Source organism: Lissotriton vulgaris, chromosome 3_1 (assembly GCF_964263255.1).
Source record: "Lissotriton vulgaris chromosome 3_1, aLisVul1.2, whole genome shotgun sequence".
Lineage (NCBI taxonomy): Eukaryota > Metazoa > Chordata > Amphibia > Caudata > Salamandridae > Lissotriton > Lissotriton vulgaris.
In genome coordinates, this window is record NC_141689.1 from 383,073,341 (window position 1) to 383,145,429 (window position 72,089).

Here is a 72,089-nt window from a genome sequence, read left to right on the forward strand (position 1 = left end):
ATATCGAAGTTAGTAATATCGATAGCATATATATCGATGTTACTAATTTCGATGACACTAATATCGATATTTGTATTATTGTATAGTTTTTTATTATGTATATGTTATATGTTTAATTTAAGTATTTAAAATAATTACTATTATATGTGTATAAATTTTATATAATAATAAATAGATTTATAAGTAAATTTTATGTTTTTGTACCGGAGCAGGTTGTGGGTTTATAGGGGAATAGGGTGGGAAGTAATTTAATTATGGTAAATTGATTAGTAATTAGTAGGATTTATTAATAAATTATAATTAATTGGTAATTATGTGAAAATAATAGGAAAATAATTTTAATTAATTTATTAATTGATATATATGTTCTGTAGCGGGTTGTGGGTTTATAGGGGAATAGGGTGGGAAGTAATTTAATTATGGTAAGTTGATTAATAATTAGTAGGATTAATTAATTAATTATAATTAATTGCTAATTAATATTGATTAATTGGGAAAAAAAATAATTGATTAATTGATATATATTTTCTGTAGTGGGATGTGGGTTTATAGGGGAATGGGGTGGGGAGTCATTTAATAATAATTAATTAATTAATATATGTTTTTAAAAATGTATATTTAATTTATTGGGAAATAATTAATATTAATTAGTTAATTAATTATTATAATTTTGTACATATTTAAAATTGTTAATTAATTGGTAATTAAATAATATTAATTAGTTACATTAATTAGAGTAATTTATTTATATATAATTTTTAGTTACTGTTAATTAATTAATTGGGGAAAAATAATATTAATTATTAAATTATAATAATTACAGCTAATGTGCTAATATATTTACTTTATTTGTTATTGTTCATTAATAATTAATTGCTAATTAAATAATATTAATTAAGTTTGGGTAAAGGAGTATTTTTAGGGTTCAGGGTCAGTTTTGGGTTTTTGGGTAAAGGGGTATTTTTAGTGTTCAGGGTCAGTTTTGAGTTTTTGGGTAAAGGGTTTTTTTTAGGGTTCAGGGTCAGTTTTCAGTTCTTGGGTAAGGGGGTATTTTTTGGGTTCAGGGTCAGTTTTCAGTTTTTGGGTAAAGGGGTATTTTTAGTGTTCAGGGTCAGTTTTCAGTTTTTGGGTAAAGGGGTATTTTTAGTGTTCAGGGTCAGTTTTCAGTTCTTGGGTAAAGGGGTATTTTTAGGGTCAGGGTCAGTTTTCAGTTCTTGGGTAAAGGGGTATTTTTAGGGTTCAGGGTCAGTTTTCAGTTTTTGGGTAAAGGGGTATTTTGAGGGTTTAGGGTCAGTTTACAGTTTTTGGGTAAAGGGGTATTTTTAGGGTTCAGGGTCAGTTTTCAGTTTTTGGGTAAAGGGGTATTTTGAGGGTTTAGGGTCAGTTTACAGTTTTTGGGTAAAGGGGTATTTTTAGGGTTCAGGGTCAGTTTTCAGTTCTTGGGTAAAGGGGTATTTTTTGGGTTCAGGGTCAGTTTTCAGTTTTTGGGTAAAGGGGTATTTTTTGGGTTCAGGGTCAGTTTTCTGTTTTTGGGTAAAGGGGTATTTTTAGGGTTCAGGGTCAGTTTTCAGTTTTTGGGTAAAGGGGTATTTTTAGGGTTCAGGGTCAGTTTTCAGTTTTTGGGTAAAGGGGTATTTTTTGGGTTCAGGGTCAGTTTTCAGTTTTTGGGTAAAGGGGTATTTTTAGGGTTCAGGGTCAGTTTTCAGTTCTTGGGTAAAGGGGTATTTTTTGGGTTCAGGGTCAGTTTTCAGTTTTTGGGTAAAGGGATATTTTTAGGGTTCAGGGTCAGTTTCAGTTCTTGGGTAAAGGGGTGTTTTTTGAGTTCAGGGTCAGTTTTCCCTACTGTTGCACTCTCTGGAGTAGGAATAGAAATTTTTACCCTTACGCTATCCAACGTTTTATTTAATTAATTGTTAAAATATCAAATGTTTATTTTATTTTTTATATTACTTACATTTTATTTATGTTACTCTTTTACGTTTGTAAATGTGTTAGTAAATTAGAATATATTTCATTAATTTATAAATTCGTAAAATAATTATTAATACTTATTGTTCAGTGAATATATATTACATATTTACTGTATATATTTAATTAATGTATTCTTAATATATATGTATTATTTATTACTTTTAAACATTATTAGATACTTTTAAATATGTTTATTTTATTTATTAGTCTTATAGACTTAATTTTACATTTATATATTAAAAAAAAAACGATATTTTTAACATCGATATTTTTTACATCGATATTTTTTTTCTCGATATTTTTGTACTTACCATGTTGTAGATAGGATGTCGATATTTTTGCCCTCGATATTGTTGACTCGATATTCTTGTAGGTCGATATTTCTGTAGTCGAAATTCTGTTAGTGATCCATATGTTACAGGTATGGCTCCTAATTAGGTTTTTGTTAATGTACCATGGCAGACTTTTCAAAAGGTTGCGACAATAGGGGCACAGCATCCAATAAGGTAGGTCCATCCCATTTGCCATCCTGAAATACCAGAACGGCGTGACTCCACGGACTCTCTAATTAGACATCGGGTTGATGCTAGGTTCCAGGGGCATTGGATTTATACTCCTTGAAAGAGGGGTGAGGTCCTATCCCTAAAGAGTCAGCTGCCAGACCCCCGGAAAAACTCCACTGCATATTATAAGGAATTGATGGAGGCATCCTCCTCCACAGTGATGACGTTAGCTGATATGGAATTGTTCTTTGGTCTGCTGGTACCAGTGAATATATGGAGGCAGGTACATGTGCAGGATCATGCATTAGAGTTGGATCGCACAAGGGATGAGATCAATGCATGGGATAAGGAGTGTAAGCCCAGAGATAAGCCGAAAGAGGAGCTTCTAGCTTTACCAGTCGTATTATCACTTACATGCACTCACCACCCTGCCAAAAAAATGTGGATTGGGATAAGTTACCTGAGTGTCGTCAGAAGAAGAATGAAAGTGTGTCAGATTTCTTTACTAGATTTGAAGGGGTGTTTCTGGATTTTAGTAGTCAGGATCTGTCACAGGAGAATGGTGTTCATTTGTTTGTTAACAGATTTGTCACTAATTTGCTTCGTGAGATTGCAACCAGGAAGCACATTGACTCTGGTCACAGGCCTGCACTCTCCTCGACAGCTCCTGCTCTTCGTCACTGCAGCTGAGCCCCCTGCCCTGGGTGTTCAAGGCTGCTGCCTCTTAGTATTGTGAAATTTGTTTTTGGCATAATTGTGTTTTCTGCTGCCTTTAAGTACTGAATTTGAATTGAATTACAAAGCATTTATTAAGCGCACAAATACCTAGCGGTTTCTTGGCGCTTAGGATGCAGTTGAACCTAGGGAAAGGGGTGCGGAAGGTTAAAGCAGAAAGGCTTGCAGGAAAAGATGAGTTTTAAGCGCCTTGCGGAAGTCGGAGTACAAGGGTATAGATCTGATGGTGAGGGGAAGGGAATTCCAGAAAGTGGGAACCAAGTACAGCGAATTTCCCCCCCCCCCCCCAGGGGACTGGGTGGAGGAGCGGAGTTGTCTGACCGGGGTGTAATTTTTGACTTCGGAATTTATAAAAGCAGGAGCAGTTCCGGCTCGGGCCTGAAATGTGGTGCAGCCAAGTTTGAAGAGGGCTCGTTCTCTGATGAGCAGCCAATGCAAGTTCTTTAATAGAGGGGTGGCGTGATGCAATTTAGGGAGACCATGAACGAGGCGGGCGGCTTGGTTCTGGACCAACTGAAGGGGTCGAATGGCATAGGCCGGGACACTGTTATACAGGATGTTGCCATAGTCTAGGTGAGATAACACCATTGCCATCAGAATGAGTTTTAAAGCAGAGGGAGAAAAGAATCCGGAAATGTTCATGATGGTGCGAAGGGTGAAGAAACAAGATGACACCACCATACTAATCTGGGAGTGCAGGGTAAGATGTTGGTTAAGCATGATCTCAAGGGTTTTAACTGAGTGAGAGGGTAGGGGAGGGACACCAAGTGAGGGGGGCCAGAAAGTGGGGGTCCACGGACTGGATGTGCCACCAGTGAGAACCACCTCAGTTTTATCTGGATTACGTTTAAGGTGGTTGGAGTTCATCCAGTCCCTGATGAAAATCATAACCGATTGAAAATTGTGGATGGACTCAGGGGAGTGGGAAAGGTTAAAAATCAACTGGAGGTCATCTGCATAGTTGAAGACTGTGACCTCCAGTTGCTGTAAAGCAAAAATGAGGGGAAAGATGTACAGGTTAAATAAAAGGGGGGAGAGGGAGGAGCCCTGAGGGATGCCGCACTGCACCTTGCGTGGAGGGGCAGAGAAATCTGCTAGATGGACGGCCTGGGTGCGGTCTCTCAAGAAGGAACTGAGCCAAGCTAAGGGGGGGCCCCCTGATGCCCGCTGCCTCGACACGGGTGAGAAGAATGGAATGGTCAACCGTGTCGAAGGCAGCGGACAAATCGAGGAGGACCAGGGCTTGGGACCGGTTGACATCCATCCCCTCCCTGAGTCTGTCCAGGACTGAGACCACAACCCTCTTAGTGGAATGGAGAGGGCGAAAGCCGGCCTGACAGGAGGCCAGACAACCACTGTCCTCGACAAAAGAGCCGAGGACAGTGGTGCTGTGGCACTCCAGGATCTTACTCAGGTAGGGGAGAAGGGAAATGGGGCGATAGTTAGAAAGGGAAGAGGGGTCAGCACCAGGTTTTTTCAGGATGGGAATTATTATTGCCGCTTTGTGAAGGCCAGGGACAGAGCCTTTGCTGAGGGAATCATTGAGAAAAGCTAAGGGGGGGGAGGGGCAAGCTAGAAAGATTTCTCTCAGCACAAAAGTTGGGCAAACATCAGAGGGGGAACCGGATTTACCCAAACCAACAGGGAGGATAGAGTTTCCCTGGTCAGAGGAGGTATGTGGTCTGGGTGGATCCTGTTGGGTGGAGGTTCAGAGGCAGGGGGGGGAAGAAGAAAGTAGGGGTATGTTAGCTTTGATGGCTGCAATCTTCTCAATGAAAAAATTGTTTAGAGAATCACAGAGGGATTGAGAAGGGGAAGGTTTAAGGGAAGTTCTGTCTGATAAGGCCAACTCATGGACAGTGGAGAAAATTTCCCTTGGCCGGTTTTCGGCCGAGAGTATTTTGCCCGAAAAATGGTTGGTCTTGGCCAGGATAATTGCCTTTTTATATATGGTAAGCATGAGGGAGTAGTGATTTTTCAGTGTTGGGCAATAGGCGTGCCTCCAGGCGCGCTCGGCCTGACACACAGCTAGTTTCTTTCCCTTAAGGTCATCAGTAAACCATTTTTTGGCATTATGAGCGCGTTTAACTGCTGCACATTTCAAGGGGGCCACTTGGTTGCATGTCCTAGAGAGCCAGACGTTGTTGGCAGCTAGCTGGGATGAGGGGGTGAGCTCCTCTAGGGCAGGATAAGAATCCTGAAGGGAGGAGCAAAGCGAGGGGATGTCGACCTTATTCCAATTACGAGCCCAGGTGTTTTTGGGAAAGGAGGGGCGTTTAATCAGGCTGAGGTCTAGAAAGAACGAAATCAGAAAATGATCGGACCAGAGACAGGGTGTGATGATTGGAGATGTGACTGGAATATTTAATGACCAGATTTGGTCCAGGGTATGCCCCTTGGTATGGGTGGGGGTGAACACATGTGAAATAAAATTTAAACTGTGGAGAAGATCAGTGAAGTCTTTAGATACCGCATCATCCACGGAATCAAATGGCCAGAAGTTAAAATCACCAAGTACTAGGACGGAGGAATTGTTAACTGCTAGTGTGGCAAGCAGTTCCTGAAACCCCGCAATGAAGTGGGGAGTGGAGCGGAGTGGGGAGGGCGGTAAGCAAGGACACAAGTGATATGAATTTGGAAGGATGCAGAACGCATTACTAAACAGTCAACTGCCGTAATGGTCGGGGAAGAAAGTATTTGGAAATGAAGATCCGAGCGGACAATCAGGGCGACGCCTCTGTCTGCCTTGCCTGCTGGCCGATCGGCCCGCAGGACATAGTAGGTGGAAGGTAAAGCTGAGAGGATATTAGGGAGAGAATCTGAGCAGAACCAAGTTTCTGTCAGAAACAAAAGATCTGGTTTGTGGGAGTCAAGGAATACAAAGAGTTCATGGTGGTGCTTGACTGCCGATCTTGTGTTTAAAAGAAAGGCCGAAACAGTAGACGCTGGTCTGGATGACGGGGGAGGTTCTGGGAGGGGAAGGGGTGGGAGTGGCGAAGGAGGCAAAGCAGGTGAGTAGGGGGAAGTGGAGCGAGGCCGGGTAAGGCCAAGTTTAGCAATTTTGGCAGTGGTTTTAGGGCTAGGGGACCAAGGGCCTTGATAGAGGTAAAGTTCCTCAGAGGGGTAGGTTAAAAATTGGGCATAATGGGGTGCCCCTTTCCCCGGCCGGCCGCGGACGGGTGCAGACGGGCTGGCCTTTGGCGCGCCGCCGGCGCGTCCGCTGCCCGCATCCGCTGCACGCGCGCATGAGGCGTCGCTTTTGTAGACTAGGTGCGCAATGACTAGAGCGCTATCCTAGAAGTTACCACTGCCCCTCCACAGATGGCGGCCGCAACCCCGTCAGCCCTCCGGAGCAAGCGGCACTCAGCGTGCCGGACCGGGGCTAGGGGAGCGGGAAATGAGTTAAGGAGGCAAGCAGCGGCAAGATAAATACTGTGACTCGTTTTTAACTTATTTGTGTTTTCTGCTGCCTCTTAATACTGTGACTTCGTTTTTGGCTATATGGTGTTTTCTGCTGCCTCTTAGTACTGAGACTTCTTTGTTGGCTTAATTGTGTCTTCTGGTGAATTGTGCTCTGTTTTGCCACTGCCACTTGCCGCTCTCTTGTTTTCCGTTATCTCTCCAGGTATTTCTTTTTCCCCCTTAACTATACCTGCCCCTTGTGCCTTCCCCTCTCCCGTTCCTGTCTCCGCTGACCCAGCATCTCCCCTCTGCCCGCACTCATTTTCCTGCCTCCCAGCTCAGCCTCCCTCCCCTCCACTCCCCTATTTAATGCAGACGCGCAGAGGGCGTACCTAAGGCAAACCTGTCTGCGCCCATCCGTGACCCGAATGCGACCAGCAAAAGGAACCCTGGCTCTCCCAGATCCCTCCACTATTACTCTGCCACCCTCAACGCACTCAACTCCGGAAGACACACCAACTGCGTAAGATCCTCTCCAAGCAACACCCAAGGACAGTTCTCATGCAGAGCCTGCCGCAGATCCTTCACCCTCGATAAGACCCACACCACCGCTGAAGGCCAGCAGGACGCACGCATCACTGACACCCTAACGTGCATTCTCCTCAACGGTCGCTCCCTCCACCAACACACTGTATAGATCTGTGACCTGATGGACACGATCTTGCCCGACGTTGCTTTCTTCAATGAAACTTGGACCAACGCCACCTCCGGCTCCGATATCACGACTGCCATCCCTGACGGCTACAAGATCCAGAGAAAGGACTGCCCCCACTGCCCAGGAGGAGGACTCACCATTGCCCACAAGACCTCCCTCCGCCTCTCCACGTCAAACACAAGCGACCCACCTCACCAAAGCAGAACACCTGAACTTCCACATCCAGACCAGCCCCAGGACCATGCTACGGGGCACCCTCATCTACAGACCACTGGGACCTCATACCCAGTCCGCTACCACTATAGCCGAGCTTGCAGCACCCCACGCCATCACCTTCTCAGACTACATTCTACTCAGGGACCTGAACTTCCACGTTGAAAACCCCAACAACCCCAACACCACTGATAGACAACCTCGCCAAACTCGGACTGAAGCAACTCGTCAACACTCCCACACACAGAGCTGAACATACCCTCGACCCTATCTTTACGGAAGGAACAAACATCCGGCTCAGTCACACTGGACTGATCAGCCTCCCTGGACTGACCACCACTGTGTCCATTTCACCTTCAACACCAACACCACACCTAAGCCCCCGCCACGACCACCACAAAGAAACTGGAGCAAGGTCACAGAACTCCTCCTCCAAGACCCCCCAAGTTCCTCAACCAACACCAACTCCACTGCCACAGAACTTAACCACTGGATCTCCCGCTGTGCAGACAGACTCACACCCCTCCGAAACCCCACCAAACCACGCCCATTGAAGGCCACCTGGTTCACCACTGAGCTACCGGAAGCCAGATACTCTGGCAGACACCTAGAAATCCTGGCGAAACCAGAAAATGATGGAAGCACGGAACAACCACAGGAGTTCCCTGAAGGAATATAACCAGCGCATAAGGGACACCAAACTGACCTTCATAGGAGACAAAGTCCAGACCAATGATACCAATGCCATTGAACTGTTCAACTGCAAAAAACACAGTTGATGGACAGAATGTAGAACAATGTCATACATTCACCCCAGTACAAGGATCTGGGCCTAAATCCATCGTTTTTTTGCACTCCACACCACCCTGGGTTAGACACTGGCTATATGCAAATCAGCTCTGACCCTGTGCCCCATGGGAACAGTTCAGTCCGAAATACCAAGCCATGTCTTTCCCAGACCGGAATCAAGCATCCAAGGACCGGTTTCTGGCTATCAGCCTTCATTCAGCCTGGATAGCTTGACTCCAGTGGTGTGGAGAGCCTGGGACTCACGTCTGAGTATACCCAGCACACTCGGGGTGAAAATTGCAAAAAACACAGTTGATGGACAGAATGTAGAACAATGTCATACATTCACCCCAGTACAAGGATCTGGGCCTAAATCCATCGTTTTTTTGCACTCCACACCACCTTGGGTTAGACACTGGCTATATGCAAATCAGCTCTGACCCTGCGCCCCATGGGAACAGTCCAGTCCGAACTACCAAGCCATGTCTTTCCCAGACCGGAATCAAGCATCTAAGGACCGGTTTCTGGCTATCAGCCTTCATTCAGCCTGGATAGCTTGACTCCAGTGGTGTGGAGAGCCTGGGACTCACGTCTGAGTATACCCAGCACACTCGGGGTGAAAATTGCAAAAAACACAGTTGATGGACAGAATGTAGAACAATGTCATACATTCACCCCAGTACAAGGATCTGGGCCTAAATCCATCGTTTTTTTGCACTCCACACCACTCTGGGTTAGACACTGGCTATATGCAAATCAGCTCTGACCCTGTGCCCCATGGGAACAGTCCAGTCCGAACTACCAAGCCATGTCTTTTCCAGACCGGAATCAAGCATCCAAGGACCGGTTTCTGGCTATCAGCCTTCATTCAGCCTGGATAGCTTGACTCCAGTGGTGTGGGGAGCCTGGGACTCACGTCTGAGTATACCCAGCACACTCGGTGTGAAAATTGCAAAAAACACAGTTGATGGACAGAATGTAGAACAATGTCATACATTCACCCCAGTACAAGGATATGGGCCTAAATCCGTCGTTTTTTTGCACTCCACACCACCCTGGGTTAGACACTGGCTATATGCAAATCAGCTCTGACCCTGTGCCCCATGGGAACAGTCCAGTCCGAACTACCAAGCCATGTCTTTCCCAGACCGGAATCAAGCATCCAAGGACCGGTTTCTGGCTATCAGCCTTCATTCAGCCTGGATAGCTTGACTCCAGTGGTGTGGGGAGCCTGGGACTCACGTCTGAGTATACCCAGCACACTCGGGGGGAAAATTGCAAAAAACACAGTTGATGGACAGAATGTAGAACAATGTCATACATTCACCCCAGTACAAGGATCTGGGCCTAAATCCATCGTTTTTTTGCACTCCACACCACCCTGGGTTAGACACTGGCTATATGCAAATCTGCTCTGACCCTGTGCCCCATGGGAACAGTCCAGCCCGAACTACCAAGCCATGTCTTTCCCAGACCGGAATCAAGCATCCAAGGACCGGTTTCTGGCTATCAGCCTTCATTCAGCCTGGATAGCTTGGCTCCAGTGGTGTGGAGAGCCTGGGACTCACGTCTGAGTATACCCAGCACACTCGGGGTGAAAATTGCAAAAAACACAGTTGATGGACAGAATGTAGAACAATGTCATACATTCACCCCAGTGCAAGGATCTGGGCCTAAATCCATCGTTTTTTTGCACTCCACACCACCCTGGGTTAGACACTGGCTATATGCAAATCAGCTCTGACCCTGTGCCCCATGGGAACAGTCCAGTCCGAACTACCAAGCCATGTCTTTCCCAGACCGGAATCAAGCATCCAAGGACCGGTTTCTGGCTATCAGCCTTCATTCAGCCTGGATAGATTGACTCCAGTGGTGTGGAGAGCCTGGGACTCACGGCTGAGTATACCCAGCACACTCGGGGTGAAAATTGCAAAAAACACAGTTGATGGACAGAATGTAGAACAATGTCATACATTCACCCCAGTACAAGGATCTGGGCCTTAATCCATCGTTTTTTTGCACTCCACACCACCCTGGGTTAGACACTGGCTATATGCAAATCTGTTCTGACCCTGTGCCCCATGGGAACAGTCCAGTACGAACTACCAAGCCATGTCTTTCCCAGACCGGAATCAAGCATCCAAGGACCGGTTTCTGGCTATCAGCCTTCATTCAGCCTGGATAGCTTGGCTCCAGTGGTGTGGAGAGCCTGGGACTCACGTCTGAGTATACCCAGCACACTCGGGGTGAAAATTGCAAAAAACACAGTTGATGGACAGAATGTAGAACAATGTCATACATTCACCCCAGTACAAGGATCTGGGCCTTAATCCATCGTTTTTTTGCACTCCACACCACCCTGGGTTAGACACTGGCTATATGCAAATCTGTTCTGACCCTGTGCCCCATGGGAACAGTCCAGTCCGAACTACCAAGCCATGTCTTTCCCAGACCGGAATCAAGCATCCAAGGACCGGTTTCTGGCTATCAGCCTTCATTCAGCCTGGATAGCTTGGCTCCAGTGGTGTGGAGAGCCTGGGACTCACGTCTGAGTATACCCAGCACACTCGGGGTGAAAATTGCAAAAAACACAGTTGATGGACAGAATGTAGAACAATGTCATACATTCACCCCAGTACAAGGATCTGGGTCTAAATCCATCGTTTTTTTGCACTCCACACCACCCTGGGGTAGACACTGGCTATATATCCAGTGTCTAACCCAGGGTGGTGTGGAGTGCAAAAAAACGATGGATTTAGGCCCAGATCCTTGTACTGGGGGAATGTATTACATTGTTCTACATTCTGTCCATCAACTGTGTTTTTTGCAATTTTCACCCTGAGTGTGCTGGGTATACTCAGACGTGAGTCCCAGGCTCTCCACACCACTGGAGTCAAGCTATCCAGGCTGAATGAAGGCTGATAGCCAGAAACCGGTCCTTGGATGCTTGATTCCGGTCTGGGAAAGACATGGCTTGGTAGTTCGGACTGGACTGTTCCCATGGGGCACAGGGTCAGAGCTGATTTGCATATAGCCAGTGTCTAACCCAGGGTGGTGTGGAGTGCAAAAAAACGATGCATTTAGGCCCAGATCCTTGTACTGGGGTGAATGTATGACATTGTTCTACATTCTGTCCATCAACTGTGTTTTTTGCAATTTTCATCCCGAGTGTGCTGGGTATACTCAGACGTGAGTCCCAGGCTCTCCACACCACTGGAGTCAAGCTATCCAGGCTGAATGAAGGCTGATAGCCAGAAACCGGTCCTTGGATGCTTGATTCCGGTCTGAGAAAGACATGGCTTGGGAGTTCGGACTGGACTGTTCCCATGGGGCACAGGGTCAGAGCTGATTTGTATATAGCCAGTGTCTAACCCAGGGTGGTGTGGAGTGCAAAAAAACGATGGATTTAGGCCCAGATCCTTGTACTGGGGTGAATGTATGACATTGTTCTACATTCTGTCCATCAACTGTGTTTTTTGCAATTTTCACCCAGAGTGTGCTGGGTATACTCAGACGTGAGTCCCAGGCTCTCCACACCACTGGAGTCAAGCTATCCAGGCTGAATGAAGGCTGATAGCCAGAAACCGGTCCTTGGATGCTTGATTCCGGTCTGGGAAAGACATGGCTTGGTAGTTCGGACTGGACTGTTCCCATGGGGCACAGGGTCAGAGCTGATTTGCATATAGCCAGTGTCTAACCCAGGGTGGTGTGGAGTGCAAAAAAACGATGGATTTAGGCCCAGATCCTTGTACTGGGGTGAATGTATGACATTTATTTATTTATTTATTTATTTCGATTTGTATAGCGCTCTATAACCCAGGGGTCTCTAAGCGCTTGTCCAGTAAGCACCGCAGGAAACCAAAAGAAAGATACTTCCCAGAAATTTATAGTCCTCCCCAGGCCTTCTGGAAAAGAACAGTCTTCAACCTCTTCCGAAAGGACAGCAAATTAGGTTCTTTGCGTAAGTCCGCCGGTAGACTATTCCAAGCCCCTGGGAGGGTGTTCGAGATGGCACGACCGCCCACTGTCGCCAATCTGAAACGAGGTTGCATGAGAAGAGTTGCCTCAGCAGATCTTAACACCCTGGCAGGTTTATATGGAATCAGGCGGGTCTTAATGTATCTTGGTGCCTTACCGTAAAGGGATTTATGTGCTATGCATAACCCTTTGAAGAGCACCCTCTGCCTTACTGGGAGCCAATGTAGCTCACGCATAAGTGGGGACACATGCGTGCTCCTAGGTTTCTTATGAATGAGCCTAGCAGCATCATTCATCACCATCTGAAGTTTGTCTAGGAGTTTTTGGGGTAGACCCAAATAGAGCGAGTTGCCGTAATCCAATCTCGCAAGGATCATAGCGGAAACTGCCCGTCTCAGTGTGGAATGGGACAGTAATGGCGCAATTTTCCTAAGTTGACGAAGCAGGCCAACACAAGTTCCTACCACCGTGGTAACTTGTTTCCGCATGGAGAGCTTGTCATCCACATAGATGCCTAGGCTTTTTACAGCCACTGCCGGCTCCGGAGGCGGTCCAAGTTCCCTCGGCCAGAATCCATCATGCCATGGATTGCCAGCGATGGTAATGGGTAGAACTTCCGTCTAGTCCGGATTAATTTTTAGGGAGTTCAGCGACATCCAATTAGCTGTATGCTTCAAGATGGTTTGCAGATTTGCTGGCGCCCCAGGCGTATTATCCATTTGGATAATAATTTGGGTGTCATCCGCGTGGTTGTATACCTGACAATCCATTTGATTCAGGAGTGCAATCAATGGTTGAAGATATATATTGAATAACAGGGGCGACAAAGCCGACCCCTGTGGCACTCCACAAGAGATTGGTGTTGCCGTAGAGAGCAATTCTCCCAGCTGACATTGTTCTACATTCTGTCCATCAACTGTGTTTTTTGCAATTTTCACCCCGAGTGTGCTGGGTGTACTCAGACGTGAGTCCCAGGCTCTCCACACCACTGGAGTCAAGCTATCCAGGCTGAATGAAGGCTGATAGCCAGAAACCAGTCCTTGGATGCTTGATTCCGGTCTGGGAAAGACATGGCTTGGTAGTTCGGACTGGACTGTTCCCATGGGGCACAGGGTCAGAGCTGATTTGCATATAGCCAGTGTCTAACCCAGGGTGGTGTGGAGTGCAAAAAAATGATGGATTTAGGCCCAGATCCTTGTACTGGGGTGAATGTATGACATTGTTCTACATTCTGTCCATCAACTGTGTTTTTTGCAATTTTCACCCCGAGTGTGCTGGGTATACTCAGACATGAGTCCCAGGCTCTCCACACCACTGGAGCCAAGCTATCCAGGCTGAATGAAGGCTTATAGCCAGAAACCGGTCCTTGGATGCTTGATTCCGGTCTGGGAAAGACATGGCTTGGTAGTTTGGACTGGACGGTTCCCATGGGGCACAGGGTCAGAGCAGATTTGCATATAGCCAGTGTCTAACCCAGGGTGGTGTGGAGTGCAACAACATGATGGATTAAGGCCCAGATCCTTGTACCGGGGTGAATGTATGACATTGTTCTACATTCTGTCCATCAACTGTGTTTTATGCAATTTTCACCCCGAGTGTGCTGGGTATACTCAGCCGTGAGTCCCAGGCTCTCCACACCACTGGAGTCAAGCTATCCAGGCTGAATGAAAGCTGATAGTCAGAAACCGGTCCTTGGATGCTTGATTCCGGTCTGGGAAAGACATGGCTTGGTAGTTCCGACTGGACTGTTCCCATGGGGCACAGGGTCAGAGTTGATTTGCATATAGCCAGTGTCTAACCCAGGGTGGTGTGGAGGCCAAAAAAACGATGGATTTAGGCCCAGATCCTTGTACTGGGGTGAATGTATGACATTGTTCTACATTCTGTCCATCAACTGTGTTTTTTGCAATTTTCACCCCGAGTGTGCTGGGTATACTCAGACGTGAGTCCCAGGCTCTCCACACCACTGGAGTCAAGCTATCCAGGCTGAATGAAGGCTGATAGCCAGAAACCGGTCCTTGGATGCCTGATTCCGGTCTGGGAAAGACATGGCTTGGTAGTTCGGACTGGACTGTTCCCATGGGGCAGAGGGTCAGAGCTGATTTGCATATAGCCAGTGTCTAACCCAGGGTGGTGTGGAGTGCAAAAAAATGATGGATTTAGGCCCAGATCCTTGTACTGGGGTGAATGTATGACACTGTTCTACATTCTGTCCATCAACTGTGTTTTTTGCAATTTTCACCCCGAGTGTGCTGGGTATACTCAGACGTGAGTCCCAGGCTCTCCACACCACTGGAGTCAAGCTATCCAGCCTGAATGAAGGCTGATAGCCAGAAACCGGTCCTTGGATGCTTGATTCCGGTCTGGGAAAGACATGGCTTGGTAGTTCGGACTGGACTGTTCCCTTGGGGTACAGGGTCAGAGCTGATTTGCATATAGCCAGTGTCTAACCCAGGGTGGTGTGGAGTGCAAAAAAAACGATGGATTTAGGCCCAGATCCTTGTACTGGGGGAATGTATGACATTGTTCTACATTCTGTCCATCAACTGTGTTTTTTGCAATTTTCACCCTGAGTGTGCTGGGTATACTCAGACGTGAGTCCCAGGCTCTCCACACCACTGGAGTCAAGCTATCCAGGCTGAATGAAGGCTGATAGCCAGAAACCGGTCCTTGGATGCTTGATTCCGGTCTGGGAAAGACATGGCTTGGTAGTTCGGACTGTACTGTTCCCATGGGGCACAGGGTCAGAGCTGATTTGCATACAGCCAGTGTCTAACCCAGGGTGGTGTGGAGTGCAAAAAAACGATGGATTTAGGCCCAGATCTTTGTACTGGGGTGAATGTATGACATTGTTCTACATTCTGTCCATCAACTGTGTTTTTTGCAATTTTCCCCCCAAGTGTGCTGGGTATACTCAGACGTGAGTCCCAGGCTCTCCACACCACTGGAGTCAAGCTATCCAGGCTGAATGAAGGCTGATAGCCAGAAACCGGTCCTTGGATGCTTGATTCCGGTCTGGGAAAGACATGGCTTGGTAGTTCGGACTGGACTGTTCCCATGGGGCACAGGGTCATAGCTGATTTGCATATAGCCAGTGTCTAACCCAGGGTGGTGTGGAGTGCAAAAAAACGATGGATATAGGCCTAGATCCTTGTACTGGGGTGAATGTATGACATTGTTCTACATTCTGTCCATCAACTGTGTTTTTTGCAATTTTCACCCAGAGTGTGCTGGGTATACTCAGACGTGAGTCCCAGGCTCTCCACACCACTGGAGTCAAGCCATCCAGGCTGAATGAAGGCTGATAGCCAGAAACCGGTCCTTGGATGCTTGATTCCGGTCTGGGAAAGACATGGCTTGGTAGTTCGGACTGGACTGTTCCCATGGGGCACAGGGTCAGAGCTGATTTGCATATAGCCAGTGTCTAACCCAGGGTGGTGTGGAGTGCAAAAAAACGATGGATTTAGGCCCAGATCCTTGTACTGGGGTGAATGTATGACATTGTTCTACATTCTGTCCATCAACTGTGTTTATTGCAATTTTCACCCCGAGTGTGCTGGGTATACTCAGACGTGAGTCCCAGGCTCTCCACACCACTGGAGTCAAGCTATCCAGGCTGAATGAAGGCTGATAGCCAGAAACCGGTCCTTGGATGCTTGATTCCGGTCTGGGAAAGACATGGCTTGGTAGTTCGGACTGGACTGTTCCCATGGGGCACAGGGTCATAGCTGATTTGCATATAGCCAGTGTCTAACCCAGGGTGGTGTGGAGTGCAAAAAACCGATGGATTTAGGCCCAGATCCTTGTACTGGGGTGAATGTATGACATTGTTCTAAATTCTGTCCATCAACTGTGTTTTTTGCAATTTTCACCCCGAGTGTGCTGGGTATACTCAGACGTGAGTCCCAGGCTCCCCACACCACTGGAGTCAAGCTATCCAGGCTGAATGAAGGCTGATAGCCAGAAACCGGTCCTTGGATGCTTGATTCCGGTCTGGGAAAGACATGGCTTGGTAGTTCGGACTGGACTGTTCCCATGGGGCACAGGGTCAGAGCTGATTTGCATATAGCCAGTGTCTAACCCAGGGTGGTGTGGAGTGCAAAAAAATGATGGATTTAGGCCCAGATCCTTGTACTGGGGGAATGTACGACATTGTTCTACATTCTGTACATCAACTGTGTTTTTTGCCATTTTCACCCTGAGTGTGCTGGGTATACTCAGACGTGAGTCCCAGGCTCTCCACACTACTGGAGTCAAGCTATCCAGGCTGAATGAAGGCTGATAGCCAGAAACCGGTCCTTGGATGCTTGATTCCGGTCTGGGAAAGACATGGCTTGGTAGTTCGGACTGTACTGTTCCCATGGGGCACAGGGTCAGAGCTGATTTGCATATAGCCAGTGTCTAACCCAGGGTGGTGTGGAGTGCAAAAAAACGATGGATTTAGGCCCAGATCCTTGTACTGGGGTGAATGTATGACATTGTTCTACATTCTGTCCATCAACTGTGTTTTTTGCAATTTTCACCCCAAGTGTGCTGGGTATACTCAGACGTGAGCCCCAGGCTCTCCACACCACTGGAGTCAAGCTATCCAGGCTGAATGAAGGCTGATAGCCAGAAACCGGTCCTTGGATGCTTGATTCCGGTCTGGGAAAGAGATGGCTTGGTAGTTCGGACTGGACTGTTCCCATGGGGCACAGAGTCAGAGCTGATTTGCATATAGCCAGTGTCTAACCCAGGGTGGTGTGGAGTGCAAAAAACGATGGATTTAGGCCCAGATCCTTGTACTGGGGTGAATGTATGACATTGTTCTACATTCTGTCCATCAACTGTGTTTTTTGCAATTTTCACCCCGAGTGTGCTGGGTATACTCAGACGTGAGTCCCAGGCTCTCCACACCACTGGAGTCAAGCTATCCAGGCTGAATGAAGGCTGATAGCCAGAAACCGGTCCTTGGATGCTTGATTCCGGTCTGGGAAAGACATGGCTTGGGAGTTCGGACTGGACTGTTCCCATGGGGCACAGGGTCAGAGCTGATTTGCATATAGCCAGTGTCTAATCCAGGGTGGTGTGGAGTGCAAAAAAACGATGGATTTAGGCCCAGATCCTTGTACTGGGGTGAATGTATGACATTGTTCTACATTCTGTCCATCAACTGTGTTTTTTGCAATTTTCACCCAGAGTGTGCTGGGTATACTCAGACGTGAGTCCCAGGCTCTCCACACCACTGGAGTCAAGCTATCCAGGCTGAATGAAGGCTGATAGCCAGAAACCGGTCCTTGGATGCTTGATTCCGGTCTGGGAAAGACATGGCTTGGTAGTTCGGACTGGACTGTTCCCATGGGGCACAGGGTCAGAGCTGATTTGCATATAGCTAGTGTCTAACCCAGGGTGGTGTGGAGTGCAAAAAAACGATGGATTTAGGCCCAGATCCTTGTACTGGGGTGAATGTATGACATTGTTCTACATTCTGTCCATCAACTGTGTTTTTTGCAATTTTCACCCCGAGTGTGCTGGGTATACTCAGACGTGAGTCCCAGGCTCTCCACACCACTGGAGTCAAGCTATCCAGGCTGAATGAAGGCTGATAGCCAGAAACCGGTCCTTGGATGCTTGATTCCGGTCTGGGAAAGACATGGCTTGGTAGTTCGGACTGGACTGTTCCCATGGGGCACAGGGTCAGAGCTGATTTGCATATAGCTAGTGTCTAACCCAGGGTGGTGTGGAGTGCAAAAAAACGATGGATTTAGGCCCAGATCCTTGTACTGGGGTGAATGTATGACATTGTTCTACATTCTGTCCATCAACTGTGTTTTTTGCAATTTTTACCCAGAGTGTGCTGGGTATACTCAGACGTGAGTCCCAGGCTCTCCACACCACTGGAGTCAAGCTATCCAGGCTGAATGAAGGCTGATAGCCAGAAACCGGTCCTTGGATGCTTGATTCCGGTCTGGTAAAGACATGGCTTGGTAGTTCGGACTGGACTGTTCCCATGGGGCACAGGGTCAGAGCTGATTTGCATATAGCCAGTGTCTAACCCAGGGTGGTGTGGAGTGCAAAAAAACGATGGATTTAGGCCCAGATCCTTGTACTGGGGTGAATGTATGACATTGTTCTACATTCTGTCCATCAACTGTGTATTTTGCAATTTTCACCCCGAGTGTGCTGGGTATACTCAGACGTGAGTCCTAGGCTCTCCACACCACTGTAGTCAAGCTATCCAGGCTGAATGAAGGCTGATAGCCAGAAACCGGTCCTTGGATGCTTGATTCCGGTCTGGGAAAGACATGGCTTGGTAGCTCGGACTGGACTGTTCCCATGGGGCACAGGGTCAGAGCTGATTTGCATATAGCCAGTGTCTAACCCAGGGTGGTGTGGAGTGCAAAAAACGATGGATTTAGGCCCAGATCCTTGTACTGGGGTGAATGTATGACATTGTTCTACATTCTGTCCATCAACTGTGTTTTTTGCAATTTTCACCCCGAGTGTGCTGGGTATACTCAGACATGAATCCCAGGCTCTCCACACCACTAGAGTCAAGCTATCCAGGCTGAATGAAGGCTGATAGCCAGAAACCGGTCCTTGGATGCTTGATTCCGGTCTGGAAAGACACCTGACTTTGCTTCCCGGAAGGAATGAAGAATGTGGTAGCCTGGATGAAAAACAGCTGCCTGAAGCTCAACTCTGAAACGAATGAGGCCCCTCGTCCTCGGATCCCCCAACTATGCCTGGGACAACACCTGGTGGCCCTCCGTCCTCGGGAACCCACCCACGCCCACAGACCTAGCACGCAACCTCAGCATCATCCTTTACGCCTTCCTCTTCATGAACTGCCAGATCAACGCCGTCGCCTCCACTAGCTTCAACTGCCTGTGCATCCTTCGAAAAACCTTCAAGTGGATCCCCCGACTGCAGAAAGACCATCACACAAGTCAAGTCAAGTCAAGTCAAGTCAAAGGATTTATATAGCGCACTACATACCCAGAGGGTCTCAAGGCGCTTAAGAGGGGGTGGGGAGTTACTTGTCAAATATCCACGTTTTAAGTTGCTTTCTGAATGCTAGGTGGTTCTGGGTAAGGCGAAGGTAAGTGGGAAGAGAGTTCCAGGTTTTAGCTGCCAGGTAGGAGAAGGATCTACCTCCCATGGTGGTCTTGTTGATGCGAGGTACAGTGGCAAGGGCTTGGTTGGAAGATCGAAGCTGGCGGGAGGGGGTGTAGAAGGACAGTCGTGTGTTGAGGCATTCTGGTCCGATTTCGTAGAGTGCTTTGTGTGCGTGGGTTAGGAGCCGGAAAGTGATCCTCTTATTGACGGGAAGCCAGTGGAGGTTTTTCAGGTGACCAGAAATATGTTCTTTACGCGGGATGTCTAATATGAGCCTGGCAGAGGCGTTTTGGATTCGTTGGAGTTTTTTCTGGAGTTTAGCGGTAGTCCCGGCGTATAGGGTGTTTCCGTAGTCCAGGCGGCTCGTGACCAGTGCGTGGGTGACCGTTTTCCTACACACACTCATAACCAGCAGACTGGACTACGGCAACACTCTGTACACAGGAATCATCAAGGCCCTACTGCGCAGACTCCAGCCCATCCAGAACACCACTGCCAGACTCGTCCTCGGAACGCCGCGTCACAAACACATGACCCAACACTTGCAAGACCTCTACTGGCTCCCCTTTGAGAAAAGGGTCACCTTCAAACTCCGCACCCACACCTACAAATCCCTCTACAACATCGGACCCAAATACCTCAACAAGAGAGTATCCTTCCAAGTACCCAAGAGTAACCTCCGCTCCGCTGACCTCGCACTGGCAGAGTTCCCACTCATCCGTAGAAACAGGACAGACAGGAGAGCTTTCTCCTACATAGCAGCCAAGACCTGGAGCATGCTCCCCGCGAACATCAGACACTCGCCTACCCTGCATACTTTCAGGAAAGACCTCAAGACCTGGCTCTTCGACTGATTCTCAGCTGCCCTCCCTGAGCACCTCACGGGCGAGTAGTGCGCTATAGTACACTATTGAAACCCTTGATTAATGGATTAAACCAGGTTGCAGGCTTTGGAAATTACTTCATCCCTATCCGTGGTTTTGAGTGTGGCACACTACTAAAAGCATAGACAGAATGAGGACAAAGAAAGCAGAGGCCCTAGGTCGAGGGTTTAGAGGACTTGGAAGAGGAGGAAGTGGCCAAGGGGGGACACAGTCAGAGGATACACCGTACAACAGGCAGAGTGGGAAATATTTTATTTTTAACTGTGTTTATTGGAATTTCCGCAAAATTGTACATTCAATAATCAAGAGAAGCATAAGTACAGCGTTGCACCCATGGCAATATGCAAGACCCAGTCCATCTGGTGAAAGTCACTCTGCAGTCATGGCCTTGAACGGCCCCTCTCATGCCGTCAGATCAGCCGTTCCGAATGGAACCATTGGTTACATGGAATAGTGCAATACCTTTTACAAAACAAAATTAACAGTACCCTGGTCCCCCCTCCCCTACCCCGAGCTGGTGTGCCGCTGATGTCTTGGGGAGGGAACGTGGGTCAGTGAGCGTTTTCTATTTGTCCTGTTGGTAGTCAGAGCTTGTAAGTCGGAGAAGTTTGAGATATTTAGGGCATGTGAGCTCGTTCATGTCTTGAGCTAGCAAGGAGAGCAGTGACTGCCAAGAATCGTTGAAACTGAGTGTTAGATAGGGAGGCGTGTATGCTTTCCATGCCTATAGTGTACCACAATCTGTGAAGCCACCCCAAGCATGTCAGTTTCGTGGAGGAACCCCAGTGTGATAGGATGTTCTGGGTGGCAGCTCCCAGTGCTAAACCCATTTGTCTTCCTCGTTGCGATCGAAGTGGGTATGTCAGGGGGATGGGCAAGCCCAGCACAGTATACACCGTGAAGCGCAGTATCGCTGTGTCGAATTGGCGGTCAATGTCATCGAGGATAGCACTCCAATACTCTTGTATTGCATGGCAGTCCCAAAGTAGGCGCACCAGAGTGCCCTCTTCACCACAGCCTACCCAGAGAGTGGACTCCGCTCATGGTTTCCTCTGTGCAAGCAAGCCGGGGTCAGATGCCAAATCATGGCTACATTAACCACAGCCTCCCTGCTAGCCATATTGCGTGTGGTGTGGTTCAATCGGTAGTAAATGTCTGACCAGTCTTTGCTCATCAGTTCCCTCCTCAGTTCTTTCTCCCATCTCTTCTGGCCCGCAGTGGATACTGTGGGGGACTTAGGTCGAAGCATATCATAAAGTTCCGAGATCATTTTCTTTTCTTTTTCTTTGCTGTATAGCCATTTCTCAAACCTAGTGAGCTTCCTCGCCACTTTGGGTTGGACCTCCGTGTGAAGAATCCAATGTTGGAGTTGGATCTAACAAAAGTGCTCTGTGTTGGGGAGCCCATACTCCGCTCGCAGATCGTGGAAGGGGAGCATGCCCTCTAGATCAAAAAAGTCAGCCAATGTACACGCAGACTTCCTCCTGAGTGAGAATGCTGGTGCTTCCGCGCCTGGAGGAAATTCCATGTTATCGAATAAGGGTGTCATGGGGGGGGGGGGGGGGGGGGGGGGGGGGGGGTTGTCCTAGGCCCTCAATACAGTTTGTGTAATGGGAGAGCCCCGTAATTTAGGAGGTCTATCCAGTCGCTTGAGAAAGGGGACCTTCTGTAGTTCTAATTTAGCTAGTGCCCTGTCTTGAAATAACCATCTTTTCTCTGATGCAGGTTGTTGCCACTCCACTAAGTAGCGCAACTGTGCCATTCGGAAGTATTCTAGGAGGTTAGGGATGCCCAATCCCCCCTCATTCTGCCTTAGGTAGCTCAAGTTTTTGCATTACCGGGGTCTCTTCCCTCCCCATATAAATTGTTTGATGTCCCTCTGTAGCGCTTGTAGGACTCCCGCAGGTGGCCAGATTGGAATAGTCTGGAGAAGATCTAGTGCCCCAGGGAGAAGGGACATCTTAACCACTGCGACCCTCCCCAGCAGTGAGAACAAGTGGCGTTTCCAGTTGTTTAAGTCTTTGGTAAATTGCCTAGGAAGTTTGGAGTAATGAAGATAAAGTGTCTGGGTCACGGATGCTGCCAGTTCAATGTCCAAGTAGGGACTGGAGGGATATGTCGGTATTCCTGCATATGATGTACTATACAGGGGGGACGAATGTCTCAAGGCCTGGAATGTTAAGATCAATGACTTCCCCACATTAATTTGGAGGCCCGAGACGTGGCCAACACCTTCCAGGGGCCGAGCATGCTTGAGACTCCAAGGAGGCGATAATATAATTGGTATAGAGGCTGATAGTATGCCCTCTATGTCCAGATTATCTCTAATTCTTTGGGCCAGCTGTTCAACATATAAAGCAAAAAGGAGGGGTGGCAACAGGTATCCCTGCTGGGTCCTCCGCTGTATATCAAAAGGTATAGAGGTAACCCCATTCACTCTGATAGTGGGCTTAGGTTTAGTATAGCAGGTCAGGACCCACGTTCTAAACCGTTCCCCAGACCGAAAAGAAGCAAGGTTTTGTCCAGGAAGCACTAGGCCACCCAGTCAAATGCCTTTTCAGCATCCACTGTGAGTAGGAGAGCATTCAGATTAGTGCGGTGTGCTTTATCAATGAGGTGGAGTATATGTTTAGTATTGTCACTGCTTTGCCGGGATTGGATACATCTGGCTCGATCTAGATCAATTATACCAGAATAAGGGGTCCCAAACAGGCCACCAAGTTGCCTGTTAATAATTTTAGATCAACATTAAGCAGCGATATCGGCCGATAAGAGCTGCATTTAGCGTTGCCTTTGCCCGGTTTGGGCAGCACCACTATCGATGCTGTGAACATCTCTGGAGGAATTGTGCCTAGGCCGGTGAAGGGAGCTAAACAGCCTGGTGAGTGTTGGCGCAATAGCCGTGCAAAAGGCCTTGTAGAACCCAGGCGAGAGGGCCCGGTGATTTCAATGGTTTAAGGCGAGAAATTGCCCCTATAACCTCTTCAATGCGAATAGTTCTGTCAAGTTTCTCAGCATTGTGCTGATTGAGTGCCATAGTATGCGAGTCCTGTAGATAGGTATCAACCTGTGGGACAGATGGTGGGTCCCCTGCATATAGGCCCGCGTAGAAGTCTCTGTAGACCCGTGCTATCTCTACATCGGCTTCAATTTTAATACACTGTGGCCCGCAAGCTCCTTTACCTTGGCCTATATCGTCCACACCGCAATCTGTTAGCGAGCAGGTGGCCTGCTTTGTACCCCCATGTAATTTGAATGCTTGAGCCGGAGAGCAGCATATTCCGCTCTATCCAAGTCGAGCTCGGCCAGTAGGGCGCACGCATTTTTCAATTGATGCCAAATTCTTGGCGCTCTTGTCCGACTATGGGCTTTCTCTAATGCCAGCACTTGAGCCTTGAGTTCCTCCCGTTTCGCTCTTCTCTACCTGTTCTCCACAGCCGCTATGGCAATTAGATCTCCCCTCACTACCGCCTTAAGTGCTTCTCATAAGGTGGCGATGGAAACCTCTGGCATATCATTAACCTCCAAGTACTCTTTAATGCGACCAAGGAATTGCTCCCTCACTGCTGGTCTGTGTATCATAGCTTCCCGTAACCTCCACCCTCCCGCCGGCCTAGCCACCCGGGGGACCGCTAGTGTCACCACCACCGCATCGTGATCTAAAAGTGCCGCTGCTGTGATGTAGACATCTTTTACCTGTGCTTGAACTTCTGTGGAGCCTATGAAATGGTCAAGCCTGGCCTGTGGTGTACATGTCAGTAATCGGAGAATTGTGAGGTCTGGGGGTGTGCTGAGCACCATAGATCTATGAGCCCCCTTTCCTGCAACCAGCGCTTGCCCTCCAAAGAGATCTCCCCCATTTGGGAGTACCGGCTGCCAGACCTATCCGTGTGGGTGTCCAATACTAAATTCCAAACTCCCCCTACCAAAATGAATTGATCTTGAGTCCCCAGAGCTGCAGACAAGGCGGCTCTGAGGAAGGTCTCTTGAACTGTGTTTGGTGCGTAGACAACCCCCACTGTGAAAGCAAACCCATTAATACAAAACTGATGTGTGAGCAACCTTCCCTTGAGTTCTGCTACCTTGTCTCCCACTGTTCCTTAAAAGTGTCTGGACACTAAAATTGCAACCCTCGCTTTCTTGTCTTGTGTGGAGGAAAAGTATTGGTGGGGGAATGCTCTATCCTTCATTCTGTTCCGATCGTGTGCCAATAAGTGCGTTTCCTGCAACAGGCAGATGTCCGCCCCAGAGTTTTCTCAGTAAGACAATATTGAACGTCGCTTATTGGGGCCATTCAGGCCTCTAACCTAACGTTTAGGGTAAGTATGGTTAATTCTGCTTCCAACACATCAAAGGAAGATAATCAGGCAGTTCCTGCGGTTGTGGCCGTTGGCTGAAAAATAGAACCTCACCCCCTCCCCCGTTACCTAGCTCCCCCACTCTCTGTTCCCCCATGGACACACCAGCTACCCACCCACCCCCCCTCCGAGCCCAGCCCTAATCCCAACTGCAAAATCACCCCCCCCCCCCAAATGTGTCCCGAGCCCACTGAAAAAGGCAGTGTGCCCATTGTAGGAAGAGGTGTTCCAGGGCATTGTTTGGCATGAGTGGTTCCGTAGGACCCCTTGTCCCCCGCCTATGTCACAAGCCCCAAAAGTATACACATCCCCGCTATCTGTCTCAAACACCATCCTGGGTGGTTGTATCTCGGACAACTGTGGCTAGTTCATCTCTACGTTCCTGCGCCAAGGCCTCTGGGTCAGGACCCTGAGAGACCCCTGTAGATCGCCTTTTCCTCTCTGTCTGTCAGCCCGCAGGGTCCAGTGTTGGCTCAATAGACTCTCTGCTTCCGGGCTCGGAGGTGGTAGACCCAGCAGCTTACAGGCCTCGGTGAGCGAGCAAATTTGCTGAAGTGCGCCATTCCATTTGAATATTATGCGGAAGGGATGCCTCCATGAATTTGCCACCCCTTCCTTCTCAAATGTGCCGTAATGTCTTTAAATTCCCTCTGTTTCTCCAATGTGCTGGCCACAAGGTCCTGGTACAAAGTGATGAGGTGGCCTTGGTAGTGTACAGGGTGTTCTAGGCGAGCTTCTCTGATGATGTGCTCCTTCAAGGGGTAATCCGGGAGGAAGGCCAGTATATCCGGGGGCGGGGCTCTAGGTCCGTGCTGCAGGCCAACCCTGTGGGCTCTGTCTATGCATATCTCCATCTCTGGGGAGGCTGCTAGGATCTTACGTGTGAGAAGTTGGCCTGGTATATAATGCTCACTAATTCTTAGTGATCACTTTGTACCATGCCAAGCAACCCTTATGATGATGGTTGTAATTCAACCTTGTAGACCAGTTATCCTAGTGGTAACGTGGACAAAGCAGTCTTAGGCTAAACTCTGAAAGGCATGTGAAGCCAGCTGTTATACCATACACAACCCCCTTGAATACCAAATGAAAGGGACACCACACAGATATATATTGAAAATATATATTGATTTATTAACTTATAAAATCCCCTGGACTCTTTATGAGCACAGAAGCACAAGCGTTAAATCACAAGACAGTTTAAAATACACAAAAGTTGCACAATATGGATGAGCCCTAGGGGCCACCTAAACCATATACTAAGAAAGTGGTATAAGAGATACCAAAAGGAAAGTGAAGAGGCCTAGGGCCTTGGGAATCGCTGGAGCTATTCGAGACTGGCAATGACTAAGTCGGGAAAGGCCCACGGGACTCGGGTGCAGTGTTCAAAGTGCACGCACTTTTCAATACAAAGTCTATGGTGCGTAAAAAGCACAAAGTTAGTTTAAGGGCACTTCCGCTGAACCTAGAGGAACAAAACTTAAGACACAGACCCTAGAGGTGTGTACCAGTGTAGGGACACCGGCTTTGCAATGTTACCTCACCCACAGGAAGTGGGTGCACAGGGTCGAAGTGGCGTTGGGTTTTGACACGCAGGTTCTTGGCGCTTGAAGCTGAAGATGCTGCAGGCGATGTGAAGGAGAAGTGTCCGGTGGATCCAAGGGTGGATCTGAAGTGGTGAAGACCTGAAAGCAGAGGGGACAATGTTCAAAGTCACTGACCAGTGACCACCGTGGAACCAGATTGGAACCAGGCAAAGTCGGGTGCAAACAGGTGATGAGGTGTTGCTTCTCTCTGCAGCCACGTGGACACGAAGAGGTCAAGGACGTCCAGGAGTCGATCACGAGCTGTCCCTCAAAGGCTCTAGCTGATGGCGGTGTCGGCAACTCGATTGAAGCAAACAAGCCTTGGCTAATGCAAGCCACGGGGAAAGTAAAAAAGGCTTATTACTCGGACCAGCAAGGTCAGAGTGGGTACTCCTTTCTACAGGAGTGAGGGCAGGTCTGGAGCAACCAGACCCACAGTGTAAATTGTAGGTTTCGTCGCCAAGATGGCCGCTGGCCACGTGACAAGCGGCCGGGATGGCGAGTCGAGTGGCACAAAGCAAAAGGGCCCCACTGAGATCGTGGAGATGCTGGAGAGCTGATCTTTGGTGCAAATGCTGTTCGGTTGTGGGGCTTCTCAAACCCCAAAGCACAGAGTCGAGGGTGCCTCGGGTGCTGCGCAGTCAGCGTCTCGGGGGTCTTTCAAGATGGCCGCTCCCACGTCTCTCAGTGCCTCCACGGGTCCCTTCTTTGCAGGGACTGTGGATCGGGCTGTGAGAAGTCTGGGAAGCTGGGCCTTGTCAGGCTCTGGGCTCGGGCTCCGGCGGGAGGCGGCGGCAAAGCAGACGTCGAGGTGCTGGGTGGTGCCTGTGTTCACAGGGTGGCCCCTCCTAGGCCACAAGGGAGATTCTCTTAAGTCTTCTGAGCAGCAGAATGTCGAAGTCCAGTCTTCTTCTTTGTTTAAAGTTGATTTCAGGATGATCTGCTGTGCAATGGCACTGCTCCCCCTCTTATTCCCATCTGAGGGGTGGATCTCCTGCTAGGTCCCTCCCCTATGGGTGGGACCAGGAAGGGGGGTGGTTACACCCCCTCTCCTTTGTCCAGCTCCTCGCCAGGACTGGGGCTGGAAAGCCCCAGAACCGGTTTGGGCTGGCTTATGCACAGGGACACCTTGTGTGCCCCAGGCATGTCTCAATCTATTCAGCCCTGTCCTACCCAATACACAAAACCCTGTCTGGGGTGGTGCTCGCACCTCCCCAGGCAGGAAACCCTTTGTCCAGGCCCTCCTCGCTGGAAGGACTCCCAGCAGCAGGAGGTCAGACATGTGTCTGTGGTGGCAGCATCCATTTTGTGATGCTGAGGCTCTGTTTAACTTTAACCGGGGTTAAGGCTACACACATGTTGTGTCCCTCTAGAAGGGTGGAATGCTATCCCCGTCGCCAGAACTGGCGAGGGGATAGTATTCCAATTCGTATGACACCTTACTCGACATGTTTTGATAAAGCCAAACCAAAGATAGCATTTAACCGCGAGGATTATAATGCACTTAAGAGTATATGGTATGGCAATATCCCGGAACAGCTTAGGGAGTGGTTCCCGACAGCTGCAGACAGGCTCAGCTCATGCTAGAGCACCATCTCACATATTTCCAAGCACTCTGCCTCCAGGATTGATGAGGCCTTCCATAGGAGTGGCTGATAGGAACACATGTGTCCAGTTTAGGGTTAGGCACAGGCATACTGTACCTAAGTAAGAGGTGATTACACCAACTTACCCCAGCTGAGTGATCAGCCAGTTGTGTCAAATATGGAGGCCAGGCCAGGGGTGGCACAATACATGCTGCAGCCCCTGGTAGGCCTTGGCTACACCTATGCCCTGAGTACCTATGGTACACTGTTACAGGGGCCTATAAGGTGAACCAATTCCAATTGTGTTATGCACCTAAGGTACATGGAGTCCATTTTAAGGAGAGAGCAATCAGCCTGGGGCCCTGAATAGCAGGATCCCAGGCCAACTAAGTCAAAAACCAGCTAAACACCAGGCAAAAAGTTTGGGGGTAACCATAGTCAGATATCCACCTTCCTACATAACCCCCCCCCAAACGAAAGGAGATAAGGCTATCCTTGACCAGGTAAGCCTATATTGCCTAAGTGGCCATATAAGGAAGTACCAGCTCTGGCTTGGTAACCCCCTGTCTCATGGTCCACTAAGCAATCCCTCACCCTAAGGGCATCTGAGGGTCTCCACCATAGGGAATCTCTACCTGTGGTGTGTCTTTGCAAAGTCAAAGGCTGGTGTTGGGATGGAGTACTGAAGTGAGTTTCCTCTGTAGGGCTCAGCTTCCTCCAATCACTCTCCACCATGTGTGCCTTTCTTTCTCTGACTGAGTTGCACTGTGCTCTCAGGGTCAACCTCTGGCTACCTAAAGCTGGAGGCTGGGTCCCTCTGTTTGGCTTACTGGAGGGACAGGTCAGGTTTGGGGCCTTTTGGTCCCAGGTTTGGCTGTGCCCAACAATATCCATCTGGGGGAGGTCCCTAACTACTTTTAAGGGGGATCCCTCAGGAGTTTTTAAAGTTTTCACCTCACTAGGGCTACTAGTTTCGGTGTCCCTAATCTGTTGATGGGGGTGCTTTATTTGACAGGGGGCCCTTTGGGTCTCACTGTCCTTCTTGTCCTCTGCAGCCCTGGGCTGAGTAAGGCAAGGTAGAGAGGGGCAGGTTACCTGCTCCAGACTGGGTCCCTCCTGAGAAGGGTCCACTGCCATCAGAGGTTCTGTCAGGCCAGGCCTAACAACCTCTGGGACAGTTCCTTCATCAGGGGTAAGATCAGTTCCCTGAGGAGGCTGATCCTTTCCTAAAGTCTGGTGAGGGGGAGATTTCTCTTCCTCCTCCATGCTCTCTGTTTGGGTGGAGTGATCCATCATTTCAGGCTTCACTACCCATGTATCTGTTTGAGTTTGGGCTGTGGCCATCACAGCCCCTCCAACCTTTTCAGGAGGAGACTCAGTTTGGGTATGGGCTGTTACCAGTACAGCCCTGCTACTCTTTCCAGGAGGGAAGTTATCTAAAGATGGGGCTGAGGTTTGCTCAGCCCTCCCAACCTTTTCAGGAAGGACATCTTGAATTGGGGCTGTAGCCATTACAGCCCCACTAACCTTTCCATGGAGATTTACCATTCTAGAATGGGTTTGCTGTTCAACCTCAGCCCAGGCTGAGATTTCCAAATCATTACCCAGTAGGCAATCTACAGGCAAGTTTGCTGACACTGCCACTCTCTTTGGGCCAGTGACACCTCCCCAGCTAAGATTGACTACTGCCATGGGATGATTGGATTCTATGCCATCAATGTTTGTCACCTGATATTTGGCATCAGGTAAAAGTTGCCTTGAGGGGACTAGACATTCAGCCACCATGGTGATGCTAGCCCCTGTGTCTCTGAAGGCCTCAACTTTCAAGCCATTGATGAGGGGCTCCTGTCTATACTTGCTCAAAGTGTTTGGGCAAGCTGTGAAATTGGCAAACCCCATGCCAGTCTCATAGACAAGAGTATCTGAGTTAGGGGACCTGGATAGGCCAGAGTCCACCTGTCCTCCAAAAGTAAACCCACCCAAATTCTTGGGGGTGCTCCCACCACCTGGGGGACCACTGCTAACAGTGACAGGAGGTGTTGGAGCCTTACCTGGAGGTATATTCTCCTTATTGCCATTCTTGGGACAACAGCTATCTGTTTTGTAATGCCCCACCTGTTTACAGGTATGACAATAAGGCTTTTTCTGGGATGTAGAAGTGTCTTGGGACCCACCCCCATTCTTGGAGTTTTGGGGCCCTGGGGAAGTCTTTTCCTTACTTTTATCCCCACCCTTCTCTTGAGGCTTGGTAGTCTCTTTCTTTTGGTCACCACCCTGGTTCTTAGGCCTGATCCTGGTTCTGACCCATTTGTCTGCCCTCCTACCCAATTCTTGTGGGGAGGTCAGATCAGAGTCAACCAGGTGCTGATGTAGAAGCTGATTTTGACAATTACTTAAGATTTTCTCTCTCATAATTAAATTATACAATCCTGTATAGTCAGTAACCTTACTTCCCAGCAACCAGCCCTCCAGAGCCTTAGTGGCACACTCAACAAATTCAGACCAGTCCTGAGTCTGTGTCTTCTGGGTATCTCTGAACATTAACCTGTACTGTTCAGTGGTTAAGCCTAACCCATCAATCAGAGCACTCTTCAGGACCATGTAGTTTCTAGAATCCTCATCACTAACTGTGAGGAGTCTGTCTCTGCCTCTACCTTCAAAGGAGAGCCACAAGATTGCTGCCCACTGCTCCTGAGGGATCTGCTGTACCACGCAGGCTCTCTCAAGTGCAGTCATCCATTTGTGGATATCATCCCCAGCTTTGTAGGGGGGCACAATCTTACTCAGGTTTCTTGTATCAAAGGACCTGTCTTTATCCTTCTGGATATTGCTGCCACCAGTGGATCCTAATCCACTCTCTCTAGGCTGTCTTGCTCTAGCAAGTTTCTCTTGGGCCAGGGCAATCTCTAACTCTTGTCTCTGGACTCTCAATTCAGCCTCTCTAATTTGAGATTCTCTCAATTTGGCCTCATGTTCCCTTCTCTGAGGGCTAGTCATCCTTTTTCTGGAGTGACCATGAGAACCTCTAGAAGCATGGGAGTTGTCAGAGTCACCTGAGTGAATCCTTCTCCTCCTAGGCTCCTGGTTAAGTCCACCTGGGGGTCTGAATGGGTTGTTACCTGATTCATTCCCAAGTTGACTTAAGTTAGCCTGGTTTAGTCTACTGACCAGCACCTGACTATCTCTGTCATCATCTGACTCACTGCTTTCAACCTCCTCCTCCTCTTCTTCTTCCTCTACATCTACCTGAGGAGCTCCAGTGGTGGAGGCTTCCTCATCTACCAGGATGATAGGGGCAGGGGTGTCTACAGTGTCATCCTCTGAAAGATGGCCTCCTTCAGCATCCCCTGTGGGGTTTGCTTTAGAGGTCTTTAGAGTCTCAGACTGGTCTAAGAGCTCTCTTAGGTGGTCTGTAGAAGGGGAAGGCCCTGTCTTAAGACCCCTTAAGACACAAAGCTGTCTTAATTCCTTAAAGGAAAAAATAGCAAATTTGGATGGTGCCCTTGGAGGGTCACTCTCAACAGGAGTAAGTCCACTGGACCCCTCTGCTCCAGACATTGCTCTAGTGTGGGTGGATGTGTTGCAATCTACCTACACTGGTGTTTACCTACTAAACCTATCTAGTAGTTGTAGCTAGGGTGTGCTACTCCCTTTACTCTACAACAACTAAGTTCAGTAGAACTTAAGTATACTAGTCTTGTTTTATATGTACCTAGCAGGTACCTGTATGATCTTTCAAATGATAATCTCAAAGATTGTAATGGTAAAACAACAGCAAGCTCAGATCCCAATCCGCTGCTCACCAATGTGAGAAGTTGGCCTGGTATATAATGCTCACTAATTCTTAGTGATCACTTTGTACCATGCCAAGCAACCCTTATGATGATGGTTGTAATTCAACCTTGTAGACCAGTTATCCTAGTGGTAACGTGGACAAAGCAGTCTTAGGCTAAACTCTGAAAGGCATGTGAAGCCAGCTGTTATACCATACACAACCCCCTTGAATACCAAATGAAAGGGACACCACACAGATATATATTGAAAATATATATTGATTTATTAACTTATAAAATCCCCTGGACTCTTTATGAGCACAGAAGCACAAGCGTTAAATCACAAGACAGTTTAAAATACACAAAAGTTGCACAATATGGATGAGCCCTAGGGGCCACCTAAACCATATACTAAGAAAGTGGTATAAGAGATACCAAAAGGAAAGTGAAGAGGCCTAGGGCCTTGGGAATCGCTGGAGCTATTCGAGACTGGCAATGACTAAGTCGGGAAAGGCCCACGGGACTCGGGTGCAGTGTTCAAAGTGCACGCACTTTTCAATACAAAGTCTATGGTGCGTAAAAAGCACAAAGTTAGTTTAAGGGCACTTCCGCTGAACCTAGAGGAACAAAACTTAAGACACAGACCCTAGAGGTGTGTACCAGTGTAGGGACACCGGCTTTGCAATGTTACCTCACCCACAGGAAGTGGGTGCACAGGGTCGAAGTGGCGTTGGGTTTTGACACGCAGGTTCTTGGCGCTTGAAGCTGAAGATGCTGCAGGCGATGTGAAGGAGAAGTGTCCGGTGGATCCAAGGGTGGATCTGAAGTGGTGAAGACCTGAAAGCAGAGGGGACAATGTTCAAAGTCACTGACCAGTGACCACCGTGGAACCAGATTGGAACCAGGCAAAGTCGGGTGCAAACAGTTGATGAGGTGTTGCTTCTCTCTGCAGCCACGTGGACACGAAGAGGTCAAGGACGTCCAGGAGTCGATCACGAGCTGTCCCTTAAAGGCTCTAGCTGATGGCGGTGTCGGCAACTCGATTGAAGCAAACAAGCCTTGGCTAATGCAAGCCACGGGGAAAGTGAAAAAGGCTTATTACTCGGACCAGCAAGGTCAGAGTGGGTACTCCTTTCTACAGAAGTGAGGGCAGGTCTGGAGCAACCAGACCCACAGTGTAAATTGTAGGTTTCGTCGCCAAGATGGCCGCTGGCCACGTGACAAGCGGCCGGGATGGCGAGTCGAGTGGCACAAAGCAAAAGGGCCCCACTGAGATCGTGGAGATGCTGGAGAGCTGATCTTTGGTGCAAATGCTGTTCGGTTGTGGGGCTTCTCAAACCCCAAAGCACAGAGTCGAGGGTGCCTCGGGTGCTGCGCAGTCAGCGTCTCGGGGGTCTTTCAAGATGGCCGCTCCCACGTCTCTCGGTGCCTCCACGGGTCCCTTCTTTGCAGGGACTGTGGATCGGGCTGTGAGAAGTCTGGGAAGCTGGGTCTTGTCAGGCTCTGGGCTCGGGCTCCGGCGGGAGGCGGCGGCAAAGCAGACGTCGAGGTGCTGGGTGGTGCCTGTGTTCACAGGGTGGCCCCTCCTAGGCCACAAGGGAGATTCTCTTAAGTCTTCTGAGCAGCAGAATGTCGAAGTCCAGTCTTCTTCTTTGTTTAAAGTTGATTTCAGGATGATCTGCTGTGCAATGGCACTGCTCCCCCTCTTATTCCCATCTGAGGGGTGGATCTCCTGCTAGGTCCCTCCCCTATGGGTGGGACCAGGAAGGGGGGTGGTTACACCCCCTCTCCTTTGTCCAGCTCCTCGCCAGGACTGGGGCTGGAAAGCCCCAGAACCGGTTTGGGCTGGCTTATGCACAGGGACACCTTGTGTGCCCCAGGCATGTCTCAATCTATTCAGCCCTGTCCTACCCAATACACAAAACCCTGTCTGGGGTGGTGCTCGCACCTCCCCAGGCAGGAAACCCTTTGTCCAGGCCCTCCTCGCTGGAAGGACTCCCAGCAGCAGGAGGTCAGACATGTGTCTGTGGTGGCAGCATCCATTTTGTGATGCTGAGGCTCTGTTTAACTTTAACCGGGGTTAAGGCTACACACATGTCGTGTCCCTCTAGAAGGGTGGAATGCTATCCCCGTCGCCAGAACTGGCGAGGGGATAGTATTCCAATTCGTATGACACCTTACTCGACATGTTTTGATAAAGCCAAACCAAAGATAGCATTTAACCGCGAGGATTATAATGCACTTAAGAGTATATGGTATGGCAATATCCCGGAACAGCTTAGGGAGTGGTTCCCGACAGCTGCAGACAGGCTCAGCTCATGCTAGAGCACCATCTCACATATTTCCAAGCACTCTGCCTCCAGGATTGATGAGGCCTTCCATAGGAGTGGCTGATAGGAACACATGTGTCCAGTTTAGGGTTAGGCACAGGCATACTGTACCTAAGTAAGAGGTGATTACACCAACTTACCCCAGCTGAGTGATCAGCCAGTTGTGTCAAATATGGAGGCCAGGCCAGGGGTGGCACAATACATGCTGCAGCCCCTGGTAGGCCTTGGCTACACCTATGCCCTGAGTACCTATGGTACACTGTTACAGGGGCCTATAAGGTGAACCAATTCCAATTGTGTTATGCACCTAAGGTACATGGAGTCCATTTTAAGGAGAGAGCAATCAGCCTGGGGCCCTGAATAGCAGGATCCCAGGCCAACTAAGTCAAAAACCAGCTAAACACCAGGCAAAAAGTTTGGGGGTAACCATAGTCAGATATCCACCTTCCTACATTACGGAACAGGCCTTGCAGGTACTGGGTGATGTCTGACCCCTCTGCTTCAGAAGACCCACCCACAGACTTGGATGTTGTTCCGCCGAGAACCGCTTTTGAGGTCTTCAGCATGGGCCTGCAGATCCAGTTGTTGGTCCCGCAGGTGAATCACCTCCTGCTGCAAGTGTGAGACCTCCTCACATTTGGCATGCTCCTGATCTTCAATGGCTGCCACCCTGTCATCCAGGGAGTCCACCTCCCACCAGAGCTCACAAACCTCCCCCACCACCTCACGCTTCAGAGTCTGGAAGTCCTCTCGAAGAGTATTGACTAAGGTCTCTAAAAATAATTTAGTTATGGGGCATCAACCTCTCCCGGGTCGGCATTGGCCTGGGATGGTATAGATAGTATCTCCTTCAAAGTACGTTCCTTCCTTTCTTGTTGCGTTGACATTGCTTCTGACGGGGTAGCCCCTCCAGTAGAGTCAGGTAGGCGGGCCGTCGCACCTAATGAGGGCCCCCCCAAGCCTGCAGTGTCAGTGCGGCACACCGTGAGCCCCTTGCTGCCACGGCACTGTGGAAAAGTGGTGGGGAGTAACTGGCCTAAGGAGGCTGCACAGGATGTCCTTCTCAGGTGGTGTATCCCCCCACTAGCTGATCAGCGGATGGAGATGACAACAGTGGTGGGGTCCGAGGGTCCTGCTCCGTGGCCCCGGGAGATGGTATCTCGTTGCCCACTTCATGGTCTCATGAGCCTCTCCCTGGCTCTCGTTGCTGCATGTCGAAAATGGCCAATAACTGCCCCTTGAAAGAAGGGGGCCAAGCTCTTAAGGTCCCCCGGGCAATGAATGCCATCCTCCGCAGAGTTGCTAATGGGGCCAAGGGAGCGCCGCAGGCCGGTCACGTGGTACCCCCCAAGGCACGCAGTCCACCACTATGGAATGTGCCCATGAGCTGCCACAGAATCGAGTCCACCAGGCCCAAGCATAGGGATATCTCCCGGGACTGTCATGGAGGAGGCCTGGGTCACTGCACCGCCTGCGCTCCCTTCACTCTTCTGCCCTCTTGGTGCTGGCCCTCGGCCTCCACCACCACACCATCAGCCCAGCGTGGGCCGCTCATGCAGTCTAAAAGGGAGGGCCCGCCAAAAACCCGAGGGCCTCTATACCTCTCTCCACACCTCCTCTCCACTGCAGCAAAACCAGTGAGGGCTCAGCAATCCCACCACAGTCCTGCCACATGTAGAGGAAGCTAGCTGAATGCTCTGGCTGAAATTTTCTCCAGCAGTTTTGGCCCTTGTAAGCGTGAGGCACTCCATACCCCTGCTCACGTCTAGCTGGGGGTGTTAGGCGTCTGCCAATGCGCTGTGCCCCTCCGCTCTTCGCACCTCAGGTGCCACTTCTGCAGGGGAGGGGGGACGAGCTCTCCTGGGCCTGCTGTCGGTCCCTCTGTGACGCGCCAACCCACCTCTCAGCCGTTGCTCCTTTTGTGCGCCGCTGTCTGTCCTCCCCCAGCAGCGGCCTCGCTGCGTGACCTCGGCCGCTCCTGCGTCACTGTACCCCCGGCTCATGGACGGGGGGGATCTCACTTCACTTTTGGGGGTGGCCATCTGGAGCATTGAAGGTAGGCGCTCTTCTGTCAGCTTCTGCTGTGCCTCCGACTCCACTCTCGGGATAGGCCACTGGTGCTGCCTGTCAGGCACCAGCTTCAGCTTCTACCGGAGTCCAGGTGCCATTTTCTTCCAAGCTCGTCGCCCTGCTGCCCCGCTCTGCTCAGGGGAAGCGTTCAGTCCACAGCATCAATTTCCTGTTACAAGGCTGCAGATGTGCTGGGGAGCAATTCCTCTCTTCCCGACACTGTTACGGGTGAATAGCTCAGTCTCAGGGAACTTCGGGCATCGATGAGCAAGGAGACGAAGCAACAGACATCTTACCTGATCAACATCTTAGCCACGCCCCAGTGGGAACTATTTTGACGACTCCTGAAGTCGACAGTACTACCATGATGACTATGACATAGAGGAGGTGACAGGGCTTGCCCACAGCTAGACAGCCAGGGACAGGACAAGGGACCAGTTCTGGTGCCTATAGATCAGCGCGGACCCTACATCACTGCTGATTCACAGGGCACCACAGAAACATTTCTAGTTGATACATGGGCTATGACTAGCTCTGTTTCCCGTTCACTGGTCCCAGGAAAGCTCTGTCTGGCCAAACCAATGTTTCAGTGGGTTTCTCGGTTGTGCTGGTTGTTAGCCCCATTTCCAAACCTCTTGCCATGACTGTTGGTCCCTTGATTCACCATTTCTATTGACGTCCAATTGTGGGGAAAATTTGTTGAGACTGGATTTGTTAATAAGATTACATGCAACAATATTTTGTTCTCTTGATGGCGTGTACATGACTATTGGACCACAGGTGGCCTGGGCAACACAATGCTTTACAAAAGATGCACCCCTCCCTACAGAGTTCAAAGATGTGCCACGTACATTGTGGGCTACAGGGGACACGGATGTGGGATTGCTTCAGATCCCACGGTCTCCATCCAGATAAAGGACAATGACAAATTGCAGCGCATTCCCCAGCATAAGATTTTGCAGGCAAGACAAAAGGCTTTTTTATGAATAATTTGGGATTTGACTAAATCTGGTGTGGTTGAAGAGCCAGTGGCGAATGTGTGTAATAGCCCTATTCTTCCTATTCTTAAGAAGTCGCTCTTGGATTCTTTTGATGCGCACCCTGACATTTACCATTTTGTGATCGACCTCAGAGAGATCAATAAAATAGTGGTTCCCCAGTACCCTGTGGTCCCAGACATTACCATGATACTGACAATAATTTCACCATCAGCCAAATTCTTTTCCATGATTGACTTAAAGAATGCTTTCTTCAGCATATCGATCCACACAGATAGCCAATATCTGTCCGGTTTTGCAATAGCCGGTCAAAGCTTTAGATTCTGCCGTGCTCCACAAGGCTATACGGAAAGCCTTAGTATTTATAGCCAAGCTTTGAAGGCTCAATTGGATTCCTTGGAGCTTCCCCCTGGTAATGTGCTGTTGCAGTATGTTGATGACCTCCTTGTGGCTTTGGACACTGAGGATGGTGGCAAAGAAGCCACAGTTAAATTATTGTTGTCCTGTGCTTGGTACTCCTGATTACCAGAAGCCTTTTGTGCTCTATGTGCATGAGGCAGACAGTTGCACGCTTTCTGTTCTAACACACAGTTTTGGTGGTAAGCAGAGACCCTGTGCCTACTTCTCTGCCATGCTCGATAACGTTGCCAGAGCTCTCCCGAGCTGTCTGAGAGCTGTTGTGGCAGAGGCAGTTTCTAGCAGACAATCGGCAGGGCTCATCATTGATACTGCTCTCACAGTAATGGTACCTCATGCTGTGGATGCGCTTTTGAACGAGACAAAGACACAACACCTTACTAGTGCACGTCAGACTGGATATGAGCTGACCTTGTTTGCTCTGCATATTACCATCAAAAGAAGGGTAACTCTGAACTCAGCCATATTACTACCCCTCCCTTCGGAAGAAAAGGGCAATGATGTCCATGATTGTTTATGTTGGACTGAGGAAGAAACAAAAGGCCAGGTAGACCTGACTGATGTTCCCTTATCTGGCCCACAAGGGGAACTATATGTTCATTGCTCTTGTTTCAAGCTACCAGATGGCACCACCACTGCAGCCTATGCAATAACAATGTTACACACTGTAGTTGAGGCATCCCGTATCCCACACCAACTGGCCCAAGCTGCAAAGTTGGTCACCCTTCTCAGGGCTTCCGAGTTGAGTGAGGAACTGGCTGTTTAATATCTACACTGACAGTCAGAACGCCTTAGGGTGGCCCATCATTTTGGGTGCCTCTGGGCAGAGAGAGGGTTCTTAACTTCAAACTAACTGTGAATACAGAACAGCCCATCGATAAATACATTGCTGTCCTCATTAACACCGATAAGTTAGCAATCGTGAAATGTAGCGCTCATAAAACACAGATCACAGATGATGTTGGGAGGAAATGTGTTTGCGGACCAGACAGCTAAGGAGACAGCTCGATCAAAGATAAAAAATATGTTTGTGGCAGGTCCTGCTAGGACAATGGAATGTTCAAAGAAATTCAGCCTGAGGCGACTCGTTTGGACGAGGATGGGTGTTGGACTGACATGGTTACCATCTAATTCCTACATGCTCCCATGGCCCAGAGATATCAGTGCTAAAGGAATATGCAAGCTACTAGACCCAGTATGGCAGAATGATAATATTGCTAATGTAGCCACACACCTAGTAAAGCATTGTATCATTTGTTTGAAGCATAATCCTGGACGAGGTACTCCTACGCCCACTGGTAACTTTGCACCGCCTCCCTTCCCTTTCGAGGTTCTCCAGATGGATTTCATCAAAATGGAACGAGTGAATAACTTGAAGTATGTACTACTGGCAGTGATATGCGCATTCAGTAAATGGATTGAGGCTTACCCTGAGGTAATTGAAATTTTTATGGTCAAGTATGTCCCCTAACGTGTACCCCAACGTCTCCATGTACGTGCTTCAAGTACATGTAATTTCCCTCCATGACCGAATATGAAGACGCAAATACATTTCCGTCCAACGTTAACATGTCCTCTTTCAGATCCACCATGAATGGATCGATAATTCAGTTCCTAACTATACCATGCCAACGTCTTTACATGGTACACTTTTACGTTTTTCCTGGCTCTGCCGAGCTAGGCCCTGATTTCTGTCTCCGAGCCCTTTCTGCTTTCTGCCTCTGAAAGCTGCAGCATGGACACATATCCCTGACCTCTGCCTTACTTCCTGCCAAGCGAAGCGGTGCCTGGCTCAACCCGGCCTGCCTGCCAAGACAGTATTTTGCCTTCAAGTTATCTGTTCAGCCTCCTCGAAAATACATTCCTGTCTAGTGATTTAGGTAAACATCTCCCCGGCTGCAGAGCAAAGAGCAAGCCTTCCTGTCTCCATGCAAGTAATTTACAGATCCCGTTGCCATAGTAGGCCCATGGCCCCTGCACATAGACACGTAGACATATATGCACGCACTAGTATTCAGTATAGATTAGCCTCTGCCCGAGAGACCTTTTACTTCAGATAATACATCCTCCAAACATAAGATACCAGATATGTTATAGGTCCAGGTCGTTCTGACATCCCAGACTTCTGTCTCCTCTACTAGTGTTAAAGTTCTCCCCAGTTACACGTCTATGTCACGTCATGCTAGCTGCGCGCGCATCCTCACTTCTTGCTGACTCTGCAGATTACCTCTGTGCACACACCCACTTATGACACTTTCTGTGACGTCTACATTACGTTCACATTATACGCCTCCGTGTACGCCTATTACACGCCTTCTTTCACGCCCCTTGTTACCCACATGTGTTCTTATCTTCTTCTTTTCACCTGTTACGCCTACTGTAGTGGATTCAATGATGTTACTTTACTATATATAATGTGTACTGTTAATAAAACGTAGACTGTCCTTTCCCGAACCCTAGTGGTGACGGAACATGATCTCCAACCTCGAGGTTTTTCATTAAAACCCGTATGACTCAGATACCACGGACTCTGCCTCTCATTTTAATGAGCTGTCTTGTAATGATAATTATACGGAAAAATTGACTAGGTAAATTTATTTACCACATAATTTGGCGCCCGAATAGGAACCCCTCCCCCCACCCCACGCGCCGGCGATGCGTTGCAGGCCTTGTCCCCTGCCACAGCCGTGACGGACACCTATGCGCATCTGCAGGTTTTCCTGTATCTCCCTCAGGCCTACGGAGGTGACGGAGACTGCGGTCGACATCCAGACGAGGCGGTGACGAGTGCGGAGGATCCCGACCAGAGCCCAGCCGAGAGTAGCAGTGTCCGAGGTATCCAGAGGCCCACCTGTTCCGAAGTATCGAGGCGCATGCGTAGTAGCAGTAGCGGTCCAGTCCAGAGTCCAGTCCAGTCCGAGGCCTTCAAGTTCAAGTTCAAGTATTGCTCCCGGTGAGTACCGTTGCTAGGGAAGCATCTAGACGGGTGCATTAGTTTGTGTCCGGTAAAGACAGGTCTGGGTACACAGTCCTGGTCCGTACGTGTTCACTTAGGTGAGCGCGGTATGACGTGTCTCTTTATGGGACCGGTCTGTACTGTTTAGCAGTGCATCTAGTAATTCAGTGATTCAGTGATTCACTATTCAAGCCTTCAAGCATCATTTCTTGTGATTCCAAGTATTGTGTTTTATGTACTAAACAGTATCTATTCGAAATGTTTTAATGTGTTTTATGTCGTGGTATGAATGACTGTTTGCTTTTCATTACTGTGTTTATTGTGTTCGAGTCAAAGTCATAATGCCGTTATTTACAAAGTTACGTCAGATAGGAACTAGGAAAGGGATACTCGAAGAAGCAGTGCCTGTCCCGCCTAGGGACACTCCAGGATATTTTATGTACCACAAGCACGGCTTAGACGCTGTGTTGTATTTAGATTTATGGGTGGATTATACTAAGAATCTGGAAGAGAAGTTTAAATGGCCTGTTTCAGGAGCATGGGATGCTGAATGCATCATGAGAGTAGAAGAAGCATTATGGAAAAAGAAAGCCAGACAATCTCAGAAAGATGCCATAGAATTGTGGCGTAAAGAATCGCATAGACGAACAGAAAAAGAATTCAGAAAAGCAGAGAGAAGTAGAGAAGAGTCCGAAAAAGCCAAAGAAAAAGAGTTACTAGAAGAAGGAGAACAGGTCAGATCAGAACAATTAGACCGTCAAAGAAATGCCCTCATTACAGGCATGTATTCAGTTCTTGCCGAGGGCCTGCCTAAGGCGACCCCGGAAGTACCCTGTAACTTGCCACCACCATTGGTTCCGACTAAAGTACGTCACCATAAGACCGCAGCAGATATTTTCCTTTCTTCCTATTTGGATGATGTAGCTCCCGCATATACCAATGTTCCCGTACGTCCTGCTAATAATAATCTGCCACAGCATATTCCTGCTGATCAAGTCACGACCCCTCCACGTCCAGGATTACTTCCCGCACCTGTTGTCACTTCCCCTTCTGCCGCTGCCACTGGTCCCCCTATTCCTGGTCCTCTTAACCCTTTTTCTACCGATGCGACTCAGTCGTCCCCGTTAAATGTGTCTTTCCCACACGCAATGACGTCAAGTCATGCTCATGGTTCTGCCTCAGGGGGTGCTTCAGGAGGTCCATATCACACCCCGCCACAATTACATCGAGTGACAATGAGAGAGTTAGCTACACAACGTACTCCGGCAGCGATGGCGCATGAAAAACTTAAACAGTATCTTACGGATTGTAGATATGATCCAGTACCTGGCAAGGCAGGAGAGATGATGTTAGCCTCGTTACGTCTAAGACGTGTTACAGATTATCTAATGTTATTACCAGAAGTGCCAGAACATCTAGACAACATATATCATTTTATTAGGACAGGAGAGAGGCCAGAATGTGTTCGAGAAGCCATGGCCTATCAGAAAGTTGAGACACAAGGTTTACTTTTACGATTCTTGATTAATTGTTTGATAAGGGAACAAGATCAGACAGGTGTTGTTAAGGAAGAGATGAAAGTACTGACAAAATGGAGTCAAAATATTGCGGATGGCAAGCATGATAAACAGAATTGTATAGATGCCATGTCCAGAAAGATCCGTAAAGAAATAGTAGCCATACATGCCCGACACAAGGCTGATAGGACAGCCGAGTCAGACGAAAAAGACTCCTCAGAGGAAGAAGAGTCAGAGAATCCAGACCCATCTCAAGATATAATAGCGTATGTAGGGAGAGCGAAACCTCCTAGACAGTATCCTTTAAGTAGTCCTTTCGACAGACCCATTCGTCCAGAAAGCAAGAAACGTTACCTTTCCCCGATACCAGAGCAATGTTCTCTTGAACATATATTCCAAGTTACTGACAAAATCCTGAAAGAAAGAATAGGTTATCATGAACTTACTACCTTACGTGATCAGGAACTAGCCCGGTCAGCAGTCCAATGGGCCGGGGATGACAGTATATATAAAGATGATCTAGTAGTGCAAACGTTTTTAAGTCTTACTCCAGAAGAACAGCGACTAGCTGGTATATATATGACCCAACATCTCATTACACAGTATTAAAACCAACAATCTGATCCAGGTCCATTGTACAATCTATTGCAAGACTTACTGCTGAGAAGATGGAGAGGTCTAGGTACCGATTTAATTGATATCATTTTAGAACAACGTCATAAATATAAAACGTTCCTGACTCCACGTCTTGTTTCCGTTCCACCCCCAGTTAGACAGCCATATCACCTAGACAGACAGAATCCCTTACGAGAAGTACACCCAATCCGGAAGCCAGATGATACGCTTGAACGAGTGTTTGTGTACACTCCTTTGACTAAAATGGAATTATTGGAAATGAAGAAAATTGTACCTTGTCACGATAAAGATCCTGCAGGTTTTCACCGTGAATTGAAAGACATGTTACTGATGGGTGATTACACATATTCAGACATTCTTAAAATGTTGAAAGTATTGTTGCCAGCAGGGATTTAAGAAAAATTGAAAGAGAAGGATTGGGAGGTGGGAGATAAAAAGATTAATTGGACCGAATTAGAGGACGAAGAAAAAGGACGTACCCCAGGTTTAGGTGTTGGGGAGAAAACTAAAGCATTACCAGGATTATTAGTACAAGTTTTGCCTAGATTATTGACAGTTAAAAAGGAAGATTGGGATGCAATCTCAGCCTGCAAACAGAAACCAGACGAAGACACTAGTGATTTTTATTCAAGATTCGAGAAATGTTTTATTTTTAATAGTGGCCTGAAAACAAGTAGCGAGTCATTCCCACATCTCTTCGTGACCAAATTAGTCGAGAATTCCTTACCCCAGGTTAAGAACCGAGTATTGAAAGTCGAGAGTACATGGTAAGCTAATACGCCTTCCCAAATGTTACAAATGTTACAGTACCACCAGAATACAATCAGAGAGGAACACGGTCATGAACAGAGACGCATGAAAGACATCAAAATGAAAGTATTAGTTGCCCAGTCTGTTCCAGCAGATGGTCAGAAGAGGGGTAACATGCAGAATACACAGACTAGTCGTCCTACAGGTCCTGTTAAAGGAAATTGTAATTATTGTAAGCAGCCAGGTCATTTTATAAGTGAATGTGCCGTTCTGAAACACAATATTGCTACAGGCAAAACGAAAGAAAGACCACGTCAGCCTAGACCAGAATATGTTCAACAGAATATTCAACAGAATCCGCAATCTGCTCCACAACATGCACAGCAACAGACCGTAGCAGTTCCCCAACCTCAACCCATTGCCGCAACACAACACGTCACACAACAGATGTACCAATATGCACAATCCGAGTATCCAGATTACCAACAGTATTCATGAAATAGCCTAAAGAGGGAAGTAGGTTTGCCTCTCATCGAGATTCCTGTAGATCAAGAGGGTCCTTATGTGCATAGTCAGGTATTAGGAAAAGACAGAAAATTTTTGATTGACACAGGGGCAAGCAGAACTACCATTAGTCATGACGAGGTTCCAGGGGCACCCCTCTCAGGCTCACAGAATGTTTCCCTTGGATTTTCAGGAAAACCTATTGTTAATGAAGTATCGAAACCAGTTCCCCTTGCAGTTGGTCCATTGTCCCGTACTACAGATTTATTGCTTACGAAATCATGTCCAGAAAACCTGCTTGGTATTAAAACGCTGAAGGCTCTAGGAGCTGTAATTTGTTGTTCTCCGGAAGGAGTGAGATTGTTTTTACGTGACTTTAAGGGTCACTATGTGTTGAGAGATTTTGATCCCCGATTACAGAACGTACCACCGCATTTATGGGCACAAGGTCCGACTGATGTAGGTTGTATGCATATCACTCCATATCATGTTACTCTTAGAGAAGGTGTTGTTCTGCCCAGAATCCGACAATACAAATTGCCACCTGAGGCTGTAGCAGCCTTATTGAAAATCATTGACGAGCTCATTGCTCAAGGAGTAGTTATAGAAACTGACTCCAATATTTGTAATTCTCCAATCATTCCGATTCTTAAACGTACTGATCCAAATGCACCCCCAGTTTATCGATTAGTGATTGATCTCAGAGAGCTTAACAAATGTATCATACCTCAGTTTCCAGTGGTCCCAGATATTTCATCCCTATTGACTGCTATTGATTCCGAAGCGGTGTTCTTTACTGTAATCGGTCTCAAGAATGCCTTCTTTAGTGTTCCCATTGATCCGGAAAGCCAGTATCTTTTCGGATTCAGTTTAAATGGCCGAAGCTTTAAATTTGCACGTGCACCTCAAGGGTTCACGGAAAGTCCGAGTATCTATAGCCAAGCCTTGAAAAAACAACTTGACAGTATCCACATGCCTGCTAACACTGCCCTACTTCAGTACGTCGATGATCTATTGATCACCGCCCGAAGTGAACAAAAATGTGAACATGCATCTCTGACAGTTCTATATTTTCTGGCCGACAAGGGACACAAAGTGTCTCCTTCGAAGCTGCAATTCTCTGTTCAGCAAGTTGTTTACCTTGGTCACTTGCTGTCCAAGAGGGGGAGACAGCTTACACCTGACCGCATCCAGTTAATTGTACATATGCCACAATCCAAGACACAAAAGGAGGTACGGGCCTTTATAGGCCTAACCTCTTACTGTAGACAATGGATTCCTCAGTACGCATATCTAGCCAAGCCCCTTATACAGTTGACAACCCAGGAGGCAGCGTCATCGACTGTCCTCCCTTGGACTCAGGAACATACACAAGCTTTTGACGATTTGAAGAAAGCCTTATATCAAGCACCTGTTTTAGCGACACCATGTTACAGCAAGCCTTTTACACTTTTTGTCACAGAACGCGAAGGTACTGCATTGTCAGTACTCACCCAAGATCAAGCTGGTTCACACAAACCATGTGCTTATTTTTCCAGTACATTAGATCCAGTAGCCCAGGCTCTGCCTGCGTGCTTGAAATCTGTAGCAGCAACAGCTCTAGCAATCAGACAAAGTGATTCCATAGTATTAGGACACCAATTGACAGTACAGGTTCCACATTCCGTGGAAGTTCTTTTAAACCGAACACAGACTCAGCACTTGACTATAGCACGACTGACAGGTTATGAATTGACATTATTCCAGCCACACATAGAAATCAGACGCTGCAATACATTAAATCCTGCTACACTTTTACCGTTAAGTACAACAGACCCTATGTCACATGACTGTGTGGAAGTCATTAACATTATAACAAAGCCCAGACAAGACTTGTCAGATATCGCATTACCAGATCCGGACCTGACACTTTATGTGGATGGTTCATGTATGAGAACAAGTACAGGAGAGTTAGTGGCCGCATATGCAGTGACCACGAAACTGAAGTCATAGAAACACATCGTATTGACACACTGTCTGCCCAGGCAGCAGAACTCATTGCTCTGACCCAAGCCTGTATTCGAGCCAAGAACTTGAAAGTTAACATATACACAGATTCTCGTTATGCATTCGGAGTTGTACACGACTTCGGAGTCCTTTGGCAAGAGAGAGGTTTTTTAACTTCCCACGGTGCCAAGATACAGCACGGTCCCCTCATTCAAGCTCTGTTAGAAGCAATACATTTGCCTACAGCCATAGCCATCATGAAGTGTAAGGCACATACGAAAGTCACAGATACCATTTCCCAGGGTAACGACCTGGCAGATCGAACAGCCAAGCATACAGCTCAGACTCATACTCAGATTGATATGACAAAGACAGTAGTTCCGACACATTGCATGACAGTTAGGGATCCCGCACTAGATGTAATTGACATACAGACACATGCCACTCCAGACGAAATCAAGAAATGGACAGAACTAGGAGGGATCCAGACAGAACAGGGATGGATGACGAAGGGAAAAGCCACATGGTTTCTCCCCGACTCTATGGTTCAAGTTATCATTAACACAGCACATAGTCCTGCACATTTAGGAGAAAAAGCCATGTTAGACAGTATTCAAAACCTTTGGTTCAATAAGCATTTACGAGCAGCCGCAAAACAGAAAGTGCGTACTTGCATGATCTGTTGTCAGTTCAATCCAGGTAAAGGCATTCCCGTAGAGCAAGGTGGATTCCATCCTCCTGATCACCCTTTTGAAGTCCTCCAGATGGATTATATCCAGATGGAACGTTGTCGAGGATTCAAGTATGTCCTCGTAGTTGTATGTGCACTTTCCCGATGGACAGAAGCATATCCAGTCCCAGATTACACTGCCCCGACCACTGCCAAGCAGTTGGTTCGCGAATTTTTCCCGAGGTTTGGTTTGCCTCGTGTCGTGTATTCAGATAACGGACAGCCATTCTCGTTCGAGCTCATGAAGCAAGTTTCCCTTTTGTTAGGTTACCAATGGAAGTTCCACTGTGTTCGGCATCCCGAAGCAGCTGGATTAGTAGAGAGACACAATCAGACTCTGAAAACACGTCTTGCCAAGGTCTGTGCAGAAAAGGGTGTAGACTGGATAGTAGCCCTTCCAGTTGCTCTCTTCTATATGCGAATGGTAGCCCATTCTAGGACAGGGCTATCCCCGTATGAGGTGGTTTTTTGCCGGTCACCGAATATGTGGGGGACGCCTCTGCCCCGTAAATTAACCGATGTTGACAGTAATATGCTGACAGATTACCTTGCTTCCTTGATGTCTGCACTACAATCATGTCGTTCGCAGGTCGCAGCAGCCTTTTCAGACAACACCGAGGTGAAGACACACAAGATCGTCCCTGGTGATTACGTGTACGTTCGTAATTTCGACCGGTCGAGCCCTCTGGAGCCCCGTTGGAAGGAGCCGAAGATCGTTTTAATGACCACAAGGACTGCAGTGAAACTCGAAGGGAGAAAACATTGGCTCCACTCGAGCCACGTCAAAAAATGTTATGGACTTCCGCCAAAAACTGTTTCCCAGGACTGCCGCATTCCAATCGTTGATACTAAACTCCCCCTGGTAGAGAAAACTCCGTCCCAGGAGTACAAATTAAAGTTGAGGTCTAGTAAGTCAGACAGTTTAATTGTTTAAGTCCCCCCCTGGGTGAAGCGGTTAGACAGGTTCCTGACATGTACAAGATAGACCCACATAGTGAGAGAGATAGACAGGAGATCAAGAAACAGAAATATTGCAAGAATCTCCATAGCCGATGTATTGTATTTTTACTTGTCATGTTTTTTCTGAGTCTTACGATTATATGCCTAAGCTATGTGTTACACGTATATGTTCCTATACAAGCACATTCTTCCTTTAATGACACTGAAGATCACACCTTTAGTGATCTGCCCCGCACAAACTTTCTTATCGACTTGCACTGCGTAACAATTCCTTCATCCGTATGTTACATCATTCTCACCAGACCAGCAATGTCACTAATTGCTGGGTATGTGGCCGACTCCCTCCCTACCAGAAAATGATGGGAGCCCTGCCTCTTTTTCCTTACCCGTTTACACATAATGGTTCATGTGGTGCATGGTTTACATTGATGTCCTCGTTAGATAGTAAGTCCAAAGTTTCCCAAGGTAATTGGATATGGGGAGACCTGAATAGAGTTATGAATAAGGCATGTTTCCCTGACAAGGAGGGTCTTCCCCAAATGACAGGTACCGATCTAGAAAACGAAGTATATGGATTAGGTAATTTTACACTCAGCCTCATGATTTTGAATGTCCAGTCAGAAACTGGTTCGAACTTACCCTCAATATCAGTTTTGCCAGTGAAGGGTGACCTATGCGTTAGAAAGAAACGTTCAGTACAACTAGGACACAGCGATTGTAATACAGTTATTGAATTCAGTGATAAAGGCAAGTCTACATTCAAAACTTCCCGACATTCCTATTTCATTTGTGGCCATACAGCTTATATACGTTTACCTCTAGACTGGGATGGTACTTGTTACATTGCATTCCTATTGCCACCTGTTTTTCTAGCCCCACCTGACTACCATAGAAATTCTCATCTCATTCATGTTAGACCCAAGAGAGATCTCCCGATTGTCGATTATACTGAAACCACATGGGAACAATACACAGATTTCAATAAAGGATTCTTTCCTTATTTAGGAACTGTCTCAAATAGTAAACTGATATGTAAATTGACCAGAACCCTTGAAGCAGTAGTAAATGAAACTACTTTTGCCCTAGGAAACTTAACAGAAGAGCAGTCTGCTATGAGACTTGTCGTTCTTCAAAATCGTCTCGTCCTTGACGTCATCCTGGCAGATAGGGGCGGGGCTTGTAGAGTCATCGGATCCAGTTGTTGTGTTTTCATTCCAAATAACGCACCGTCAGTATATAGAGCCATAACTCGGCTCCACAAGATTGCAAGTCAGATACACCAGAATCCAGGCACCTGGACTTGGTCCGGTTGGCTCTGGAGCATCATATCAGCCTGGGGATGGAAAGTCCTATCCTTCCTTGGAATAGCCCTACTCATAGTATTTAGTTGTTGTCTGTGTCTACAATGTGGGCCAGCGATTTGCGGCTTGTGCGCCACATCATGTATTCCCCATCCAAGTCCACATTCTCATGCCCGAATGAAAAAAGATGAACAAATGATGTTATATGAACAGATAGATGGACTCATGAAGATTGATATCTCCTGAAGGGAACGTAGGGGACAAGGAGGGAATGAGGTAATTGAAATTTTTATGGTCAAGTATGTCCCCTAACGTGTACCCCAACGTCTCCATGTACGTGCTTCAAGTACATGTAATTTCCCTCCATGACCGAATATGAAGACGCAAATACATTTGCGTCCAACGTTAACATGTCCTCTTTCAGATCCACCATGAATGGATCGATAATTCAGTTCCTAACTATACCATGCCAACGTCTTTACATGGTACACTTTTACGTTTTTCCTGGCTCTGCCGAGCTAGGCCCTGATTTCTGTCTCCGAGCCCTTTCTGCTTTCTGCCTCTGAAAGCTGCAGCATGGACACGTATCCCTGACCTCTGCCTTACTTCCTGCCAAGCGAAGCGGTGCCTGGCTCAACCCGGCCTGCCTGCCAAGACAGTATTTTGCCTTCAAGTTATCTGTTCAGCCTCCTCGAAAATACATTCCTGTCTAGTGATTTAGGTAAACATCTCCCCGACTGCAGAGCAAAGAGCAAGCCTTCCTGTCTCCATGCAAGTAATTTACAGATCCCGTTGCCATAGTAGGCCCATGGCCCCTGCACGTAGACACGTAGACGTATATGCACGCACTAGTATTCAGTATAGATTAGCCTCTGCCCGAGAGACCTTTTACTTCAGATAATACATCCTCCAAACATAAGATACCAGATATGTTATAGGTCCAGGTCGTTCTGACATCCCAGACTTCTGTCTCCTCTACTAGTGTTAAAGTTCTCCCCAGTTACACGTCTATGTCACGTCATGCTAGCTGCGCGCGCATCCTCACTTCCTGCTGACTCTGCAGATTACCTCTGTGCACACACCCACTTATGACACTTTCTGTGACGTCTACATAACGTTCACATTATACGCCTCCGTGTACGCCTATTACACGCCTTCTTTCACGCCCCTTGTTACGCACATGTGTTCTTATCTTCTTCTTTTCACCTGTTACGCCTACTGTATTGGATTCAATGATGTTACTTTACTATATATAATGTGTACTGTTAATAAAACGTAGACTGTCCCTTCCTGAACCCTAGTGGTGACGGAACATGATCTCCAACCTCAAGGTTTTTCATTAAAACCCGTATGACTCAGATACCACGGACTCTGCCTCTCATTTTAATGAGCTGTCTTGTAATGATAATTATACGGAAAGATTGACTAGGTAAATTTATTTACCACAACCCCACTAAAGAGAATACAGCCATGGCAATGGCAAAGGCACTTTTAAAAGAGTTCTTCCTGCGCTATGGATTGCCGCACGTGATTTGGAGTGACAACGGAAGTCACTTCAATTCAAAAGTGATTGAATTGGTGGGCAACAGCTTGCATATTAAGCAGACGTTTCATGCAGCGACCAACCCTCAGTGAGTAGGTTTGGTTGAGAAGTGCAATGGTACTCTCAAACTGAAACTGGCAAAGATTCAAGAAAGTACAGGATTGCGATGGCCAGATGTGTTACCCTTGGCCTTGTGATCTACCAGAGTGACAGCGCACTCTAGAACAGGGTTGTCCCCGTACGAAGTTGTCTTTGGACACCCTGCTAATGTCTAGGGTGTGCAAAGACCCAAGCGCTTTTCTGAGATAGAGATAGAGTGCCCCCTGCTTGTAGACTATTTGTATGAGTTGTCTAAAGATCTCCATTCTCTTCACCAGCAGGTACATGCCGTGTGCAGCCAGTACTAGAAGGGCCTGGACACCGAATTCGGCCCAGAAATTACATTTTCATAGACAAAGCTGCTTGGAGCAAGGTGAAAAGGCCGGTCATTGTTCTACTCGTCACTCGCACTGCAGTTAAGGTAGACGGCAGATTGCACTGGATTTATGCCTCTCATGACAAACGGGTGCCCCTCCCGCTCTCGAATGACCACTGGGTCAACAACGGCATCGCTGATCAGGAGTGTGAAAAGGTGCCAAGCTTTGTTCCCTTCTCTGATGCCCGATTGCTGTGGGCGCGGATTGACGAAGAGAGTGACGCAGCCCTGTCCGAGGTGATTCCCCCAGAGATAAGGGCTGCCTTGGATCACTCGGTTTCCGATACACAAAACTTTTAGTCATGAAAGAAGGACGGCGGACCAGCCGAGCAGTCTAGGAGTTAGGGAAGGACTTGAGCTTATGCCACATGTGCTGTGCCTAAGGTGGCTGTATTAGACTAGAGTGAACAACACTGATGCACTGCCCTGGACAGGATAGTTGACGGTGTTTGCCAAGGAGGGATAGCGCCCTATCCTGAAAGAAGAGGATTTGTTTTTTCAGCAAGGGCTGCGATCGCGCAGCTCCCCCGTGGGAATGCTTCATAGCACCGTTGTTGATGAACAATAGAAGCATACCAGTGCAGCTCTAAAAGGGCACTGGGTGACATTTGCCCCCTGGTACTGTTGTTGCAAAAGTGGCTCTAGTCCATAAACATTTCTTTTCCCTTGTGACACATATAAGTTGCACTTGAAGTTTTCTAAATGTATCCCTTTGGTTGTCCTATCTGGGATGAGGAGCAGCCCTTTGGGGCTCAGCGGCCCACTTCAGATGGGCCTGTTTGGTCCTCTTAGTCGACTAAGAGTAGGATAGTGTTTGTTGTAATAATATTGCTTGCCCTACTGGTTGTATTTGGGGTGCTGTTCTTCTTAGAAGAGAAATATGCTGTGCATGCTTGGTTAAGTACTACGCCAACAGCTCCTGAACATATTTTTGGTACTTTAGCACCTCATAAAGAGGAACCCAGGAAATCCAATAAGGATAATATTTTTATTCAAACATTGCACTAAATGCATGCTGTTTAGAATGCAACGAAATGTTGGGTGTGTGGGTTGTTACCTTCTCTCACGCAACAAAGTAAGAACTTGCCGCCTATGCCCTTATCCGATATTAATAGTTGTGAGGGATGGTCCGCTCATTCTCTCTAGTTGACTCCTTGGACAAAAGAAGTACTGGTTCCCGTTCTTTGACAATGAATGTGTATTCCCATCATAGATCCCCACCTGGTGTTTCCCTTGGAGATGGGCGGTGTGATTGAGTGTTCTTAAATTCTTGCCTCAGGGCTACAGATCAAGGGAGAAAGGCAAAAAGAAAATAGATGGATAGAGATAGTGTTAGAATTAGGGGTTTCTGGTTGGCGCAAGTATTCACTTGTGACAAGCAGGGACCCTCTCCTCTAAGTCAGGGCGAAGGAGGACCCCTTAGAATTACCCTTGCTCACCCTCTAGGTGCATGGCGTGAGCAGCCAAGGCTATTCTCCAGGCGTTTCTGAGTTAAGCATTTGCAGTCATACACACAGTAAATATACCAATCCCCCCCCACAAATGGACACCAGGCTGTACTTATGTAAAAATATGGTTCCTTTATATAAAAATATATCTGAGCAGTTAAGACTTATCACGAGACCAATATAACTATTTTTAAGTAGGCCACAAGATTGTAAATAGGCAAGCGTTTCTTAGTTACAGTTTAAAATGTTTCTTCTTAGTCTCCTTTACTTCTAAACAGTTCTCTTAGTTTTCTGGGTATTTTCCTTCTTAAACCACCTAACCCCGTGTCTCTGTTCTTTTGGGGTAAGGTGGGATTGACCCGTATGTTTTCAGCGCTCCGGTGCGCTTCGTACCGTGTGGTTTCTGGTTGCCCTACCGCGACTCACGCATCTCGCAGTGCGGTTTGAATGGAGACCAGAGAGGGGCCTCGAGAAACCCATGGCCTTTTCCGGAGGTGGGGGCTCTCTGCTGCAGTGAAGAGCAGGGAGGCGATGAGAGGAGCCTCAAGAAACCCAGGGCCTTTTCCGGAGGTGGGGGCTCTCGGCTGCAGTAAGGAGCAGGGAGGCGATGAGAGGAGCCTCGGGCCAAGCGCACAGGGAAGGTAATGCGCTCCGAATACAAAGGCTTCAATTCCCCAAATGCACTTCCGATTCGGATCAGATTCAAATAGCAAGTGCACACTTTACTATAGACAGGGAAAAAAGAATGTTGCAGGCCCGAGCCCGTGGTGTGCACAGTACCTTTAACTTTGAGTGGCGAAGGCGGAGGCGGGGCGCACAGCGGCTCTGGGCACAGAGCGAGGCTGGTGTCCGAGGCATTCGGTCTTTGTCAGGTCTGTCCTTTGGATCCGCAGTCACGGTGTGGGCATCAGCGGGAGCGTGGGGGGCCCTTCTGCGAGCCTCCAGCGGCGAGGTGGCAAGCCTGGCACAGCGGGGGAAGAGCGGCTCAACAGAGCGGGGCTCTCTCCCGGCGGGAACGGTCAGGCGGCAGTAGACACGGCCAAGGAGGGGCTGTGGGGGCACCAGGTCACGGCTCCGGCGGGGAAGAAATCCTCACAGCGATCACAGACGGGCAAAGCACAGGTTGAGCCAGATGGTCCTGTGGCTCAGGTCAGGGGGCAAGCTCAATCAAGCCCTTGGAGAAAGTTTCAGCACAAGTCTGCAAAGTCTTTTCAGCAAGTCCTTTCCTCTCCTTCCTCAGCAAGGCAATCAGCAGGCCAGTCCTTCCAGCGTCTTCTTCTCCTTCTAGTTGAGCAGAGGTTCTTTGTGGGAAACAGGATTCTGATTTACAAGGAGCAGGGCTCCTACTTTTATACAGCATTTTCTTTGTTCTTGTAGGCCAGGCGGGCCTCTGCATTTCTTCTTTCAGTCCCTGAGCACTTTGTTGGGTGTAGTCTGGTCTCTTCTTTCAGTGTGAGGGGCAGGCACATCAGACGCTCCACAGGAGGTGGAGCCAGCATTGTGTGTACAGGGGCAGCCAGGAGTACCTTGTTGACAGTGCTTCTCCCTTCCTGGGCCAGGTGTCGGGCTGAGTCATCAGTCGCTCCCCAGGGGGCAGAGCCAGCATTGTGGTGGCAGAGCACAGCCCTATTCAGAGTCCAGGGGCACTCCAAACTCCCACCAAGGTGCAATCCTTGCATTCACCACCAGTCATCCCCCAGCCCTGTCACTCACACAACCCAGACAGCAGATACACATCCTAGCAGAGGCAGGCTGAAATGTTTAGGCAAGCAAATGCTAACTTTCTAAAAGTAGAATTTGCAAACACAGGATATTAAAATAAACTTTACTAAAAGAAGTATTTTATTATTCTGAGTTCAGGCATACTAAACTTGACTTTCTACCATGTTCACTGAGCCTGCTGGGATTATAGGGTGTAATAATTCCAGCAGCCCATCTTGACCTAAGAGAACAGGTAGCCTTACAATAGTGAAAAACGAATTTGGCTGTAATTCACTATTAGGACATGCCACATACATCAGGACATGCCCTACCTTACACTTACAATGCACCCTGCCCTTGGGCCTACCATAGGGGTGACTAATATGAAGCAAAGGGAAGGTTTAGAGGCTGGCAAGTGTGTGCACTTGCCCAGCCAGCATGACAGTACCAGACTGCACGCAGGTTCTGCAATGGCAGACCCTAGACACATTTTAAAAGGCTGCTTCTGTGGGTGGCGCAACCAGCGCTGCAGGCCCACTAGCAGTGTTGGCATTTACAAGCCCTGGCTCGCATGCTGAGCTAAGTTCCCTGCTGTTACAAGCATTCTACAGGAACGTGTGTGGTCATGACGAGCTCAGCTCATCATGAGCACACGAACACCGTGACTCATGACGAGCTGAGCTCGTCATAAGCACAGGAGCGCTGTGCGCGCCCTCCCTCCCCCAGAACAGCGGGGAATCAGCCCTACATGCAAAGGGTTAAAACACCTTAGTTTTGGATTGGCTCCGAATGTCCTATTGCCCATGCTTAGGAACTAAGGCCCTCATTTATGGGATTTTGGCGTAGGGCAGTGCAGCAAGTCACCTTGCTGCCCTGCCCTATGCCAAAGTGAAAGGACAAGAATGTACTTTATTTATGCAATACAGTGCTTCCCTATCCTTTCTCCCTGTGCAAGTTCCATTTCAGCACGCTAGCGCCATTGTAGGAACCCTTCAGGCCAAGAAACAATCCTAATAGGCGTTTTCTTCTTTCTTTGTCTCTTGCAGAATGTAGCACACATAGAAAATATAATTAAACAAGGAGAAATAAAGATAGTTATCATCGTTATGCCTCAACTCGGGAAGCATACAGATTTGGCACTTCCCAGGTATACAGTAGTTTGTAAATCTGGAGCAGCATCAGAATCCATTGGTGTTGCTTGGAAACACCCACTGCAAAATCCATAGAATGCCTCCCAAGCGCAGAGTAAGGTTACGCAGCGATTTCCACTGTGTCGCCTTACTCAAGATTTATGAGGCCACAGAAAGCCCTGCGGAGTGACTTTGCATGGCTTCCTAATTCTGATTCAGTGTCCTGCGTCATGCATGTGCCACTTTACGTGGTGCGACAGTGACGCGAGGATCTCATGAATAACCCCATAAGAACGTATTGATGCTCAGACTTGCATTTTCTGGAAAATGGTTACTCACAACATTTTATCATATTTTAAATTCATGGAACAGTCTAAATCATTTATGGCTATAAATGTGTAATCCAAGCTTGCAAGTGTTGATTTCAAAGTATGAGCGTGCTTTATTCGACTGTCTACGGAAAACCTACCATATAAAGCTAGAAACCTCATTTTATATAATTAAAAGAGTCTCCCCCTGTTTATTGTTTTGCTGGTTAATCATTGGTGCCTCTGGGATTTTCCAGTCCTGCTCTGTGTGACCTATCATCAGGTTTTAGTTAAAATCATTTGCTTTAATGAAGGTTGTGTTTTTCAGATGTGCTTCTAATGAATTGGATTGAAATTAGTGTTTACTGCGATGCTTGACTAGTTTGCACGACCTTTGAGCAAGATTCAAATAAATGTTTATTATTAAAATGTGAATGAAGTGAATCAATAATTTTTAGCCTATTTCCCCGAATAGCCAGAGAATTTCATAAACGTCTCCGTTGACTCCAAATCTGATTTTAGCTGAGACAAATGTGGATACCCCTTCTGATGGTCTCTCTTTAGTTGACTTCTTGCTGGGTTACCCTAGCACTCAAAGCCAGGAGGGCTAGTGGGTTTGGTGTTTCACGTCTCCTGGATACAAATATTATCAAATACAGATAAATAATTCACGGACTCCTCCTGCATTTCAGCAGTTTCCTGGGCTGCCATGTCTAGGAAGTAATCCGCAGTGTGGTAAGTTTTTCATTAATTTTCCATTGCTTTGTTCCTGGGAAGTTATTTAGTTAGGCTGATGAGTAGCATGCTTGACTTCTTGAGTTTAAATCCTAGTTCATATGGAGACTTGAAGGTGGAGAGGACCGGTCTATTCGTTCACTTGGATGGCGTTTATCTGCAATGGTGATCTCCCTCCTGCCTTAGAGTTATTGTAAGATCTTAATTTATAGTAAGAGTAGATGACTCCAGGCCTGATGCTGCTTTATTTATTGCCCTAGGTTCATGTGAGCGCTCAGGCTCAGAGGTTACTACTGTTAAGTCCCACTCTACAAATTGATACTTCTATTTTACCTCTTTGGTGACTCAGTTCAGTTTGGTGTCATCCTGTGTTATTGTAACATATTCTAGTTGTTGGAGAGCTCATCTAGTATCATTGAACATTAGCAGAAACTATTAATTCTCGTTGATTTTCCTCAGGCCCAGACATTTGTTCAGCTTATTACTGACCCAAAATAAAAGTCCTTCAATTTTACCAAAGGCGGAAACTTACATATCCATTGCAATAGATTGTTTCGACACAGCAGAGAACATTACATTATGTGCAGCATTTAATTCATTCCATGATCCTGACTCATTACCCAAGCCATGTCTAAAAAGAGAAGAATTATTACCTGATGACCAGAAAAGGGGCGGGGGGAATAATCTGAAAATCTTCCACCCTTAATTCTTCATCAGAGCTATCTTGGGCAGGCTATAAAGTTTGGATTAGAATAGACTCAGTTATGTTGTCATTGAAAGAAACGCAAAAACAGCCGTTGACGAACAGAATACAGAACAATGTCATACATTCACCCCAGTACAGAGATATGGGCCTAAATTCATAGTTTTTTTGCACTCAACACCACCCGGCTATTCCTCTAAATTAATACCATGTACTTCAGGTACATGCCAGATTGGTTACTGGGTCTGGGTCACCCTTGTCTTTGAAATTAACTACATTATTTGCTTTTTCTGACATAGGGCATGATTTAGATCTTGGCAGATGGGTTACTCCATTACAACGGTGACGGATATCCTGTCCGCCGAAATATAAATCCCACTATATAATATAGGATTTATATTTTGGAGGACAGAATATTAGTCACCGTTGTGATGGAGTAACCCGTCTGCCAAGATCTAAATTAGGCCCAAAGTCTTGTAATTTCCACTACTTCCTTTCCCAGATTTGTTGTATTATTGTATTATTCGTTGTTTAATTGAATTCTTGTATCCTGTTGTGGGTGAAACATGATCACTAATAGTCAGCTAATGACAGATTCAGGTGGGATTCTTAAGAGCTGAACAGAATTAGTATTCATATTTAGTAATATGCCTATGATTGACGACTGATGCATCAATGGTGTCATCCCCAAACCTATTTGCTGACGGTTTTTATAGGCCAGTTGTAGGAGAATAGGGTCTGCTTCCTATGGTTACCCCCACTTTTTGCTGTGATTCTCTGGTGTACTTTAGGTACATACCAGATTGGTTACTGGGTTACCATTGTGAGCCCCTGTATAGTGTACCATAGGTACCCTGGGCATAGGTGCACCCTAGGCCTACCAGGGGCTGCAGCATGTATTGTGCCACGCCTGGTTTGCCTTCCAAACTGACACCACAGGTCCGTTCATACAGCCTGGGTAAGGTGATGTAATCACCCCTTACTTAGATATAGTATACCTATAGTATACTTACCTCTGATCCAAACAGGGATGCTGTGGCAATGCATTACTGGATTGCTACGGCGGTAGAGGCCATTGCACCTGCAAAACTTTCACTATCACGTAAACACTTAAAGCAGTAAAAAGCAGGTGCAAGAGATTAGAACATCAATGGACACTAAATTACAGTGATGCGGACAAGGCATGCTACAGAAAGGCCTTGAATATGCTACACCAATCCATAAAAAGGCTAGAAGAGATTTCATTGCGTCCAGTATTCAGAAAGTGGACCACTCAGGCAAAGAAGTCTTTAAGGTAGTCCAATCCTTTTTTAAGCTAAGAGCTATTGAGACGGAGGTGTCTTCAACTCCGGCTATGTGTGAAGACATCTTATTTGACAATAAAATTCAAAAGGTATATGACACCTACTCTGCCCCGACTGTGACAGAGAGGTCAGATTCTACTCTAGCCAGTGTGCCCCCTCCATCGTTCTTACCTTTTGCTCCAATTTCGCATCAGGAGGCTCTAGCAGAGATTAGAAAATGCAAATCAGGGGCCCCTGACGATCCCTGCCCCCCAAAACGCTGGAAGATGATTTCACATTCCCTAGTCACTACACTCACTCATGTCTGGAACTCATCCCTCACGTCCCGAATTTTCCCCGACTGTTGGAAGCATGCTACGCTGCTTCCCTTGAAAAAAACAACCCTCCGGAGCATCTGGGGATTTCAGCAATCTTAAGCCTATTTCATTACTTCCTGCGCCCGGGAAAATGCTGGATAAACTGATCCAACGCCAACTGAACAATTTCATTGAAGGAAATAATGTACTACATGAAACTCAGTCAGGCTTTCGGTCGGGCTTCAGCACCGAGACGGCCCTCTTAGAGGTAGCGGAGTCGGTCAGATGGTCATTAGATTCAGGAGCATCAGCAATGCTGGTGCTCCTGGATCTATCTGCGGTTTTCGACACGGTCGATCATGCTAGTGCCCGTTCTCAGAAAGTCGCCCTTAGCCCCTTTTCATCCTCAGCTAAACCTTTACGGTGTGGTGTTCCCTAGGGGTCAGCCCTGAGCCCCTTACTTTTTAATGTGTATCTGGCCCCTCTCTTCACCTTAATTGCCAACTGGGGCGTCAAAGCAATTTCATACGCTGACGATACTCAGTTGGTGCTCCCTTACCAAGATCAGACGAAAGAGGCCTTTAGCAATTTTAAGGGATGTCTCCGTGATGTCGCCATCTGCATGAACATGAACAAACTAAAATTAAATGCAGGGAAAACGGAGGTGATCTTTTTTGGGAAAGGCCCTGCACCCTCACCAGATCTTTGGTGGCCTACTGAAATGGGGCCTCCTCCTTCTCCTAGTTCGAGTGCAAAAAACCTAGGGGTGAGGTGAGATGACGATCTCTCTTTCTCCGCCCACATTCAACAAGTAGCGGCAGGTTGCATTAATAAACTTAGATATTTACGAAAATTTCTGGACTTACTACCCGAATTATACCGCAAACTTGCAGTCCATGCCACAGTAACTTCTAGGCTGGACTATGCCAATGGCCTTTACTTGGGCTTACTGAAGTATGCTATCCAGCAATTGCAACTGGTGCAAAATGCGGCTGCAAAGCTGATCAAACACATACCGTGCAAACAACATATCTCAGCACATCTGCGGGCGCTGCACTGGCTACCAGTGGCAAGCAGAATTGAGTTTAAGGCTCTGACACTTGCCTACCGTGCTTTGCAGGGCAATGCCCACACTATCTCAAACTAAGACTCCCCCGCTACAAACAGGCACGCCCCCTGCGCTCAAATGCGCAAAATTTGCTCCTAGTCCCACGTGTCTCTAGAGCTCTGCTTGGAGGGAGGACGATCCTTGACGCTCAGCCAAATTGTGGAATGCCCTACCACTCGAACTGCGAAATGCGAGCTCAGAATTGTGTTTCAGGAAACAATTAAAAACATGGCTTTTTAATCACTAAACGTCTTTTTTGGCACTTGTTACACACACCCCCCCCCATTGCTCACTAAGCGCCGGGACACCTCAGTGTGAGGTAGCTGTTGTGCTATATAAACTTCAGTATTATTATTATATCTATGTATACATATAGACACATATACACCTATAAGTCACTCCTATGGCAGGCCTTAACAATCCTGGAGGCAGAGTGCTTGGTTTTATGTGACAGGGTGCCCTAGCATGAGCTGAGCCCCTCTGCAGCTTTCGGAACCATCTCCTTATAGCTGTTCTATGATATAGCCATACCATATACCCTTAAGTGCATTATAATCCTTGCGGTTAATGCTAACTTTGGTTTGGCTTTATCGAAACATGTCATGTGAGGTGTCAAACACTTTGGAATACTACCCCCTCTTCCTCTCCCCCACACCAGTCCTGGCAGCGGGGGTAGCATTCCACCCTTTTAGAGGGAGAAGACAAGTAGTTACTGGTTTATCCAGTTAAATTTAAAGAGAGCCTCATCATCACAAAATGGATGCTGCTGCAACAGACACGAGTCTGACCTCCAGTTGCTGGACAAAACTCCGGCAGGGGAGGGCTGGACAATAGGATTCCTGTCCAGGGAGGTGCCATCACCTCCCAAGACAGTCTTTAGTGTATTGGGTCTGGGAGGGCTGCATTCAGTGAATGCTTTCCAGACACTGCCTGGGGCACACAAGGTGCTCCATGCATTTCCCAATTCAAACTGGTCGCTAGGGCACTCTGCCCCATCTCTGGCGTGAAACTGGACAATGAAAAAGGGGTGTAACCACCCCCTTCCCAGGTCTACCCATAGGAGGGACCTTAAGGGTAGTTCAACCCCTAAACTTAGTATAAGTATAGGAGTCCAGTCACTAGGACTTTAGATTACCATGGCCAAAACTTTGAAACATAAATCTTGAACCTTCGACATTCCATTTCGACTGGAAGATGGAAGACATCTCCCTTGTGGTCAAGGAGTGACCACCATGTTCAAACAGGCACCAACAGCAACTTTGCCGGTCTGCATTTTCAAGGCTCCTGCCGGATCCCAAAGAATCTGCAACACAGGACATGGACTTCCATACATCTCTGACTCCGAAGTTCGCTCACAGCAAAGCTGAGACCCGTGGCAGACACGAGAGACGTGGGACCAGAACTCCTGGACATCCTGCATTTTTCAAGGTGCACTCATTTCACAAGGTAACTTGAAGTTGTGCATTGGGGTGCTAAAGCCCTAAACCTGAGCACCATTTGCATTGAAGCTCAGAGGCCCCCACTCCATGAGTGACCGGTGGGCCCCGCTTTTGCATTTCAGCTTGACGCATCTTTGTGGTTAGTAGTCCATTGACTAGTGAGCCCACCAAAGAATTTCTTTTGAATCTAACTTGCTTTCCTGGTTGCTCCAGGCTTGCTTCAACTTTCCTGCAAAGAAGTTCCTCAGACCTTGCTGGTCTGCACCAATGCCAATCTCGACATCCTGCGTGGGTTGCGTTTGCCAAGGCTTGTTGGGTCCAGTCCGCATACCAACACTGCAGTCAACTAGGTCTTTTGTGGTACAGCACGAATCCAGCTCCTGGACATCATTGATGCCTTCTGGTCCTCGTGGCTAAAGAGACAAGCCTCACATCTTCACATGAAATCACCCGACATCTGGTGGCATCTTTCTATCGCCGCCCTGGTCACTGGCAAGTGACCCAGACTCTGTCCCTTCTGCTTTCAGGTTCTACAAATCTTCGATCCACCCTTGGATCTACCCGGACACTTTTACTCTGGTCGCCTGCAGCACTTCTTTGCAGCTCTCCATTGAAAACGACGACGAAACTCGACTCGAGAAGACACCTATGCACCCGTGGGTCTTGAATCTCGAAGTGTCCTAATTTAAAAGGGTTTCATCGTAGTCCATCCGGAAGTGTCTTTAAATTGCATATTTGTAACTTCTACTTTTCTCATAGAAAGTCAATGGAAACCCGGGGCTGTGTTTAGACACTGCACGCGTCTTCCGTGGGCCTCCTACTTCCTAACCTTTGGTTGTTTAGAGAAGCCCCCACGATTCCACAGGCCCCAGGCCTGCTTTCTAATTCTCTTGTGGTTCTTATACCACTATTTTAGTATATGGGTTGTAAGGCCCCTAGGCCATAACGTATACGGTGCAACTTATCGTATAGTAATTGAGTAACTTGTATTGTACTTTTACCTCTGACCTCATAAAGAGTGCAGAGGGGTTGTCTTTAGAATAATTAGATATATATTTGATATATACCTTGTGTGGTGTCCTTTCATTTGGACTCAAGGGATTGTAATTGGTAAACCAACTTGCTTAATACGCTCTCTGAAGTCTTAGCCTGATGACTGCTGGTCCATTCTACCACTAGGATAGCTTTCTATAATGGTGACTTTACAACCCCCATCAATATGGGTCGATTAGACTGGTGCAAGATGCCCACTAGAACTAGTGGACATCATATGCAAGGCTAACGTCTCACACCAGTCACAGTAACTTCTAATGATATATGCTATTTGTTTTTACTCCGGATGTACTCCTGAGATTTTTGTTGGTTATTTAAGGTCTTTCAATTCTATTAGCTAGAAGACACCAAAGTGTTACTTATATGAGAAGTGAGTCTTTCTAGTACGGCTTGAATGCAGGCTGTGAGACTCTGTTGGGGTGCTGTTTTGGAAAGAGATGGATTCCTAAGGTGTTTAAGGTTGTGAATTAGGCGATGATTGGTTAGATGTAATGAGGCAGAATATGGCAGATGCCCTTTTTTAAGGCTCCCAAGTATTAGTCATGATGTTGATTAGTTGCTGTATGCAAAATTTTCCATGCAAAAATACAAATGCATCGGGGTTAGGAAAACAAGTACTTCAGGGGATCCATGAATGATTTACCTTGAAAAAGCACATACCTTAAAGGAACTGATTGCAAGTTCCACTCCCTTATCTTGCAGGGTGGTGGATTTTTGAATACATATATTGGTGTTGTGGCTCTCATGCTTGTGACTACTGTGTCAGTCATGGCACTTGCTGAACGTGCTGTGGCTTCTATTAGTCTGAGTCATACTAGAACTCACCACTGTGGCATCCTTTCTGCTGTCCAGGATTAACAATAGCTGAGGTCATGTGTGTGGTATTATTGGCCCCCTGTGTAATCTGCAGTTAAATTAGAAGCACAATCTCAGACTGGCTTGCAAGGTGTACTAGCCTTGTTTCAACCAGAAGCTCTGTTGTGAAGTATTAGACAAATGTTGAAAAATCTAAAATATACTGTGTAATTAAAATGTTTAACAAGAGGTTGTATAACTTAAGCACAGACAGCAGTTGAAATTTAAAAATAACAAAGCACTTTAAAAGTAGGCTATTTTTATGGTCTTCATGTTTCAAGCAATCAAAAATGCATGAGGATTTTTGTCTGTCTGGAAAGTACGTTCACACTTTAAAAAGGCGTGTTCTAGATGTCCACCTTCTTCCTATTGATGATTCTCAGGCTTTGCACAGTGACAAGCTTCATTGGTTTTGCTTCCCTTGTGGTCAAAACTTGCTTGTTCTTGACTAGGACAATCCAATCTGGTTCTCCACTTCACTCCTGCCTCTTTTGATTACTTTACAAAGCTCTGGACAATTCCTGCCCCGGTTATTACTAGTGGATGTAATATTTCTCTGCTACTGACTCAGCCCCTCTGATGGGAAAAAAGAAATGATCATTCCTCTTCTCAAAAAGCCTAATGCTGAATCTGAGGACCTCATTAACTTTTTTCAGTTCCACTGTTGCCCTTCCCTTCTGAAGTTTTAGAAAAGAAAGCCAATTCCCATTGTTTTTATTTATTGTTGAAAACAATTTATTAGACACAATATAGTCATGGTTTTGCACCCTGCATGAGAGTAAAACCTACTGGACTTCTAGTAGTCAAGAATGATGTCCTCTGCATGTTAGACCATTGGGCAACACTGCCTAACTATTTTTGGATTTCAGCACTGCTTTTGACTCTATACTCTTTGACATTGTCTTTACCACCAGGATATTATATTCAGCAGGATGCCTGGACATTGCTAAATTAATTTATCAGAGACAGGTGTTAAGCTGCATATCTTCCCCCTTTCCTGACATCCGACCTTTCCTATGCACCTCATCTGCATTTTAAGTAAATGATTACTCAAAGTATGATCTAATATTGAGTAAAAGTCGTATTTCATATGTTTTATTTTAAGAAAATATTGTTTAAAACAACATATAAAAATAAATTCTTTAAATATACAGGGGCAGATTTTCAAACCCCATGTGCCATATTTATGCCGCCGTTGCGTCACTTCTGTGACGCAGCAGCAGCGTAAACCATGCGCCACGTTGTGCCTTATTTACAACATGACGCATATAGGGACATGTGTCACGTTGTAAAGCCCTGCGCTACATGAAACCTGCATTTGGTTTCATGTGGGCGTTCCAGGGCAGGGTGGGTGTTCCGTCTCAGGAACGCCTCGTAAAATTGATGCAGTGAAATCAACAAGATTTCACTAGTCACTTTTACTTCCATGCTATGTCAAAATCCTGCTTGAAGCAGGCGTAAGGAGTGACACAGGATTATAGACATAGGGTGCTCCTGAGCATTGCTGGAGCCGCGCTACGCTTGCGACAAGACTCCAGAAATGCGCTGCATTTACGCTACAGGATGTGACACACATCGCACTATCCCAGCGCCACTGTGTGCCGCATTGTAAATGCAACGCATTAGTGGTGACGCAGGGAGGGAATTGCTTGTTGCATCTTTTCTAGCGCATCCCTGCTGATTTGCAGAGATGCACCAGAACTCGTAAATCTGCCCCAAATTATATAGCTTTATTGTTTGTGCCTTGTATTCGACTGACAACATGTGGCGGCGGGGTATTCTCCCACTTAACCCCTTTATACTGGAATAATTTACCTCTTCACCTTCGTCTCTGCACGGATTACAATACATTCAGATAAATGCTTATGATTTTTCTGTTTTAACAGAGCTAGCTCCAAGATGCCCCTCCTCGGGCTATTGATGCACTGTAATAAATGAAATTACCATAACATAACAAATATAATAACTTACAAATATTTCTCACATTTACATGCATTTCTTGGTGAGCTGTGCCAAAACTATTCTCACTTTCCGAGCTGAATGGGAACTTGCAAAAATCAAAGCCCGCCTCAAAAACCCCACAGTCGACCTGAATCATCCGAGCAACTTCTGATGCCTCTACCTGCTTCCTTATCCAACCAAAGTACTTGAAACCATCAACAATCAACTTACAACCCACCTCAAACTTCACCATCTTGTAGACAAAACTCAATCAGGATTCAGACATACCCACAGCACTGAAACCACATTCACTGCGACCACGATGACAATTAAATCATCCTGGGCAGAGGAAAAACAGTGGCTCTCATCCTGCTTGACCTCTCCGTGGCCTTCAACACTGTCTCCCATAACACTCTCATCAGAAGGCTCCACAAGATTGGCCTACATGGATCATCTTCTCAAATGGATCTATTCCTTACTCACGTGCAGAACCCGAAGGGTCAGGCTGCCACCATTACCATCAGAAATTTGTCTTTACTGACACTGCCAGGGAACCTCCTTACAATGGGGGATCCATTGGAAATAGCAGGCCCCTCAAAGATGGTACTTGAGAAGTGGTGCAGAGGTTTCGCGAGGGAATGGGTTTTTCCTTGAGAGGGCGCTTTTAGGGTCTGGGAGCTTTTGGGCTGGGTTTAGCTTTAGAAAGTTTTTTTTCTTTTTTCTTTTTGGGTTGGGTTCAGGGGAGTGGGGAGTCTGTTTCCAAGGGGTGGAGTGGGAAGTGTAAGGGATGGGTTGGGCATTGGAGGGTTTTTTGGGACTTTGGGAGGCAGGTCAGGTTTCACAGGGGTAAGGGCAAACATGACCTATTCACAAGAAAAATGGGTAGGGTGTTCAGGATGGAGTTCGGGTGAGGAGGAAGATGGGTCTGCTGTCTACACTGTGTGTTATATCAGTGTCTGGTGTATGGGTGAATGTGAGCTTTTGTGTTTTTTTGGTGGAAGTTATGTGGATTTGCTGGGTGTTGTTGAAGGGTCAGTATGTGTTAGTGTGATGTCTGTGATGTCTGTGGGTATGGTTGTGTCTATGGAGGTGTCAGTCTGTTTTGCTGTGATGTCTGTGGGTATGGTTGTAACTTTGGATGGGTCAGTGTGTGTTGGTGTGATGTTTTCGGGTATGGTTGTGTCTGCGGAGGTGTTCAGTGTTTGTTGTTGTGCTGATCGGGTATCGCTATGTCTGTGGAGGGGTCAGTGTGTGCTGTAGTGGTTTATGCAGGTATGGGTGTGTCTGTGGAGGGCTCTGTATGTGTTGCTTTAGTGTCTGTGGGTATGCTTGGGGTGGTGGGGTGTTGAGAGAGGTGAGTGTCTGCTGTGTGCAATGTATGTCTTGGGTTTGTGTGTGGTGCTTGTGTCTGATGTATTGTGTACACATACTTAGGCATGTGTGTGTTTGGGATATGGATGGGAAGAGGAAATGTGGATGCTGAAGAGGCAGGAAAGGGTTGGAAGGTTGAGATAGGTAGATGGCTGCATGAGGGAGGAGGCCAGAGCCTAAGGAGATTCTGTACAGAGCAGAAGAAGTGAGGCAGAGAAGTAATAATGTCAACTTAAAAAGGGTCAGGCAAATAGAACAGTACAAGGTCAAAAGCAAAATAACTCTTTTTTTAAAAAAAAACCTTTTTATTGAAAACAAATCCCCCTTTTTACCCCTAATACAAGGCATGTACTTTAGTTACAGTTTTTATATTCAATCATGATACAAAAGAAGAAGGAGAAACACAAGCATAGAAAAGGAAACATAAATTATTATATAACTCTTCTAATATACTTTCACTTGTCCAAGATTCAGTTCTATGATGAGGGAAGAACCACATAATAGCACACATATAACAAAATACATTAACAAGCTGAGCAGGAAAGAGAAGAAGAAAAAGAAAAACAAATGAAAAAACAAAACACATCAAACAGTATCAAAATTGCATATAGGGACATCTAGCTCACCATCTCATTTTACGGGGTAAACTCAACTCCTTGATCCCTCCACTTCGTCACCGGACCCCAAATTTTTAATCCTAACTTTTTCCCTCTTCTCCCGTTCCTGGCATATATTGCCTTTTCTAGACTGTAGGCTGACAAGAGTCTGCCTAGCCATTCCTAATAAGTTGGAGATATTTTATCTAGCCAAGCCGTTGCAATTGCTAACCGTAATATCGCCATAGCCACAAACAAGAAGTAGCTAAAATCTAGTTGTACTTCTGCATCTATTACCCCAAAGATAATAATTTGGGGTGTCAGTTTCAGTTCTATACCTAAGGATTTTTAAAAAAACGTCTCAATTTCTTCTTGGATCGTTTGTAAATGGGGGCAAGACGCAACCATATGCACAATATCAGCTTGGTCTGAGCCGCATCTAGGACAAGTAACTCCCGTGCTTCCCCCCCACTGTGCTATCCTTGCCGGGGTGTAGTATAGTGAGTAGATGGTTTTAAAGTGTTGCGCCTGAAGTGGGGCTGAACAAAGGATGTCCTGCCCCCAATTTAAGGATAGTTGGAATGTTTCTTTACCTATACCCAACTTATGTGCCCATTTTTGTTCTTGTTTCTCCAGGTCATCCACTTTATTTTTAATCAGTTCAGCATATAGATTTGTAATTGTACCCCCTACTCCTCCCTGTATAAGGTCCAATATTGGATTTGTGTTAAATCCGTTCGGGCCTCCTTTCTTTGCCGCTATAAAACTCCTAACTTGCAGGAACCTAAAAAAATGTCTCTGATCCAGATCATATTTTTATCGTATTTCAGAAAATTGCAACATTACCTGAGTCCCGATTATATCTCCCTGTTTACTTATCCCCCGCCTACCCCAGTCAAGAAACGCCGTGTCTGAAAAAATTTCACGTGGAAGTGTCTCATTGTCTATCACCCTAGTATACCTATTATACTTCCCTAATCCAAATCTTTTTGTAAAAGCCTTCCAGATGTTGTAGGCTGTCAATACGGTCTTAAATTTTGTTCTTTTATAATAGGAAGAGTCAGTTTGTTTCAGTAATTCGTTCTCTGCTTCTGAGTTCAAAACCAGTGCGTATATGGCAAACGTCCCCAATGGGTCCTGTCCTTCAGCTTCTGCCCCTCCCAGTAGCCCAGCCATATATTACAATGCGGCCGCCCAATAATATAATTTAAGATCTGGCACAGCCCATCCCCCTCTCTCTCTAGGTAACTCCATATATCTTAATGCCCTTCTTGTCTTCCCTTGTGCCCATATGAACCTATTTATCATGTGCTCCCAGATCTTAAATCATTTTGCCTCGAATAACAGTGGAATTGCCCTAAATATATACAAAAATTTCGGGAGTAATATCATTTTAATAATATTTACCCGCCCCATTATTGACAGATGTAATTTATTCAATCTATCTAGTTCTCGTTTAGTTTTACCAAATATCGGTACTATATTCAATTCCACTAGTTTGTCTAGTTCTGACATAATTGTGACCCCTAAATATGTACCTTCTGTCACTACCCTCGGATCAATAAAGCCTGCCTTATTGTTTTGTATGATTTGAGTTTTAGAAGTATTCAGAGCATAACCTGATACCTGGCCAAACTGTATCGCCTCAGCCTCCACTTCTCTTATGGCTCCTGCGGGATCTGAGGTAACTATCGCCACGTTGTCTGCATACGCTAGTATCTTACAGTCCCCCCTATGAGTCTTAATTGGGGGGATATTATTGTTAGCTTCCATTTTACGTATGTAGGTATCCATATATAAAGCGAATAGCAGCGGCGAGCATGGACATCCCTGCCGTGTCCCTCGCGTAATTTGTAATGGGAGGGTGTATCCTGCGTTGACCCTTACCCTACGGTTGGTGTTGTATATACAGCTTTCATTGCTGTTATAAAGCCTGCTCCACAACCAGCTCTTTCTAAGATAACCCATAAATAATCCCAGGAGACCCAATCAAATGCTTTCTCAGCATCTAGCAGCATTGTTGCCATCGGGTCCCCTGGGATCTCCATGGCGTCAAACAAGGTAATAACTTTCCTTATATGATGGGTTGTGCCTCTCCCGGGTATAAACCCATGCTGTTTTATACTAACCAACTTGCCAATCATTTTAGCAAATCTCGAGGCCAATAACAGAAAATATTTTAGTATCTGCATTCATCAAAGTTATTGGTCTATAGGACCCTGGTTCATCAGCCAGCTTTCCTTTCTTCAGAATCACTACAATGTCTGCCCCCGCCCAGGATGCTGGTATCGATGCCCCACTCTGAGCTTGTTGGATTGTATCCAGAAGATCTTGCTTAAGTATTCCCCAGAATATCTTATATAACTCTACAGGGAATTGGTCAGGTCCCGCCGCTTTACCTGATGGGAGACTTAGCATTGCCAGCTCAACCTCCTCCATATCACACACTGCTTCTAAAATCTCTCTATCCTCTCCTAAAAGGGTCTCACCATGTGACTGGGAGACCTGTTCATCGCGACTCACAGTATTTTCCAACAGCTCTCCATGCTCAACATGCTCAATGCACTCAGTACCTGTCAAGGGATCTTGCCGTACTAGACCTCCATCGGTCCCAGCCTCTCCATCTGTAAAGACGTCTGCCTCCTCAGTCCCTGGCAGTGAGCTGATTGTAATTCCGTCTTTCACCACCGGAGCGGCAATCCGTCACTCTGAGCCCGTCTCTGTAGCCTGCGGCGTCGTAGAGACCAGCTGATCGTGTCTCGGCGTCTCCAACTCAGGGATCGGTTCCTGCTCCTGTAACTCCTGTAACTCCATGGCGGTATCCGCGGGTGAGCCTGCATCAACACTTGGAGTGAGAGAGCCTGTGTGAGAACCAGCAAAGGCTTCCATCAAGGTGGGTTGCCTTAAAACGCTCTCTTCATTAACTCGCTGTTTCAGTGCTCTCTTCCCCGTGATCATTTTTTCTATGTCTTTTTTCTCCTTTTGTTGTTGCCCAGCGTTAGCGTTGTCTTTTAACCGCGTCAGGGCTTTCCGTGTCTGTGTCTGTGTTTTCCCCCTTAGATTGGAAGAGGGAGCGCCAGAGTCACTTTGCTCATTAAACTCGGCATCTTTCTCCTTAGTTTTCGCTGTTCTTCCTCCCCTTTGCACCATAGTAGTCGTCCGACTATAGAAACAAGCGCGGATGTAGGGATTCCAAATCCTCTTGGGAGGGAGGGCGAGGGGTGAGAGAAAAGTAGACCAAAAATTGTTTATGTGTGTGTAAAAGGCCGCTTTATTAGGAAACAGGTGCACATTACAAAATACAACCTCGGCAAACGCCTTACAAAACTAAACCTCACTAAATAAATAAATAACTAACCAAACGGGCCCCCAAACCCCCACCCCTACATGTTTGGGCCCTCCCCACAATACATCAATACACATTAACATCATTATACATTACGTCATGAGAAAACATTACATCATCAATCAACATTACGTCATATATATAAAAACATACGTCATCAATAAACTTTATTCATCAAACCACAACTGAATTAACATTTGTCATGTCCCCCGTAATCATCGATCCTGCCTGACCCTGCACTCCTGCAGAATACCCCTTTTAAAACTGAACGGTCAAACCATGACCAACCTGCCCCGGCCCCAGTCCAAGAAAATTCTAACGAAATTACAACCAACAATCAACCTGAAACCGAACTGATACACCACGACCCCGCACAGCACCTGCTCCTAGCGACAAATACAAATACAAGAAACAACCCCTGCACACCGGAAACCCATAAAACAGCCTTTCGAAAAAGAAAAATGTTCACCAAAAGTGAGAAGAAAAAACGAGGGAGCGAGGGGGAAGAAAAATACTACAGAAAACAGGGAGGGAGGGTGGGACAAAAAGTTAAAGCACCTAGCCACCAGGTCACCAAACCTAAAATGGTGGCGGTTAGCGGGAACGGTGGAATTTATACTTGGGCTGGCTGGTCCTACTAGACCAGCCCAAAACTAGAACATTCTGGCAACTTCTGGAAATAACCCCTCGCAGCCCTCCCAAACCGCCCGGGGGAGGAGACCTCCCTTCGGTCGGCTCCCTCCCCCAAGCCCCCCTTGGGAGGGAGGGCGAGGGGTGAGAGAAAAGTAGACCAAAAATTGTTTATGTGTGTGTAAAAGGCCGCTTTATTAGGAAACAGGTGCACATTACAAAATACAACCTCGGCAAACGCCTTACAAAACTAAACCTCACTAAATAAATAAATAACTAACCAAACGGGCCCCCAAACCCCCACCCCTACATGTTTGGGCCCTCCCCACAATACATCAATACACATTAACATCATTATACATTACGTCATGAGAAAACATTACATCATCAATCAACATTACGTCATATATATAAAAACATACGTCATCAATAAACTTTATTCATCAAACCACAACTGAATTAACATTTGTCATGTCCCCCGTAATCATCGATCCTGCCTGACCCTGCACTCCTGCAGAATACCCCTTTTAAAACTGAACGGTCAAACCATGACCAACCTGCCCCGGCCCCAGTCCAAGAAAATTCTAACGAAATTACAACCAACAATCAACCTGAAACCGAACTGATACACCACGACCCCGCCACCCAGAAAGGCAGGCGAGTGGGGGGGGGGGTTGAACACACGGAGCCTTCCTTTCTGCCCCCCAACCGCGTAGCGAACGGAAAGATAATGGTAATCAACGCTGCATGGCCAAAGCCCGTGCTAACACCTCACGAAGCTCTAAAAGGTAAAGGTCCATACCCACACGTGACAAATGTACTCCGTCATCTCGGAAAAACTCTACCGATTCAAATTTTATTTCCCTGTGCGATATCCTACTGAAACCGAGGCCCCTGCAGCAACGAGACACCTCCGAATTCACCTTCTTCCTCGCCCGATCCACAGCCCTGGGGTTCACAGCCCCTCTCCATGTCCTACGCGGTATCAACTCTGTCCAAAACACATGGCACCCAGACCAGAGTTCCTTAATGAGGCCTAAATCCCGTTTCATAGCCCGCAGTAATACAACCCCTTTCGTGGCACAAAGATCATTTTCACCCAAATGAATGACCAAAATATCCGGGCATAAACCGCCCACCATGTTATTGTTTAAACAAGGGATTAACTCTCTCCAGAGCATCCCACCTTTACCCTTCCAAACAACATTAAACATACGATCATTAAAGCCGAGTTGTTCTCCAAAGTAGCTCCGTGCCGCCTGGACTCTGGCCCATTTAACGAAGGAATGCCCCACTATCCAGACCGTGACCACTGGCGATCGAGGTCCAGCAACGGATCCTGAAAGAGAAAACACAATTAG